At 40.9% G+C, this 72089-nt stretch overlaps 2 protein-coding genes across 2 annotated transcripts; both read right to left on the reverse strand.

Annotated features, from left to right (window-relative positions):
* Window positions 1-1119: 1119 nt before the first annotated feature.
* On the reverse strand, window positions 1120-11576 carry CD59 (CD59 molecule (CD59 blood group)). The gene is made up of 3 exons (XM_065883196.1): window positions 11510-11576; window positions 7682-7783; window positions 1120-1322 (listed from the first exon to the last, which is right to left on the reverse strand). Exons 1-3 carry the CDS (start codon window positions 11574-11576, stop codon window positions 1120-1122), a joined length of 372 nt encoding a protein of 123 aa, XP_065739268.1.
* Window positions 11577-24181: 12605 nt separating this feature from the next.
* Window positions 24182-56320, reverse strand: FBXO3 (F-box protein 3). Its single transcript, XM_065881974.1, has 11 exons — window positions 56209-56320; window positions 51739-51828; window positions 49632-49795; window positions 40851-40965; window positions 39128-39332; window positions 37517-37562; window positions 34575-34659; window positions 33607-33729; window positions 32199-32314; window positions 30363-30553; window positions 24182-25221 (listed from the first exon to the last, which is right to left on the reverse strand). The coding sequence occupies exons 1-11, from the start codon at window positions 56310-56312 to the stop codon at window positions 25045-25047; spliced, it is 1416 nt and encodes a 471-aa protein (XP_065738046.1). The 5' UTR covers window positions 56313-56320; the 3' UTR covers window positions 24182-25044.
* Window positions 56321-72089: the final 15769 nt, after the last annotated feature.

Here is a 72089-nt window from a genome sequence, read left to right on the forward strand (position 1 = left end):
AGAGGCAAAACTTAGTCCTCCTGAAAAGGTGTATCACTTTTTAGGAAACTGGTAGCGCTTCTGAAAGCCTCAGCACTCGTGATTACGCTAACAGCCCGTACAGATGTATTTTACACTATCTGTGCTGACTCAGCTAGGAGCCAACAGGCTGGATGTCGGCAGGTAAAACACATCCCTGCAGACCTGTTGCTATTCATGATGACATCTGGAAATCTCAAATTGCAACCCCAAAGGCTCCTCCTTTTCCATTCATGCATTATACACACACATATGAAGACTTTTCCTACCAGTAACATTTAAAATAAGCACCCTTAATAACTGCAAGTCACAAGTAACATAGAATGTTCAAATGTTTAGTTTTTAACTGTGTGTGACAAAGCTAAGACAGCCTACCATTCCAATAAAAAAGACGGGGAGTGGGAGGGATAGTTTTAACACACCATTAATTTATGCTACTGAGTTTTTCTACTGAAAGACAGCAAAGACAACTCAAAATTTAGGGACAGAAGAAAACACAGATTTCAGCCTCTGGTACCTCTCTAAAGATAAACCTTGTGCTTCCGTGCCCTGCCATCTGGAAAGCTTACCTCCTTCCCAGCCAGACACCTTCTAGCTGAGAATACAACAGTCATTAAGAATCTCATTGTCCACAGCCCACACCTGGAACATGCACCATGCCTACCTGGCAATACAGGGGCCATGAAAGGCGAAAATAATGCATGCCTTGTGAGAGACTGTTGAAAAGGAGCCCCCTGCCCCAGTCACCCAAAAAAGTACTGATCACATTAACTACATCCAAGGAACCAGAGGGAAATAGCTGAGGACTGCAGAGAATCTACTCAAGCTGTCACTGCAAAGAGCAGAGTAAGAAGCATACAACTTTACTCAAATCACATGCACTTCACTCAAACTTTTTCCCTCAAACAGGTCTTCTCTGCCAACAGAACTGGTCTTCAGAGTCCCTCTGAGTTCCTCTCTCTAATCTAACTTGCTCAAGCTAGTTTTAGTCTTTCCCAACAGGATCCAGCTGGAAAATATAAAGCCTTTGGAACGCAGCAGCACAGGAAATGAGGAGTATACAGAGACAGGAGATTTAGGAGAAGCCCTTCTGGTGTAGATTTAGAGACAAAAGCTCCAGACTGCCACCAGCAGCAGGATGACCAGCAGAGCTGTTTTCCCTGATATACTCGTCCCGTCACTTTTGTTACACAGGTTCTCCTGGCAGCAGTGGTACTTAAGCTCCTTCTCCGCTAAGGCTTTCGCAATGGCTTCGAAATTGCAACGGTCAAACATCCAACACTGGTAGTACGTTTTCGTTGGCACTGTGGGGGAAATACACACACACAAAGAGATAAGCAGTCAAGCAGGTAAAACTCTGCACCTGTCTTTGAACTCTCAGTTCTACTTCTTAGAACTTATCCTGGGGAAATAGAGACATTTGAGTAAAAATATGTATCCCAGTTAGCTTATAAAGGGGAAAAATTAAGTAAATAATGATCCAGCTCTGAATGGAACTTTTCCATAAAAGCAGAGTCTCATCAGAGCCAATACAGTTGTGTGTATATGGAAGGCAACAGGCAATCATACTAATGTTTGAGAGAGTTACAAAGATTTTTAAACACATGGCCTCTTTGATCCAGCAATCCCACTTCTAGAATTTACCCTATGAAGTTACTTGAAAAAAGGTTAAGATATATGCTCAAGAATGGTCACTGCACCACTATCTGTAGCAACAAGAAACTAAAAGACAAACAGTCGGTTAATAAAACAGCACTTGAATAAATTATGGTAGAGTTCCACACAACGAAGTTCCATGCAGATAAGGAATGCCACAGACCATGTGTATTGACATGGGAGGAGTTTGAGGGTTTTTTTAAATGCAGAAAAATAGTTAAATTGGACTTCAACAAAATCAAACTTTTGTGCTTCAAAGAACACTATTTTAAAAAATTAAAAAGACAAAACCCACAAAAAGTGAGAAAATGTTTGCAAATCATATATCCGATAAGAGTATAGTATACAGAATCTATGAAACACTCTTACAACTCAATAATAAAAAGACACCCCAATTAAAAAATGGGCAAAGGATATAGATACTTCTCCAAAGATATACAAAGGGCCAATAAGTGCATGAAAAGATGCCCAACGTCATTAGCCATTAAGAAAATACAAATCAAAACCACAGTGAGGATCAATTCACACCTATTAGGATGGCTATAGTCAAGAAATTGGAAAATAACAAGTGGTGTCAAGGAAGCGAAGAAATTGGAATCCTCAAATATTGCTCGTGGGAAGGTAAAGTGGTGCAGGTATCTTGGAAAAGTCTGGCATTTCCTCAAAAGGTTAAAAATAGTTACCATATGACCTAGTAATTCTACTCCTAGGTAAATATATTACCCAAGAGAATTGAAAACTATGTTCACACAAATGCTTATACACGAATGTTCATAGCAGCATTATTCAAAACACCTAAAAAGTGGAAACAACCCATATGTCCATTAAATGGTAAATGATAAGCAAAATGTGGTATATCCATTCAACGGAATATTATTTGGCCATAAAAAGGAATGAGGTACTGATATATCCAATAACATGGGTGAACATTAAAAACATTATGCGCAGGGACTTCCCTGGGGGTGCAGTGGTTAAGAATCTGCCTGCCAATGCAGGGGACACGGGTTTGATCCCTGGTCCAGGAAGATCCCACGTGCCGTGGAGCAACTAAGCCCGTGCACCACAACTACTGAGCCTGTGCTCTAGAGCCCGCGAGCCACAACTACTGAAGCCTGTGTGCCTAGGGCCTGTGCTCTGCAATAAGAGAAGCCACCGCAATGAGAAGCCCATGCACTGCAACATAGAGTAGCCCCCTCTCACTGCAACTAGAGAAAGCCCACGAACAGCAACGAAGACCCAATGCGGCCAAAAATAAATAAATGAATAAAAAAATTAAAAAAAATAGATTATATACTTTAAAAAAACAAACAAACAAAAAAAAACATTATGCTAGTGAAAGGAGCCAGTCACAAAGGACCACTACACTGTTATGGTTTGATTTGTATCTAAATGTCCAGAATAGGCAAATCCATGGAGACAGAAAGTAGATTAGTGCTCCCTGCCGGGGTATGGGCAAGGGAAGAATAGGGAGTGACCGCTAATGGGTATGGGGTTTCCTTTTGGGGTGATAATAATGTTCTGAAAATGAGTGGTGATAGTTGTACAGAGTTGTGGATATACTAAAGGTCACTGAACTGTGCACTTTAGCATGTACTTTGGAACTGAGATATGTGAATTATATCTCAATAGAAAAAAGCCTAGATGCAGAACAATATGTAGAATGTGACCCATCTGTATAAAGTATATGTGTGGGGGTGAGTATACTACTTTTCTCTGGAAAGATTCCCAAGTAATTTCACAGTGTTACCCTCACAGAAGGCTATCTTTCATTTATACATTTCTCTGTAGATTGAGATTTAAAATTAAAAAATCACTGGATGAATTTATTTTAAACATAGCTTAAACTTCCTTTAAAAATCATTAGATTAGGGCTTCCCTGGTGGCGCAGTGGTTGAGAGTCCGCCTGCCGATGCAGGGGACACGGGTTCGTGCCCCGGTCTGGGAGGATCCCACGTGCCGCGGAGCGGCTGGGCCCGTGAGCCATGGCCGCTGAGCCTGCGCGTCCGGAGCCTGTCCTCCGCAACGGGAGAGGCCACAACAGTGAGAGGCCCGCGTAACGCATAAAAAAAAAAAAAAAAAAAAAAAAAAAAAAAATCATTAGATTATTCCGTAAAGCCGGAAAATTTTCCAAAAGAACGTGCCATTATGGTCCCAATTTTTACACACAAAGGAAAATGCAGGCCAAAATATACAATGCCAATTAGCTTATGGTGATTTTTTAATATTGAGAAAAATTACGTTAAATATTTTAAAAAAGTGAGAGTTGAGAGAGAAGTTAGTTGTGCTAGATGCTGGGGACACACAGATATAGAAGGTTGGTCCCCGCCCTGGAATCATTTTCTTTTCTTCTGTGTCGGAAAGAAAAAAATACAGATGCTTATTTCCTTATTTAAGGCCAGTAACTAGTTTATTCTATTTCATTCACAGCTCAGAACAAAACTTCTAAGTTTATAACTGCAGGTATAACTGTTCTGTCCTCCCCCTCAGAGGAGATGAGTGTTTGGCCTGGATTTTAATGAAGTCTGGTCAAGTGGCAGAGGCCAGATAAGAGTGTTCCAGTGACTCTACCTGCTTGGATCATAAATATTTAAGTGGATGCTTCTAATACTGTACTAAAGAATGCTGTTGAATAGGACAAGTTACTGTCTTATGTAGTAGTAATCAGGCTTTGGAACTGCGAAAGCATGAAAGTCACCAAAATGTTAATTAGGGAAACCTAACAGCTTGGGGAGAGCAGATAGTAATTTATTAATAATTGCTACCAATTAATCACTTACCATGTGTCCTGCAGTGAGCCACGCACTTTACTTGAATGATCTTATTTGCATAACAACCTTCAATGGTGAGCTTCTCACCAAAGCCACTATCAGAATCACCCGAGTAAAAGTGGATCATATCACAGAGTCACCGGAATGTTAAAGGTTCTCTCTCTGCTAGGCACAGCCTCCCCACTCTTCGAAGATTTGCCTTGAGTCTGCCTTTACCAAGCAGTAGTCCCCAGTTGCCTTAGGCATCCTTCAGTGTGTCCCTTATTTGAAAGGCCATTACAGAAATGATTGCTTGGCACTGTCATCAAAGGCTCTGCCAGACTCTCAGTACATGGTTTATATTTCCAGGACCTAGCCAGGACGCCAGTGAATTAGTGGCTGAAGTCGCGCCCATCTGTCTCTCTTCTAGACTGAATCTGCACAGCACTATCACGCACATTTCTCCACTAACTAACTGCCCCACTGACCCCGGGAGGTAAGTATTCCTATTTCACAGCTGGGGAGAAAATGTGGCTAGATTAATTAAATAATTTCTCCAATGTATGCCTGGCCTTTGATTCCTGTTTATGACAGCATGCCTCGCCTCTCCCAGGCTGATGTCAATCAGAGTCGGAGGGGCATTTAGATGTTCTGTTACTATCTGCCTTACTGTAAGGTCTGAATATCTATATTTCAAGAACTGCTGTTACCACATGTCTAGCTGAAGTTTTGGGACCTATGTTCATGAGAAGAAGAAAACTATTTAAGATTCACATTATCCTTAAAAAAATAGATTTTATACTTGAGAGTTTTAGATTCACAGCGAAACTGAGCAGAAAGAATATAGTTCCCATAGAGCCCCCGACAGCCCCACCTCCACCCCAAACAACCTCTCTCACTATCAACATTTCCCGCCAGTACATTTGTTGCAACTGATGAACCTACATGGACTCATCATCATCACCCAAAGTCCATAATTTACATTTGGGTGCACTCTGGGTGTTGTACATTCTATAGGGTTTGACAAATGTATGACATGTGTCCATCATTATAGTATCACACAGAGTCCTAGCTTCGTTGCCCGAAAAATCCTATGCTCCACCTATTCATCCCTCCCTCCTCCCCCACTTCACCCCTGGCAGCCACTGACCTTTTTATTATCTCCTTGGTTTTGCCCTTTCCAAAACATCACATAGTTGGAATCATAACAATGTAGCTTTCCCAGAGTGGCTTCTTTCATTCAGTAATACATATTTAAGTTTCCTTCATGTCTCTTCATGGTTTGATACTTCATTTCCTTTTAGTCCATTCTCTGGATGTACCACCGTTTATTTATCCATTCATCTACTGAAGGATATCTTGGTTGCTTCCAAGTTTGGGTAATTATGAATAAAGCTGCTATAAACACCCATGTGTAGGTTTTTGAGTGGACATAATTTTTTGACTCATTTAGGTAAATATCAAGGAATGCAACTGTTGAATCTTATGGTGAGAGTACGTACTGTGTACCAATTTATATTCCTTCCAGCAATGAATGAGAGTTCCTGGGGCTCCACATCCTTGCCAGCATTTGGTGCTGTCAGTGTTTTAGACTTTGGCCATTCTAATAGATGTGCCTCATTGTTTACATTAATCATTTTTACAAAGCATAACAGTTCATTATAAGATGAGTAAATTCTGGGGAAATCTAATGTACAGCATTATGACTGTGGTTAACAAGACCGTATTGTCTATTTGCAATTTGCTAACAGAGTAGATCTTAAGTGTTCTCGTCACACACAGAAAGGTAACAATGATGGATTGCAGTAATCATTTCACAATGTATATGTATATCAAATCGCCATGTTGTACACCTTAAACATATACAGTTTTTATTTGTCAATTATACTTCAATAATGTTGGAAACAACTAAAATGAAAGTTTAACCATTCAGGTAGGAAACAATGGGATTTGTTTCCTAGTCTAGTCTACTTCCCTCTTTCCTTGTCTCCACCTCTACCATCTGACACACCCATTTCATCAATAAAAAAGAGAGGCCGGAAGAACTTACTGGTGGCAAGACAGAGATCAGAGCTCAAAGCTTCTAACGGATAATCTAATACTTATTCTACACATAATATTGCCTTTATTCTCTCATTTGGAAATTATACTTTTTGTAGTGGGGGTCCAAGAGACACAGACAATCAGGGTTAAGAAGTAGGTCTCTGTGCTCATAGATAATTGGTGCTCAAATATTTGTGGAGTGAATGACTATTCTCTCTGGGGGCCTCACTATGCTTTCTACATTAACAATGAGTTAATACAGTCCTCCAGGTGAGGCAGAGGAACTGCCCCCTACAGAATCAAGGACCTTACATGTAGGCCTTGGAATCTGAGCTGTATTCCAGGAGTTTATATCAAAATTATGAGGTACTCCTGTTCTTTAGACAGGATAATTCTAATTCGTCCTTACTTATTGAGGGATTCTTCCTTTCTGGGGAAGTGAAACTCCTCCTCCTTTCAATCAGGTTTCCTAAATCCTATTTTAATAGGATTTATGGAGGAAGCGATTCCATAGTCTAACCAATTTGGAAAATGCAGATTTGACAAAATTTGTCAATGTTGACAGTTCCCTACCCCAAGCCCATGAGTGCCTTGTTCTCTGAGGCCACCAAAGCCTCGGTAGCTACTGTTGCCTTTCTTGGGAACACCCTTCCTCTCTTAGTCCTCTTACTTCCTACTTGTCCTCTGAGCTCAGCCTGAGTCCCCTCAGGATTCTGTATGTATTAAATTCCCCACGGAATGAGACACGGGTATCAATAAAGACATCTGTAATAGCTACACAGGCCTCTTTCACAATTTTCATCGTCTCCTTTCTTCATCTCTGTACCCCGACCTCCTAGCTCAGGCTCTGGCACAGGGCAGGCTCTCAAAAGTTTGCGAGGCAGCCAGTGTTGCTGTTAAGAGCACAAGTGTTGGAATTAGATGGATTCCCACGTTCGGATCCTGAGCGCGTTCCTTGACCTTAGTCTGTTGCTTAACCTGAGTCTCAGTTTCCTCATTTACCAAACGGGAATAAAATATTACCCCGAGGGGTAGACGGGAAATATTAAATAACGAAACAAATGGAAAGTGCTTAGTGCCGCACACAACTGGCGCTATTAAATGGTCGCTATTACTTGTTGAATACGAGTCTAACAAGAATGAGAGCGGCACAGATCTTTTCCCAGGCTCTCTTCATCCCGTTACACTCAGGAAGAGGGGGAGGGGGAGGCTCTTACCGGCTTTAACGATGAGACAAGTATCTTGATTACGTGAACAATTGACGGTGGTAGTGCAGCCATTAGCTGGGTTAATACAGCTGTAGCACTCCAGGCTGTGACCTAGGATCAGGAAGAATGCCCGTCAGAACCTGGTAGACCGGCAATGACTCACCCTCCCGGCGGCAGAAGCAAGCCCACCAGCTCCATTAGTGTGGGTCAGAGGTCAGCAACTCAGAGTGGGCTTCCTTCCCGCGTATATCTGCAGCAGATATATTTTTCCAAGCTCAAACTACAGTTCCAGCAGCAGTTTTGTGGACCCTGAGGCAAGTGCAAAGGGAATTTCCAGATTTCACAATCCATTTAACTGTGCAGTTGAGAAGCTTTTTCCTACTTTCAACCGGAAGTGATTAATCGGCAATGACATATTAAAAGGAATCCATCAAGAGGACAAACTAACGGAATTCTATAAACACCTTCCAAGCAATGAATATGCTCTATCACATAACATTCTCACGGACTGATCATCAGAATTTGGCAGTACCTATCTGTGTGAGAAGACATGCTCCAAGACGAAATGCATGGAATCTCATTACAGATCAGTATTAACAGATGAACGTTTGCAACCAATTTGATGATGGGGAACACTAACTTTTGAATCCCAAGTAAGCAAAATGTTATTCTCCCAGAAAGAATTCCATTCTTCTCATTAGTAGATCTGTATTGTAAATAATTGTACTCAATTATTAAGTTTTTGAATTCTGTCAATTAAAAACTTGGAGAAATTTGTTTTCTCTCTTATTTATATAAAAGCCTACATAATATCCTTGATTTTTGTCTCTTGGCCTGCAAAGCCTGAAATATTTACTATCTGGACCTCTGCAGAACAAGTCTGATGGCCTCTGGGATAAGGCGTCCTCACTGCAGCTGTTCTCTGCTGAGGGACTGACCCATCGCCAGAAGCAAACACAGTCAAGGGGCAGGCAGCAGCCATACACTTTAAACCCCTGTGGGTGGGAAGACATGCACAGTGACACTGAACACGAGGGTCGACTTATATCAGAAGCAAATGCCTCTGGTTCCCCAATTTGAAAAATGACTACCGCTCCCACTCATGTTCTTAGGATTCATCTTTGGTGGCTAGACTTCAAGTTTCACTGGATTATTTTCCCTTCTCTGTTTTTATAACAATGGTGATGGAAAAAGATGAGTCATATTCCACATCTGTGATGGGAAGAGTTGGAAGCAAGTTTTCCTGATTCATGTGGACATACTCTTTGCTACAATAAGAGATCACCTTCTTCTGGCCACATGGCTTCTGCCACGTAATCAGTATTTGGAAGTACCTATCGGTGTGAAAGGACATTTTCAAAGATGAAATATGTAAAATCTCATAGAAGAATGGCATGGTTAAACCAAGACGAAATGTGGGTTTTAGAACCCAAGAGCTGACTTTTAGTTCTAAGGCCAAAGTTCATCACCAGGAAGAGGAATTCTCCAAAGGCCAGAAGAAAGTGGCTCCTCTCTTCCTGAGCACAGATAGGAGTGAAGCTCTCTATAACATCTTTTTTAAAAAATTAATTAATTTATTTATTTTTTGCTGCATTGGGTCTTCATTGCTGCAGGCAGGCTTTCTCTAGTTGTAGCGAGCGGAGGCTACTCTGTTGTGGTGCGCGGGCTTCTCATTGCAGTGGCTTCTCTTGTTGTGGAGCACGGGCTCTAGGCACGCAGGCTTCAGTAGTTATGGCACACGGGCTCAGTAGCTGTGGCTCATGGGCTCTACAGCGCAGGCGCAGTAGTTGTGGTGCACGGGCTTGGTTGCCCTGCGGCATGTGGGAATCTTCCCGGACCAGGGTTCGAACCTGTGTCCCCTGCATTGGCAGGTGGATTCTTAACCACTGCGCCACCAGGGAAGTCCCTATAACATCTTAAATGGCCAGGTCAAACCTTCAGACAGAGGAAAGAGAACTCACCTTTGGAACTTCTGTGAGGCAGAAATATTCACAGCTAACACAGTGTTCAAATACCTAAACTTTCAATCTTCAGAGAATTGCTATAAGAGGCAGGCTCAAGGATCTCCATCCCCATTTTTCAAGAGAAAACTAAGACCAAGACGTTAACTAACTTGTCCAAAGTCACATGGCTACTAAGAGGAGAGCTGGGACTCACACCCAGGCGATCAGTTCTGAAGCCCATGCTTGGTTTATTTACCGTGATGTTCTTCTAATTGTCCTGAGTGGGAAAGAGAAGAAACCAGGACCAATTATGGGGGAGACCGGGTCAGGGGCAAGCAATAAGTCAGTGGCTGTCTGATATTCCAGCTACTTAGCCAGGGTGGAGGGGATCTTCTTCACACTCCGACTCCCTCAGGAAAAACCTAAGTGCCCCCGAGACCTGTCACAGAACAGCTAACAGCACCAAACCCAAGCCTGATCCATAAACAAATGTAGACTGCTGGAAAGCAGGTATGACCAGCCTATTCTTACTACAGAAAATTCACTGGGTAGAAGAATTAAGACAATAACATATGTTGTAACATAGCGAACCACATTACAAACCTCCGTGACTATAATCAACAGACGTGGGGAGGGAGGGGGGTCGTGACTTCTGTCTTTTCTCAGAAAGGGGAAACTTGTTCAAACATGTCCTTGGGCTACTTTGTTCTTCGCTTCCGTTTCCTCAACTGTAAGATGGGCGTAATAGTACTGAGCCCTCACAGGATGGTTGGAAGGATTAAGTGAGCCAGGGTCCGGTACAGGCCCTAGTACCTAGTAAGCATTCACCATATGGGAGCTATTTTAAAGCTACAAGCTCTAAGACATGCTCCAAAATGCAGATGCCTCTGTAGTGCCCACCGCATGGCGACTTCCTTTTCTGCCTCCTGTCCCCACCCCTCAAAATTAACAGTTAGTAGGGCTTCCCTGGTGGCGCAGTGGTTGAGAGTCTGCCTGCCAATGCAGGGGACACGGGTTCGTGCTCCGGTCCGGGAAGATCCCACATGCCGCGGAGCGGCTGGGCCCGTGAGCCATGGCCGCTGAGCCTGCGCGTCCGGAGCCTGTGCTCTGCGGCGGGAGAGGCCACAACGGTGAGACGCCCGCGTACCACACACAAAAAAATAATAATAACAGTTAGTAGTACCAACGTGACATAGGCAGAAAATGACCTTTGATGTTTACAGTGAAGCAAAGCAAGCAACACAGGTGTTCCTACTGTTACAGAGGTAACGAGGATCTCCAGCAGACAGGGAGGGGTGGCCCCCAGAAGGAGCTGGGGCAGACACTCTGGTGCCAGGCTTATTTGGGTTCAAATTCTGGCTGCACCACTTTGCTGTGATATTTTACAAGTTATTGAATCTCTTTGGGCCTCAGTCTTGTCACCTGTAAAATGGCAAGAAAAATAGTCCCTGCTCCACAGGGTGGACATGAGGATTAAATAAGCAAATACATGTAAAATGCTGAGAATAGTGATTGGCACGTGAATGCTACAAGATTGGCACATGAAGCCCAGGGTGGGCGGCTGGCCTCAGCACTCTGAAGATGGCATCTATCGGTAGCCCCAGCGGCTGGTGGTGAGTGCGGTGAAACTTAAGCAGCTCAGTGTAATCGCTCCCCACTGAAGCAGCTCTGTCACCCAGGATGAACTGTAACTCAGGAAGGTGCTCCACTCAGGGTAGGGCCGTAACACAGGAAGGAGCAGTCACACCACCCTGGACCTGTAGCACTGATGGTGAAAGAACCGAAGCTCGGCCGGAGGTCCTTGGCATCAGCTTGGTCTTCCTGAGGCCTAAGAAAAAGTTTAGGGCCAAGGCGGCCTACCTGATCCAGATCCATGTCCCTGTGGACCACTCACCTACATGGCAGACGACAGCCAGGCTGAACAGGAGCCCGAGCAAGATGAACCCTCCTTTGCTTCCCATTGTGACCGGCTACAGGTTCTGGAAGAAAGGAACACAAAGCATTGTCATGAACCAACAGGTGATTGCCAGGCATCTCAGAAACCAAGAGCTGGAAGGCCTGGGGGCTTCAGGAAACATGGGAAGGAGTGAGCAGACCAAGAAAGCAGGGAACGTCCGGGCTGGGTGCGATGAACCTAGGGTGCTCTCAGGTGGGGCAGTGCTTGGTCCCTCCCTGGCTGAGACCTCGGCTTACTGAAGAAATGCTGCTGGGCCTGGTGGGAGGGGCAGCTGCAGGGAGTCAAAGCACACCGGGCCCACCCCAGCTCTCACCTACAGTAGCCGTGCACCCTTGAATAAATTCAGTTCCTCTGAGCCTCAGTGTTCATGACTGAGCAGTGGGACAGCACTATCTTCCCCCTCAGGGTCGCTGACTCAAGGGAGAATATTAACAAAGTACGTAATGCAGCACCTGCGATTTCAGCTCTGCAGGCCCCACCCCCAGCTGCTGGCTGAATTGAGGCTGAGCCCAGGCCACGCCACTAAGTGCATCAGATGGAAGGGGTAACTCTGGAGGGCAGCAGCGTGCATTCAGAACAGGAAGCAAAGGCTTAGCGTGCACAGAAGCTCTGGCTCCCCACCTCCTCCTTAATCACGCTGGAAAAGTAAGGAGGGGTTCCAGGTACCTCTGGTGACAAGTCCCCATGACATTAATGCCTAGATGTGTGGCAGTGAGCATCAGGGGAGAAGAGGGGAGGGCTGAAACACCTTGAACCCTCCTTTTACCTGAGCAGGAGGCCAAGACACAGGGAGGTTTTTTTTTTTAGACTTTATTATTATTATTATTATATATATATATTTTTCCGGTATGCGAGCCTCTCACTGCTGTGGCCTCTCCCGTTGCGGAGCACAGGCTCTGGACGCACAGGCTCAGCGGCCATGGCTCATGGGCCCAGCCGGTCCGCGGCATGTGGGATCCTCCCGGACCGGGGCACGAACCTGTGTCCCCTGCATCGGCAGGTGGACTCTCAACCACTGCACCACCAGGGAAGCCCTATTATTTGTTTTTTAAAGATTTTTTTTTGATGTGGACCATTTTTTAAGTCTTTATTGAATTTGTTACAATATTGCTTCTGTTTTGGTTTCTTTTTGGTCCTGAGGCATGCGGGATCTTAGCTCCAGGACCACGGATCGAACCCACACCCCCTGCGCTGGAAGGTGAGGTCTTAACCACTGGACCACCAGGGAAGTCCCCACAGGGAGGTTTTTAACTTGCCTAAGTCCAAATCATGAGCAGTAGATCTAAGGAGTCTCCCGACCCTACCCCGACTTCCCTGAGGCCATCCTCCAACAAGGAGGCAGCAGCTGCTCCAAACCAGGGCGGCTCCACATTCTATTCTCCTGGGCCGCACAGGCCAGGATTTCTGCCTGGTAGACAGACGGGGCTCTTGGTGGGTGGGCCCTGCCCTCCTCTGGGTTGGAAATGGCATCTCTCACACCTTTGAAGGCCATGTGATGCTGAGGAGTTGGCTGAGGAAGGCCGGGGAGAATTGGGAAGCGAACAAGGCAGGGCCTGGCATTGCCCAAAGAAGACGCCATTGAGTAAAGCCACGCCCGGGAGAGAGACAGGTTGCTTGCTGACGTGTGGGAAAGTGGGGAGAAAATCTAACTGGGCCTGGCCTTTCTTTACAGGTTGAATACCCCCCACTTCCCTCTGGCACCTGCAACACCTACCACAGCCTACTAATGCCCCCCGCCACCGGGCTTACCCTCCCGGGGCATAGCTGCCCACAGCACCCCTGTGCGGTGAGGACCTAAGGCTGCCCGAGGCCAGTGGTCAGAAGCTCAGACTGGGCTGGCAAAGACCTGGACACAAGGTCTGGCTCTGCCACGGCTACCAAGCCTCATTCTCTTCACCTATAACAAGGGGCAGGTACATGAGCGCTTTCCCACACCAGAAGACTGAGGTGAGATAAGACAAGTTAACTATGTGCTTGACAGTCACAGAAAAGTAGTGGCTGTCACCGCTTCCTACCTCACCCTGGACGTCCTTCCTGACCACACCCAGACTTCCTGCCCAAAGTCAGGCACGTCCATACCTCCGGGTCAGACTATTGGCCTCTCCAGGCTCTCTTGTTCCCTGAGCCTGAGAGATGGAGGCAGCAAGGTCTCTGCATCCTAATAGCGCAGGGAGAGGCCCCTGCCCCTCCTGCCAGCACCTGACGCCCCTGCAATGCCATCTGTCGGGAGCCAGACGGGTCAAGGGAGAGAATCACAGCGTTCCCGCGCCACCGACCCCCCAGCCAGTGGCCCAGGCCCAGCACATCCCAGCTCCCTGCCTGGTTCCTCATGCTCGGGGGCATCTGGGTAGAAAGGATGATTCACACGCTCAGCTTAGGCAGGCCTGGGGCTGGGAAGAAGTGCTGCAAGAGAACAGGAGAGGAAGGCACCCATCTGAGGTCCCCGAACAGGGACGCGGAGAGCATCAGACTCTTCCTAAAAGTTAAGAACATCTGCTTCCTCAGGTAGCTCTATTGGAGGAGGAGGGAGGGACCTCCTGACGGGGGCAGGTAGGTGCTGGAAGGGCGCCGGGCTGGCAGGAGCTGCAAGCTCCAGGAGACTTCCCTCGGAATGGTCCTTGGCATGAATAACACCATTACAACAAAGAGGGTGCAGTGCAGTGAACTCGCCCTTGATGACACACATCAGAAAGAAGGGTCTACTAAGAAAGGCTCATCTCTTAACAAAAGCTGCGGAAACGGCACAGTGAACTGCTCTAGGGACAGGCTTTCTCGTCGACCGGTGAACAAAGCCTTGAATATTTCTGGCTCTGCCACTTATTGCCGTGTGTTACTCAACCTCTGGGCCTCCCTTCTTCACCAAGTAAACACAGAGATAATCACAGGTACTGCACAGCGTGGTGCCTGGCCAAAGAAGGCCCTCAAAAAGCAGTAGCCACCATGAGTATTACTGGGAAGTCACGAGGTTCCCAGGAAAAGAAATTGGGCAGGGAGGGGGTGTCGGCGGGTGGAGGGTGTGGCAGAGAGAGGAAGTGATCAGTGTACGGATGTCGAGCTGTTCGGATCGGAAGACCGGGTCTTCATTAACCACTACTAAAATATGAATTTCCAAGAGCGATATGTTGTCATGAAATGGCAGGGGTCGGGGACAGAAAATAGCTGATTGTTTTAAAGCTATTTTATAAATGCCCCCAAAATGCTGATAGTAGTAAACACTAAGCAGGATTATTTATAATCTCTTATTTCTCTTCCTGACCTTTTACTTTTTGCCATACCTCCCCAAATATTCTATAATGAGCCAAGCATTATTTTTATAATTAGAAATAGGAAACTCCGCACATTACAAAACTTTCCCTTTTAGTAGTCACAGATCACCTGTCTTCTGGCAAGTCTGTTACAGAATTAAAAAAGAGAACCGAACCTCATGGCTTGAAACTCTTCCCCCTAGACTAAAACGTCCTCCATTTTAAATTTAAAAATGATGCCCATAAGTTAAGTGTAGATCAGATGGTAGATGAACCGAGAGCTGCCATTACTTTTTCAATCCACCCAACCAAACACTTAGATGCAAGATGCATCCAGAAGACCTCATCACTCTTTTCTAAACATATTGAGACTCATTTAAATGGATTTAATTATTGGAAACAGCCCAAAGTCATTCTGCCTCCCATCCAAGTACTAACCAGGCCCGACCCTACTTAGCTTCTGAGATCAGATGAGATGGGGCACGTTTAGGGTGGTATGGCCGTAGACCCAAAGTCATTCTGGAAAAGGTCCACAGAATAAGATAGGTGAGCCTATTGGAAAACACCATTTGGGAGTCACAGGACACGTCTGGAGCCAGCCTTAGGAAGTCTGGACAGATTTTCCTGGGTGGCTCTGAAGTTGACTCTAAAGGGAATTCCTTCAGGGGTACGCCAAATAGGCTTTTCACCAGAGGAATAAGTAACAGTCAAGGATATATAAGCATTGTTTAAAATAGTAAAAATTTGGTAACATACATTTCCAACAAGAAGATGAGTAAATTATGGTACACTTCCATGGTGGGGAACTACACAGCCATGAAGAGTAACAGACATGGAAGGCTATTCACAATGTATTAAGAAAAAAAGCCAGTTTAAAAATAGCTATAATTTTATTACTTTGTCTTAAAAAAATATATATATATATATATATACATACACACACTCTCGTATAAAAAAATGCTTGGAACACCTTCCAACTTTTCCGAACATTTTGGATCATGGGATTAACAGCATGGTAGAATTATGAGCAGCTTATTTATGCTTAAATATATTTTCTTAACAATGAACATTTTTATAGAAAGAGCTCTCAACATGAGTGAAGAATGTTTTAATGTACTTAGGTGTCATTTCACTTGCAGCTTAAGTTTTTATTTTTCTACTACTCCACCTGATTAAGTATTAAAAATATATACCACCTTTCAAAATTTGCTACATTAAGGTAAAAAATATTTCACGGATATATATTCTCCTATGTCTAAAAATAGTTATTTTAGTCACACCCTATATTTGTAAAAAAAAAAAAAAATGAGGCTTGTGTGATTTTCTAGTCATCCTGAAAGACCTATATTCTAATCCCAGTCTGCTGTCAATTTATATAACCTTAATGCAGTCAACTACTTTACTTCAGTTCCTAATTTGTGAAGTGTTAATAATTATTTTATAGAATGATAAAATATAAAAATAAGACGAGGGTTTTAAAGCTCACTATGGGCTAAAATGTTACGTGGCATTTTAAGGAACAGACAAATGCACACACAATCCTGGGGTTACTCTGTCCTGGGCTTAGACCTGAGCTGGAAATAATATTTTTACTATTAGGTGCCAGATTTCTGAATTTCTTCCAGTTTATCAGGACAGCAAAGTACACAGCTGTAAAAGCCAGGAGAAACGGTTGGGAGAAACCAGGGCTGTCCTATTTGGAAAAGTATAGTCAGAGACAGTAACCATCTTCAAATAGGGTAATGGCCACCAAGGAAGAGAGGGAGAGGTTATTCTGTGTAATTTACAAAGACAGCATTAGGATCAATTAGGGAGGCATTCTGAGCTTCCTAAGAGCAACTGCTTGCTATCACTCCACCCCTTCCTCCCTCCCTGCCATGTGCCAGGCACTGTGCAAAGTGTCAGCACATATGGAAATCAATTCCCTGGTGAAATGTGAAAAACTCCCCATCACTTGGAAATGTTCACACAGACAGCAGAGATCACAGGTCAGAGATGATGCAGAAAGATGCCAGCAGAAAGCAGCAAGGGGTTAAAACAAAAGATCTCTGAAGTACTAGAGATTCTCATCCTACAATAAGAACCAACCTGATCATTATTTATTCATCTCCATCCACCTGAGATGTAAGGGGAAGCTACAAGTTGCAAGGTGATTTACAAATACAGGCACCCCTAATCAAGTTCCTGAAAATGTTTTGGGTAGCCAGTTTATGGATAGTGTAAGCCTATATTCCATTATTTTAAATAGGAAAACAAAGACGTGTTGCTGTCCATCCAAAGACCCCAGCCAGTCCCCCCAAATATCTATCTATGTATCTACCTATCTATGTATCTATCTATCCACCTAAACAATCCAAATAAATGTGAACATAAAATATTTAACACACCAATGACCCAACAAACTGAAGGAATACATCGGTGCATATATTTACTCTACGAAGTAAGTTCAGTCTCGGCACCTACCCCCCAGTCATCTCCACAACGGTCATTTATGAGCACACTGTGAGCTGAGCAGGTGCCATGGTAGGCACTGGGCTACAGTGACTGCTGAACCAGGCGAAGCCCCACTCTCAAGAACCTTACAATCTAGCTGAGGGGGACACCAACTAACACTGAAGACCAGGAAGAAAATAACATAGGGTAACAGTATTGGTTCTCTAGCTTTACTGGGCATCAGAATCACCTGGAGGGCTGTTAAACACAGATTGCTGGGCCCTGACCCTATAAGTTCTGATTCTGCAGGTCTTGGGTGGGGCCCAGTTAGAAATTAGCATTTCTAACTGGGGACCACACTGAGCTGAAGATTCAAAGAGTGAGATGGACTTTGCCCACCCATGGGGATTCTGAAGACAGAGCAAGGGGGTCACAGCTGAGGCATACAGGTGGCCTCTAGAAGTGAAGAATGGTCCTTAACTGACACTCAGCCAGGAAATGGCACCTCAGTCCTCCAACCCCAAAGACTGTACTGTGCCAATAGCCCGAATGGTCAAGGGGACAGATTCTCGCACAGAGCCACCAAAAAGGAACACAGCCCTGCTGACACCTTGATGTGAGCCCAGTGAGGCCCGGGTCAGATTTCTGACAGATGGAACTGTAAGATTAATACATTTGTGTTGTGTTAAGCCACTAGGTTTGTGGTGATTTGTTTCAACAGTAATAGAAAATGAATACACCAACCTCAGAACTGGTACGTGGTAGAGCAGCATCTAAACCCAGGTCTGAGCTCTTAACCACAGTTAAACTCTCTGGTGGGGAAACTTCTTGTGAATTCAGCTTCTGAAATAAATTGGTTAACACAGGCCACCAGAGAAGAGATTTTACATGGGCAACGTTGCCACAAGATTCACAGATGCCCAGGAGTATAGTTTCTGTTCCTGGGAGCCTGGAGCCTTAGAGGCTGATAAACTTTAAGGCTAGAAGTATTCTCAAAAATTAAACCCAACGTTCCTATTTTATAGGAAATTAATGGAGGCCCCAGGGGATGAAATTACCTGTTCCCAAGGCAACAGGTTAGTTGCAAAGACACACTGGGTGGATCTTGATTCTATTTACCAGGGGCCAGTAACTCACAAGTAGCTTAACATTACCTGGAGGCCAGTAGTGTTAGTGGCTTGGGGCTTTGCCTCCTTATCACCTTGTACACACACAGCCTGGCAAGCTGAGAAGATCACTGATCTTACACAAAGATCACTCCGCTCAGAGAAGTCATTACATCAGCAAGTAGAGACAAACAGAAAGCCACCATCATAATGAACAGCCCCTCCCAGCTACTCTGAGGTGCCAGAGACAACCATCTCAGAACTCTCTAAACTACACAAATCGGAAGCTTCCTCAACAAGGAAGGGCCTTCCTTGCAATTTGTTCCAGGAACTCAAGTCTCCAGTTCTCCAAAGAGGGCCCTTGTCAGACAGCTTCGTCACGGCCCTGCCCTTTGAGATTGTACATGGAGAGCCAACTGTGTAGTGAAGATATTTCACAAAATATAGGGTGTAGTAATAACATGTCCTCCGCTTCGGAAATTCTCAAGCATCTCTGGGCTTGGTTTTGTTTATGGCGTCTTTGCTCGTGAGGTTCTTCTGGAGCTGGCCCAGAATTTTTAATGCATTTCTTTTCAAGAGCTTGTACCTGCAGCTGTCAAAGCTGAATTCCATTAGACACCCGCTCTCCGCACTCTAACATCCATTTTTATTTGGACTTTTACCTTACAAGCTACTCAGCATAATGAGGTGTTTTCCTTATAGTTTTCTGTTTGAAAATACAGAAGCCATAGTTTCACACATTTGGTCCGCAGTCAGGCACCTCCCTCAATTAACATTCTGAGCTGCATGTGCCTTCCTTAGAGAACTGGGAGTAAGCTGCCCCCAACGGGGAACATGGGTACCGAAACATTAACAGCCACATTTGTTCTCCACTTACCAGGTGCGCACAGAGTCCTTTCCACGAATTATCTCATAATTGGTGAGATATTCGTGTCCTCATAACACCCTAAGAAGTAAGGCCTGTTATTTTAGCAATAAGAAAATGAGGTTAAATAGCATGCTCAGAATTACGCAGCCAGTAAGAGCAGAGCCAAGGCTCAAACTGGTGCCAAGCCCAGGCCCTTGACCACACGTGAACTTCATCACTTCTCTGCAAGCAAACCATGTCAAATTGTACTTATTTTAGGAGCATTCCAGAGCCATCATCACCGACAGATGAAGCTAGACAACGGAGAGCAAGGTGGTAGGAAAGAGCTGTTTCCCTGATCTGTGATTCTCAGAATTGCACACAAAGTAATCTTCGGATTAGCTCGCCTGTATTTGAGGTCTCTCCCTCCTTTTCAAGAAACGTCTGTCATCACAAGCAACCCTGATATGGTGTGGGCTATGTCTCTAGGTTTGTAAAACGTATGGGCTGGTTTGTTTAGAATGAAATAGAATTATTGCAGTTGAGAGTGGTGGGCAGGTCTCAGCTGGAGCCCCCTGATATCCTTAAAAAACTGGCCAAGAACAGGATTTTTAAAAGAATCAGCTGGCCACGGCAGGAGGCACTTTCAAAGCGGACATGAGGCATTATAGGAAGGAAGGAAAGCACTGGTCAAAAGGAAAACCGGAGGAAGCCTGGGCCAGAGCCTTCACTAGGTGGCAACCAGGCCAAATCGCTATTTCACAAAGACTCCGAGGGCACGGACGAGATCCGAGTTTCAGAAGTCACACAACTACTGCCAGGGTGAGTCACAAACCCCAGCTCTTCCAGTGAGTTCTGCGATAAGGGGTGGAGCCACCTACGTCGGAGGAGAAATGGAACGTTACCTGGTACATTTCCAGGATCCATGGAGAAAACCACTACTTAACGTTTCCTTAAGTCTGCCGTCAGACTCTATGAAGGGTGCGGCCCAAGCTGGCCCAAGCAAACTAAAATTGGACTCAAAATGTCTAAGTCACGACCCCACCCTGCTGTTTAAAACTCAAAATTTAAACCTCCAGAGGGAGAGAAGAATGTCCATAACTTCCAGGGATGGCATTAACCTCCTTTCAAGGTGCGATGCGATTTCTTTTCCCTAAACTGCAAGAGCTTCCCTTCAGATTCAAATTTCGAAACAAATACTCCCAGGAGAATGGAGGGCAAGGCCCGCGGAATTGGGGGTGTTTTGGAAAGCGCGCCCGCTCCCCCCTTCTCGTTGGTCGTATACAAAGGAATCCCCAGGAGGCTACGGGCCGCGAGCGGGGGGAAGGGCGCCGGATCTCGCCGTCCCTGGGCGCGGAGGCCGGCGCAGGGTGGGCACGGCCCTCTCGGACCCTCCAAACACCCCAGTCCCGCGATGGCAGGGGCCCGGGCCCAGCTGCCCGTGGGCGCATGCTCCGGCCCAAATCCCCGAGCGCCGGACTCGGAGCGCGGCTCCGCTCCCCTCCTCGCCCCCAGACCTCACCTTCCAGCCCCCGTCGTCCGCTTCTGCGCGGGTACGCCTGTTAGAGTCGTCCAGTCCCGTTTTATCGCCTCGGCTGGGGCGGGCTCCGCCTCCTCCCGCCGGCCCCACCCCGCCCAGACTCCGGCCTCGCCCTGCGCGCCGCAGTTTGCCAGCGAAGGTCACCCGACCAGGCGCAATTGCGGGCTCCAGGACCCGGTGCAGAAAAAGCCCTGTGGCCAGGACTAGATTAAGACCTTTATGATAAAACACTGAAACGGAAAGTTTATGATGTTCTTCCTCCGATTTGTTATCGAAAACAAAAACAATATGAAACTCCAACACATTAATTTTCCTCCTTTGTTGAAAAAAATATGAAAATGTTTTTCGAAATGTTTGTGTGCCCTTGCCAAGCTCCCAATTGGCCTGGCTGTCGGGTTAGCCAGCCTGGCTGCAGCCTGAGGCTCCTTTCTGCTCCCGGGCTCTGGTAGCCTCCAAGTACCCTTCAGCCATAGTCACCTCTGTGACTTGTTTGGAACCGAGATGAAATTCTGCTGTGGGTTTTTTTTTTTTGGGGGGGGGGGGCGGTGGAGGCGTGCCCTGCAGCTTGTGGGATCTTAGTTCCCCGACCAGGAATGAAACCCACGCCCCCTGCAGTGGAAGCCGGGAGTCTTAACAGCTGGACCGCCATGGAAGTCTCTAGAACGTTATTTTTAGGTGAAGATGTAATCTGAAGCTTCTGGTTATCACTTTGTCACTACCCACTGCAGAACCGGCTTAAAGAGGGCCATACAAGGGGGAGTGGGAAAAGCAGGCCAAAAGTACAGGTCTTTCTCCAAGAGATTGACCTCTATTGGGGACTGTGAGACTCCTTGAGGATCAGGGTAAGAAGGTATTGCATCTCAGGACTGCTCATGTTGAATCGGGAGCGGAGGAACCCATGACAAAGTTCAAGCAGGGGAAATCATATGACAACTGATCATGACACGTGCCTTCTACCATGATCCTCTGATGGCTTTGGGATGTCAGGGAATGAATTTCATTTGGTGGTGCCTTAATCTTGGTTTATCTCTATACAAACTGTATTCTCAAATCAGAAAGATTGGCTTTGATATTTAAAGTGTGTCTGCTTAAATCAGCTAATACATGTGTTTCCTATGATAGCTTTACAAAGCTCTTCCACATGCATTTTCTATGCATCCTATAAGCTCTTCCCTCCTTTAAACTCTCTTGGGTTCTGAGATGCCACTCTCTCCTGGTTTTGCGTCCAGTTCCTTGACCTTTCGGTCTTGAGATTCTTTTGTGTGTGTGTGTTTTTTTTTGCGGTCCGCGGGCCTCTCACTGTTGTGGCCTCTGCCGTTGCGGAGCACAGGCTCCGGACGCGCAGGCTCAGCGGCCATGGCTCACGGGCGCAGCCGCTCCGCGGCACGTAGGATCCTCCCGGACCGTGGCACGAACCCGCATCCCCTGCATCGGCAGGCGGACTCCCAACCACTGCGCCACCAGGGAAGCCCTCGGTCGTGAGATTCTTTTCCATTACCCCCTCATAGTGTTGTGTTGCCAGGGTTGGACTGAGAACTGTGGCTGTATGTTTTCCCTGGGAGACTATAGTGCACCCACTGTTTTACCTTGGGAATACAGTTGGCCCTCCATATCTGTAGGTTCGGCCAACTGACTGCAGAATATGCAGTTACCAAGGGCTGGCTGTATGACACCATTTTATATAAGGGACTTGAGCATGTTTTGGTATCTGTGGAGGTCCTGGAATAAATCCCCTGCAGATACCGAGGGATGACTGTATGTATGTTTGCAGATGATTTGCAAATCTGTATTCTCCAGTCCCGACCACTCCCTGGATCTTCATATTCATATCCAACTGATTACTGGACAACTCCATTTGTATGTCCCACAGACACCTTGAACTCAAAATGTGTCCAAATGTTCCACTGCTTTTCCTGCAATTTTTTTTCATAAATGAAGCCCCGTACCTGGAATCAACTTCTATTTCTTCCACTCCTACACAGGCAATTACCAACTCCTGCCTATTTTATCATTTAGCTACTTCAATTTCATCCTCTCTTCACTCTACTCCTACTGATACTGCCCTAATTCATGCCTGTAGCATGTCTTACTTGGGCCATTACAATTCCTTCATACCAGGTTTACAGGCTGCCCATGTTAATACCTGCATCTCTTGCCCCTTCTCTACTTTTGCTCCTGCTGGAGACCTGGCTGGTTTACCTCTCTCCAGCCTTATGATTGACTTTTTACTTTCCATTTAATTTTTCCCTTTTCTCATCATCCTTCCTGGAATACAATATGACTGCAGTTGCTATCTTGCAGTCATGAGGTGACCTTAAAGATTAAAGTCTGCTACAAATGGTAGAACAGGAAGATGGAAGGAACCTAGAATGTTGACACCATTGGGCCACCTTATCAGTCCTGAGCTAGTTACTTTCTACTTTTCACAAGAGAAAAAGAAAACCCTAAGCTATTTAAGCTCCGGTTTATTTACATATCTGCCTCATCCTGATACATCAAGCTTCAGACAAATGAGTAAAAGATAAGTGGTTTTCTGAATGGACCTAGGAGCCAGAAACGGGCTTCACTCCACCAAAAGCAGTCTGATCAACTGTTAGATCCCTTTTCTGTGTGAATACACATTCTTGCCAATGAAATAAAACACCTGAGGTTGTTATCAGCTAATCAATCACACCTTAGTAAGAAATAGAGACCATTCATTCAACATACTAAGAGAATGAATTCTGATGGAAGGATAAGCAAGCCTGAAGCATTCTGAGGAGCAAGGATTGGATGGGGTGGCAGGGAGATTTGGGACATCATGAGTACTCTGGGAACTGAGAGAAGAGAGGCCATTCTGAAAAAAGAAAGATGCAAAGAATGGCAAGGTATCCTGACTCCAGCTTTAACTTCCAACGTTAACTAGTTTTAATTAAACCACTACTTTACTGGGGAAGTTTATTTTTCAAAAAACCAGTGGGTTGATTAAAAAAAAAAAAAGGGATAGGCATAATAGATTTGGGAGCCTATTTAAAAAGAAATAAGCAGGAAAAACTACTTACTCCACTTCAGAACATTTTGACATGTGCCAGTATGAAAGACTAAGTTTGCCTTCATGGTCCCTGATGGGAGCTGCTTAATCCTGTATATACCTCCCTCTTCCTACAGTTTTCCCTACAAAAGAACTGTTCCTGGGGGAATTGCGAGGTGGAGTACATGACAGAGTATCATCAAAGCCAGGAAATGAATTTGAATGGGCCTCTGGCAATAGGCCAATGAGTTTTGATCTCATCTTCCATCTTAAGAGCAAAGGCTTATTAATATTAGTTTATGGGAAATAGGCAATTATACAAAATACAGGATCGGAACCAAAATATGTTTTCAAAATGTGAGTTTTTGACACTTGGAGGATTTCATTCCAAACTCTCAATTACATAATTACAAAAAAATCCATGTTTTAGGGAAACATACTTAATCTTAACTTAAAATTCATGTCACTTATCACAAAGTTAGACAGTCAAGTATATAGAGGGGAAACAAAACAGAAGCAGTATTTTCAAATTTAGACTACATGAGATATTGTGAAGAATCTTTTGTTAATAAGCAAAACAATACATACTTTTACACACTACACTTCAAAAATGATGCATCTGTGAACAACATGATAAAGGTCATAGTGCTGAAGACTTTAAGTTCAAGGTTGGCAGAGTTGAAGACTAAATTCAAGGTCAAAGTCATACTGATAGACTTTAAATTCAAGGTTGTTGTGATGAAAACTCTAAATTTAAGGACAGATTGTCTAAGAAAGGACAACTAGCATTCAAGCTATTTAGTCAATTAGTTCCCGGTGAGTACAAAATATATAGGACTCACTAAATGGATTAGCCTAATTACAAATTCTGTTCATTTCTAAATAACTTATGTCTTTTCACAGAATCATTCAGTCACACAGTTTCTCTCTATCCTTGTGTAGGTATTTCTGCTTCATTTTAAATCCTTATTCTACTCCCTCCCATTTCCATATTTTTATAAGTATAAAATATCTTTAAACAAAAAAAAGTCTGTTCCTTAGCTAGAGAACTATTCTCCCACTGACTTCTAGAAGAGGAAAAAAAGATTCCCATTTCCTCCTCTACCTCAAAAACACTAAGCAAACTCAAACAATCCAGCTCCTAAAGTAGTGTCATATAGAACCCAGGTCCTGGCACAATATTTCATGCTAGTTTTCCTGCTATAAGCTGAGAACAATTTAGTTATTTACATTACTGAGAAATCTATTTAACAGGCTGATTCACCCCGGGGCTTCCATCAGCAGAGGCTTGCTAAAAAAGGCGAGAGCAGCGGCGTCTCCGAATAGGAACATCAAAGACTCTCCTCCGTCTCTCCTCCTCGTCATCTTCATCAGATTCATCCATATCTGCCGAATCATCATCATCGTCTTCCTCCTCCTCCTCCTCCTCTTCCTCTTCCATCTCTTCATATTCATCGGGACCCATTTCCTTGAAAGAGAAAACAATCTTTTGATAAGAACTTCTATCAGTTTTTTAACTCTTATTTAATATAAGTTCTCATTTACCTAGAATCTAAACAACTGGGCATGCCAAATATGAATTTTTATAGACTTCTCAGAGAATGTTTATAGATTTTTAAAATAGAATTTTATAGCCTTTTATACATTTTCATAATGCACATGCTGATGCAAATTCTAGAGTATATATTCTATCACAAGTTTTAAAATGCTCAGTGTGGTTTTAATGGTAAATATATTTCATCAGTATAGTACTTATTTTTTACATGGTGGTTGGTAATTCACACAATGTAGCAAACAGACCACTCCTAACAACCCAAGATAAAATTTTACTGAACTTATTAGTGTACTGAATAACAATTCTTTATTAACCTACATGCTTACAGAAAAGAGGATCTGAAAATATTGCTAAGGTATGACCTCTACTGGTAAGTTTTATGTACTGTCAACAGGAGGTCTAAGAGATTTCTATTGAGCTCCTAGTATAAAGACAATCAGCATCGGTAGCCTCTGCTTTTAAATTAATTTGTTGAAGGCTCTCAGAATAAGGCAGTAGTGATGTTGAACATCCAATATCTGAACATCTCTTGAGAACTTCAGCTCCTTTTAAGCAGTGTCTCTAACTGAGTCTTGACCCATTCTGCTGTTGGTTTTCTCTCTCACACATTTGAAGACTCAGTGAGAGGACCTCCTGTATTGGACAGAATTCTGAACGGCAAGGAGGACCTAGCTGGTAATGTGGCAAGTGTTGGGAAACTTGGGATGTGATGGCAGCAAAAGTCCTTCCACCAAGGCTTTTATGGCATTGCATATACAGCATCCCACTACCCCGTGATCGAGTCTCTAACCACTCTCCCCTGTTCACTGCCCTCCAGCTACACTGGCCTCCGTGCAGTTCTTCAGACGTACCAAGCACATGAGTGCTTCAGCACCTCTGTACTTGCTGTTCTTCTGCTTGGAACACCCTTCAACCACACATCCACCCAGCTCCCTCTACTTCCTTCAAGTCTGAACTCAAATGTCACCAAGGCCTTCCCTGACACATCTTTATATCAGAACAACCCAACAGTATACTTCTTAGCTCCCTTACTCTGATTTTTCTCCCAGAGCACGTATTACTACTTGACATAAGTGAGGAGTGTGTATTTGCTACACTTTGTCTCTTCCAACTAGAATGTAAATTCCAAGCCAGAGATTTTTTTTTTAATCTCCTCAACTTTCTTCTTTTTTTATTTTTATTGAGGCATAATTGACATACAACATTATATTGGTTTCAGATGTACAACATAATGATTCAATATTTGTATACATTACAAAATGATCCCCACAATAAATCTAGTTAACATCCATCACCTTACATAGTTACAGGGCTTTTTTCTTGTGATGAGAACTTCTAAGATCTACTCTCTTAGCAACTTCCAAATATGCAGTACAGTGTTATTAACCATAGTCGCCATGCTGTACATCACATCCCTGAAGGCAGAGATTTTGATTATATCGTTCACTGCATTTTCCCCAGCACCTAGTAGGTACTCAATAAATATCTGTTGAGCAAGCAAATTAATTAACGTGGGGGAAAGGAAATGTCCTTTAGAATTTGTCAAAGGAACTGTCACTTGGGATTTATTACAACACTAACGACAACAATCAGAGAAAATATACATAACTATATTTCATTACTTTATCTTTTGATTTTTTTAATCTGGGAAATAAAGACTTTAAAATTCAGTAGAAGGTACAAAAGGGGGAGAGGATTAAGGCTTAGGAAATTCTGAAACATTAAATCCAGGTGGTATGATTATTAATTATCTTAAGGAAGAAAACAGAAAAACTGTTAAAGAAATCAATGTAGCTAAAGAGGGAGATTGCTGATGATCTCAGACAAAAGTGTACATATACAAACAGTAGATGGAAAGAGGAACACACAGACAAGAATGGAAATAAATAAGCAGCAGGAGCCTCTAAAGTGTCCAAAAACAAACTACCTAGACCAAGAAAAGGCTTAAGACCAACCAAAAAATGTTTTATAGCAACATTCAAAGTATAAAGCAAAAGGAAGTATTAAGTATGATAATATATGGCTAGTGGACAAATAAGGGGAACAACTCAACTTCCATATCAAAAACACTAATTTTTAAACAGGAAAGGTACAATACAAATAAACACAATACAAATACAATCCCCACTGCCTCTTTCATGTTGATTAGAAATAAGTCCAGAATTCTCATTTCATTTTATTGAGTTCTCATCCTCGAGAAAGAGAAAACATTTTCCACAAGGCAGATCAAGATTTTATATGCTTCTTTGTGGTTGGGAGGAAACTAAAACTCTTAAGTAAGAACATAGTTAAGAGAGGGTCGAACATGTAATGAGTTTATTATTGTAATTTGAAATTATAAATTTAAAAATTTAAAACTTTAAAAAAGGAGTAATATTATAAAACTTCTCAGTTTTAATTTTTAACATGATAAATGTCATATAACCCATAAAAGCAAGAGTTCTTTGGAGTCCTCAATAACTTTTAAGAGCTGAAGGGGATCATGAGATGGAAAAGTCTGAGAACTACTGTCCTTAGATAAAAACTACTCTATCCCCACCCTAACAAACATTGAAAACAAGCCTCAACAGGATCGACTGACCCAATAGTAACTGTGCAAACTACCTGTGCAAACAAATGTCAACACTCTTTACGCTTTAGGTCAGGAATATATAGCAACTTTAGGGCAAGGAATATTGCCATAGATAGAGATTTTATAACAATAAAAGAAGCACTTCATTAAAAACATGTAACAATACTAAACATATTTGCATATAATTAAAATACATGAAGCAAATTAAAAAGAGAATAAAAATTCAGAATTAAAAAAATAGACAAAACTGTAATTATAGTTGGAGATTACAACAATCATCTCTCAGAGAACACACACACATACAAAGGATCAGTAAATATATAGAAGACTTGAAAAACAGTCAACCAATTTGACTTGCCATTTATAGAATTAATATTCTCCCAAATATCAGAACATACATTCTTTTCAAATATACAAGGATCATTTACCAAGATAGACCATAATGCTGGGCCATAAAACATTTAAAAATATTGAAATTATACACAGCGAGTTCTCTAACCATAACAAAACTAGAAATCAATAACCAAAAGGTAACTGGAAAAGCTCCAAATGTTTGGAAATTCATACATTTCTAGAAAAGACATAGATCAAAATTAAATTACAAGGGAAATCTGAGAATATTTTGAATTAAATGTTAATAAAAATAATGCATCAAAATTTGTGAAATGTAGCTAAAACAGTGCTTAGAGAGAAGGTCTAAAATCAATAATTTAAACTTCTACCTTAAGAAGTAAAAAAAAAAAAAAAAGCAAATTAAGCCCACAGTAAGTGGGAGAGAAATAATGATAACTCCAGAAATCAATGAAATAGAAAATGAACAAATAGAAACAGTGAAACCAAAAATTGTTCCTTTAAATAATCAAGAAAAGTGACAACCCCCTGGCTAAGATGATGAACAAAAGAGAAGATGTACATTACCAATATTAAGAACAAAACACTACATATAACTATAGCTCTTACAGCCATTAAAAGGATATCAAGGGAATACTGCAAATAACTTTTATGCTAATAAATTCAACATTTAGACCAAATGGACAAATTCCTTGAAAGAAACAAAATTACCGAAAGTGAAACACGAAACGGAAAATATGAATATTAAAGAAATAAAATTCATATCTCAAAATGTTCCAACAAAGAGAACTCCAGCCCAAGATGACTTCACTGATAAATTGTATCAAACATTTAAGGACAAGATGATACCAATCTCATACAGAAATGGGGCTAGTCAAAAATGGAAGACTGTTCTAGGAAGTAGCAAATTTACAGTATTGGAAATATACCACTGGGAGGGAAGCTAAACTTCACTTACAAACCCAGGCTGTAGACTCTTTTCACCAGAAATACCACAAGTATAATGGCCTAAAGTCTCATCATCATCCTTCTCTTTCCAAACTGGAGTTGTGAATGTATCCACTCTAAGTCAGATTAATATCATGTCTATCTTCCCAGACTTCCATTAGACCCACCCATCAGGGTCATCCCAGGAGCTAGAGGCCTCTTTTTGAACATTTGACACCTATGACTTGATTATATTCTGGGTATGCAATTCATTATTTATTCCTATTGTATAACTCAAGTGTCATAATTTTCTTTAATCATTTTATAGCCTGTAAGATTGGGGTTACTGCTATACCTGTCACCCTAGAAATGAGATTTCAAAAAAACAGCTAGTTGACTTAGGAAATGATCCCAAAGAGAGACTACTAAAAGTGCAAGTCTACCCATTAAATCTTCTTTGTAATGATTTTATAGGATATTTATATTATTTTTAAAAATTGGGAGTTTTAGCAAAACCACTGTAAGAAATTGCTTCCCCAGTCTTAATGAAATAAAATAAGGGCGATTCTAACTGGTCTAGTGTGGTGATTCTCATTAGGCAACAAAACTGTTTTTGGAAGCTGGAAAAGACACTGAAACTTTGAAACCAATAACTACTTTATATGATACTGTAATGGTGGATACATGTCATTATACACACATTCAAACCCACAGAATATGCAACACCAAGAGTGAACCCTAATGTAAACTATGGACTTTGGGTGCTAATGATGTGTCAATGTAGGTTCACCAGCTGTAGCAAAGTTACCACTCTGGCGGGAGATATTGATGATGGGGGGGGTCTATGCATGAGTTGAAGCAGAGGGTATATGGGAAATCTCTGTACCTTCTGCTCAATTTTGCTGTGAATCTGAAACTCCTCTAAAAAGTAAAGTCTATTTAAAACAAACAAATAAAAACAACAACAAAAACATAACAGCAGAGTTACTCTGATTGAAGAATCTGGAGCCTAGTTTACTTACTGTCCACCCCCCCAACATATTCACACATCTCCCCCTCCCCCCAAAGATATTTCCCTCAAAATCTCTAGGGTTCTCTGAAATACCATTTACAAACTATCTGTCTGGGTAATCAACAAAGACCCTCTGTGGAGTTCATTCTACAAAGTCATGTAAAAGCAGCACCAGAGGAAAATTTAACCTACCAATCGAGCTATAGACACCCTGAATGTCGGACATGCCATATGGAATCGGGGAATGGCAACATTAAAGATCTTGTCTTTAAAGTAAAGGAAATGGAAGGTATAATATCCTTCCATATAGCCTGATGTTGTAGAGAATGTGGTACAACTTGTGTATTCATATACCCGGCCTGGGCTGATGATTGGAAATTCACCTGCAGAGAAAACAGTAACAATAAATTAAAGTATAATACTTAGTTCTTCATTACAGCAAACACGATATGTCCTCTTTAAACTATATTAAAGAAAATGCATAATTAGAAAAGATCTAAAAGGAACTATAACAAAATGTTAATATTTTAGGATGGGATTATGAGTATTTTGACATTTTTTTGTACTCTCCTAATTCCCTATAGTGTGTTGGGGGTGGGGGGGGTGATATCCAGTAGAATGAAAATTAAAAAAAGAGAGGGGGGCTTCCCTCGTGGCGCAGTGGTTAAGAATCCAACTGCCAATGCAGGGGACACGGGTTCAAGCCCTGGTCCGGGAAGATCCCACATGCCGCGGAGCAACTAAGCCCGTGTGCCACAACTACTGAGCCTGTGCTCTAGAGCCCGGGAGCCACAACTACTGAGCCTGCGCTCTAGAGCCCACAAGCCACAACTACGGAGCCAGCATGCTGTAACTACTGAAGCCCGTGTGCCTAGAGCCCATGCTCTGCAACAAGAGAAGCCACTGCAATGAGAAGCCTGCGTACCGCAACAAAGAGTAGCTCCCGCTCACTGCAACTAGAGAAAGCCCGTGTGCAGCAAGGAAGACCCAACACAGCCAAAAATAAATAAAATAAAATTAATTTATAAAAAACTAATTTAAAAAAAAGGAGTGGCATTGAGGACACAATCTTTAAGACACTGGTAATAAAAAGTGTCATATATTCTAGTTCAAACAGAGATAAGGATAATCTAAATGTTTAAATGTAGCAAGAGTCTAAAACATAAAACTCTGAAGATGCATCTTAAGCATTTAGCCCAGACAAAATGGCAGTCACAAGGGAAAGGTTTTATACCAATAGACGAAATGACAGAAAAAGAATTACAGTTTTAATAAAATTCTTTAATATCCAGGAAAAATTCCTTAAAAAGACACGTAGAATATGAATCTATTTGTAGCAATTAGTTAAAACAACTTCAATTTAAACTGAATTCTACATATGCTTAGGACCAATAACAAAAGCGCATAGCTTAAATAGTATTATTTTCCTGAAGTACACATATAAAACGTGAAGAATCTGAGGTCTCATAAACTTATGATAAACATAATTTTTTAAAAAGCCAAATGTCAATGGTAATCAGAGGCTAGAGATGATTGAAATCAAAAAACAATAAAATCTATGCTACTAAGTTTAACATTTCTCCTGAAGTTTCAAAAAGATGACCAATATGAAATTTATTTTCTCTTTCTGCCGTACACCCTGTAACCCTAGAGAATATGATAATGAATAATTATCCAGCTAAGAAAATAAAGCAGTTAAGAAGGAAAAGCAAGAAACCCGCGTGATCTACAGAAGGGAAATTCAATCCCTGAATAATTGAGTTTGCTATAATTTTAGAAAAGTTCATGTTTCAGGTACTAAACTGATAAAATAATGACCTTTACACATTATATTTATGAAGCAAAATATTGTAGTTAGGAGAAAAATTCAGAATCTATGATATCTTTCACACTGAAACACAGGTATTAAAAAGATGCAGTCTTATCCACTAACTACATCATGCATTTGCCAAGCTATGTATCACATATATACCCTCCAAAATGTTTTAGAAGCAACTGATGTATAAACCCAAATCTTGGGATACATACCAACTACTCCAGGTCCTTGAACTTCTTCCACGTCACCTTTAGCATTTGTTATTCTCCAGTAGCGACTGTCTAACTGACATGCCTTCTCAGGAAGTGCATCTTTTGACATTTCAATCCTGGAGAAGAGAATGGAGTGGTAGAGACACGTTGGTTTTTTCTGTTTAAGAGCTACAGTATTTTGAGCTAAGCCAGTGAAAGGGATTTCCAAAGGAAATTAAGAAACCCAACCCAAAGTCTGTGTAAATCATCTCTTCCTGTAAGTTTGCAAAGATTCTGGCCTAATTAGCTGGACTCCCCCACAGAAATGGTTTCATTCAATTTACACAGTTGACTTTCATTTAGGATTTAACAATAGAATGGGCAACATAAAAATTTACAAACATAGTGGTGACAACAATCTTTTGCTGTTCAAATAAAGACCAATGTGGGAAACACTTTCTAGAATATGGTGCCATGAAAAACTTCTGTTCTAAAAAATGGAGTCTTTTCTTTCACTACAAGGCTATACAGCCCTTTTCTCCATTAGCTTCTAGAAAGCTCAGAGCAAAATGTCACTATTTCGTGCATCTACTATTTAGTTACTGGGGTTATACCTTGACTCTGTTTTCCAATACTATTATTTCCCTCCTTTTTCTGAGACTCTGATTTTCATTTAGAATACTGTATAAGCACGTGTAGGTATTACTATTTTAAGCTTACCTCAATCCTAGGCAGGATTAAATTAAACAATTAAAACAACATTCATCTGAATATGTGTAACTGGACATATCAAAGGCTTCATACAATACCAAAATCCTAGAATGCTTTCTGGTTAAGTATACATTATTATTTCTAGTAATGTATATATGCATGTATATGTATTTTTTGAAAATATATATCATAAAGTATTTAAAAATATGTCTAAAAACAAAGCATTCTTAATCCCTTAGGGCAATGAGTTATCTTTACCTCACAGTACAGAGTACTTCTAATTAAAGTGTATTTAATATTTGTTTTTTATTTAACCAAATCCAGGGCTTGCTCAGCACTATGTCTAATATACAGGCTGTACTCAATAAATATTTATTACACTTTTAATTAAATATAGACAGGCAAGATAAAACTGAAATGCATCGTTTTATCTTGGGCAATTTCATAGCTTTCAGAACGCATTATAACTCTAATACTGACCTTTCACGATGATTACAGCTTAGTGGTCCACCTCTCAAAGTACCTGGCACAAAAGTTGATACAAACTCAAGGTGCTTTACAAACACTATATTATAGAAAATTTGTTTGTTATCCACCTACTTCCACACTTTAGCCAGAAGCTGCCTTTCAGAATGTGTTTTTATATCATGTCAAATGGGGTGATAACAACACATCCATAAGGTATATCCCAAAAGGCAACCCCATTTAAAATTCTCACCTGATTCGGTATGTGAAGAAATAGTGGGGTGGATGTACAGAGCTCAGTTCTGGCAGAAACGATGTGGAAACTGAAACTGTAATATCCCCAGTCGTTGCTACACACTCTGCATCATGAACATATCTAGGTAATTTTAAAAAATTAAACATTTTTTAATCAACAAACATCAATTCTGTAAGATAAAAGATTTAAAGATTCAATGCAAAATAGTTTATATTTTACTTTACGGTAAAAACAAATTTAAATCATATTTGGCACCTCAAAGGTATAGTTATTAAGCTTAAAAGAACAAGCAAACTAGAAAACCTTGAAGACTCTGAATCAATAATGATAGCAGTCAAGGTTCAACCAGTGGTTGACCAGTGGTTCAAATAATGGATCAGTAACTAACTTGGAAACTAAAAAGAGCTTATTTCAGTCTTTAGAGCTAAGGAAACTTTTGGAACATCTGAAAACCCAGCTATGCCCTATACACAGTGACTCTGACAAGAAAAATGTGTTAGTATTGTTATTCTAGAGGCCTCTAATGTATAATTAACGTATCATTTCTGCCAACTGGACTACTGTGAACCAACCTCTAGTTCCATCTATAATACCTGAGTGTTCCATTTAGAGATAATGACTAATATTTCCAGGAGCTAATAGTTACTGACTTGCTATTCACAGTAAATCTGTTATTGGCAACAGCCTCCCACTCCACCGCCAAAAAACCCCCACAACTATGTAACTACTATAAAGCCACAGCTTCTAAATCAAAATCAGTTTTTTCTCTTGATTCTTCAAGATGAAAAAAATACTGGCTGTTCAACTGTTTGGATGTGTTGGCTTTAAAGTGAGAATAAAATAGTGAGACTTAAGATGAGAGGTTCTGTTATTAACCTTCATGGGAAACTTCATCTCATGATCTGTAACTGATGTTTTTTTCTGATTTATAATCATTCCAATCCATAAAGCCCCAAGTGAAATACCTGAAAATTTGGTCTCTGATGATAGGGAAGCCACCTGATACAACATTGTTGACATAAGAAGTAAACCAGTCAGTAAAAGTAGCACCTGTAAAAAAGGAAGGGGAAAAAAAAGAGAAAAGGACAAATAGGGTTTTTTTAAATTTATACAGGAAACAAGGGGGAAAACGACAATTTCTCTATGCTTAATAGTGATATCTAGTGATGCCAAAACTAGAAATATTTATATATACCATTCTACTAATCCTTTATTAGGTAAATTTCTATCCTCAGTTCTATCAATCTTATTCCAAACTACCTTGCTAGGGAATCCTCTGACTACCTTCAAACTACTTTTTGCACTTAAAACTAAATAGTTGACTTTTAAACTTTAATTTGTTCTGGTACAAGAATGAAAAGCCTTCTGTCTATAATTTCTGGAACATATAGAACAAAGGAGATATAGCTATGTCTAGGAAGAAACTACAGAAAACGTATCAGCACCTATCCTCATATGATCAGGGTACATCCCTGGTCCAGGCACATCCTGACTCATGCACAAAATTCTGGCAGAAGCCAGGATCAGTCTGGACATCTAATAGGGGTATAGCACTGTGGAGTTCTGGGCATCAGGCCAATCCCAAAGTAGCCCAGTTGCATTACTACAGATTCAAATGTACAGCGGTCCTCCATATTCTCAGTGACCAGCTCAATGCAGAGAAGAATGACTGGGATAGTCCAGTCCAGACCATATATCCGTGACCTAGTGACTGGATCAATAACAAGTATTTACATGAATTATGTTGCCTCTTGTGGGTAATACAACATAACTTTCTCAGACCCCCATCATTTACTGTTAATACAGCTCAGTGCCTAACACATACTAGTCCCTTAATCAATGTTGTTTAATGAATTTCTTCATAATCTTGTTTCTATTAACCCAGTTCCTGTTCTCCGCCACACTGAAAGTCAGATGCTAAATTTATAGTATGTATTTACTTATAATTCTATTTAGGGAATGACTGAAGATACAATTTAAGCTTGAGTCTGAGAGTATACAGCTTTAAAATTTTAAAGGTATCAACTGACAGAAGGTAAGCTACAATAGTTTACTCTTTTTTCAATGCCTATTAATGGCCCACTCTAACCCTTTATTAAATGCTACTTTATTCAAATGATCACTGATCATCTTCTATCCACTTTGAGCTAGATATTAAGGGGCCACATGAATGTTTTTAAATTCATAGAAGGTACAATTTTCTGTTTTGAGAACTAGCAGTTTCCCTGCAGAGTTTAAAAAATCATTTTGTAAATTTCATGAACTAAAATGTTATATAAGAAAAAAGAAATTTCTTATGATTTACATGAAAAAAGAAATTGGCATGGTGTATTTTAATGTGCCTTAATTTATTACAACACATACCGAAGTGTGTTCTTTAAAATAAGGATAAAATTTTCCATGCAGCCTTCACCACTAAACTTATCTGCACATAGATTCCAGTTTTCTTAAATATGTATTAATAATTCACTGAATATCAGGAGATTCCGTCTTATGTTTTACCAAAAATTCCAAGAAAGTCAAACTTAGTTGAATTAAGATGTAATTTATATGTTCTACAGTAATTTACCTTTTAAAGTAAGCCCATATCTTGCAGTTCCTTTGAGAGTATTGGGGTTTTATCAAGGTAGTGTAAAGGCAGATCAGATGCTTTCTCATCTTTCCTCCCAGCACTAACTTCTCACCTCATTTCTTCCAGTGCATCTCAAATCTTTTGCTTTACTCTCTCATTCTAGGAGAAACCCCAACTCCCAGAAGAGTATTCTCAGACCTTTGTACTCTGCTGTAGTGGTGGGGTCTTCCACACCATGTCAGACCAGCACCAAACTAAGACTAAGAAACTCACAGAGCCTAGCCGGCAGCTTACCTTAGAGCTCAGGCAGACTTTAGTTTATAGACTGAGCAGCACCACTGGGCTAGAGCCAGGACGATCATGTTCTCAGAGTATGTGCCACCCAGAGAAGCCAAAGAGGGCAACGAGCAAGGGCGGAACCCCCAGAGGGTGCTTAACTTAGATACCACAGACCACAGGAATCAGGGTTAGCTGAAGGCTAGGAACCAAGCTTAAAAGTGTTTTATAACTGACTGCACAGGGGTGAGAACTTCTTGATATTGTGAAGTATGCCACAAACCTAGAATAGGCCGTAGTTTGAACGCACAGAGACTTATACTCTGTTCAAGGTTCCAATTAGGAGATACAATTTAATACAGATGCCTTGGCCTGCAAGATCCTTTTACTATTAATATATAATGATGTTTAATATGTTCCAGAAATGCCTTTAAAAAGCAGCATGGATAGTCAGGAAGCTTCTCTATGTCTTCTATGTGAGCAAAATCTAAGCAAAACAAGAATGGATGAATAGCACAGGGGGGAGCTGCTCTTGAATACAAATTGAATTGTTCTCAAAATCCTATGAGAAATACGCTTTTCAGGCCAAGAAAAACCAGGTGTGCCAAGCAGTTTATAAGGCCCAGTTTATTCTGGTCTCTGAAGACTGCTGGTCTGAGGTCTCTGGTGTGACATCAGTATTTTACTATAGCACTGGCACCAGAAGAGAAAAAGTGTAGTTATTTTATGTATCTATATCTCTAATATGTATTAATATGATCAATGGAAAATGCATGTGTGTGTAAGGGAACTATATACACATTCTTAGCAATTCTATACATTTCACTGTTCTATAGCAGAATCCTAAGAGCACAAGGTTGTATATGGCACAGCTTTTTTCCAAACGGAAACCCAAGTCAAATAATGTACAAGGGCTATTCTAATGAGAACCTAGTTATAGTACTTTATGAACCAGCAAGCTTTAAGAAATACAAATATAAAATTGCCAGTTGATCAAGTAACAGAAAAGTTTTTACCAACTTAATTTTTTCGACCAGAAAGAAGAGACTTTTCTCTTACCTATGATAAACATGTCAATAGCAGCTGGATTCCGAGCCATTTGGTCCTAGGTGAGAAAAAGAATATTGTAATCAAGGAAAATATATTTTACTTAATTCCCCATTGTTCACTACCTGTATCCTTCTCTGGGGACAAGACAAAACAGATAAAAATAACTTAAGTGCGCTAACCAATACTCAGACATTCCTCACACTTCTCAGTTTCTGCTCTTATGATTTCTATATTTAGGCTCTTCCTATTAGTTACAATGAACTAATAAATGATCCTTCAAGAAAACAATTAGGACATTAAAACTGTGAGAAGACACATGGCCTATGAACCCAGAAGACAGGGCTTTGAATTCAGTCAAGGGACCTGAACAGTTCTAGATTAGTCTCCTCTTCCAGTAAATGGAGAGACCAAGTCATCATCCTACAACCTTACAGAGCTATCAAGTCAAAAATGAGATAAAAGATGTGAAAATGCTTAGAAAAAAAATTAAAAGCTATGCAAGCTCTTTAAATAATTTAAATGTTATATGGAGTCACATGTTTCAGATAACTATGAATTTTTTTAAAAAATAAATTTATTTATTTATTTTTGGCTGCATTGGGTCTTCGTTGCTGCACGCGAGCTTTCTCTAGTTGTGGCGAGCAGGGGCTACTCTTCGTTGCGGCGCACAGGCTTCTCATTGCGTTGGCTTCTCTTGTTGCGGAGCACAGGCTCTAGGCGCGCAGGCTTCAACAGTTGTGGCACGCAGGCTCAGTAGTTGTGGCTCACGGGCTCTAGAGCGCAGGCTCAGTAGTTGTGGCGCATGGGCTTAGCTGCTCCACGGCATGTGGGATCTTCCCGGACCAGGGCTCGAACCCGTGTCTCCTGCATTGGCAGGCGGATTCTTAACCACTGTGCCACCAGGGAAGCCCCTGAAAAATATTTTCTATTTAAGTTCCATCTAGGCAAAAATGAAAGCAGAAGGTCTGCAACTGAGGAATGACTGAGAACTGAAGAAATAAGAATGAAACCAACTGCCATATTTTCTGTGCTTACATTAAAATCATAACAAAATCCTCTTAAAAAAGATCTACATTTTTCAACAACTCAAATACCTACTGAAGAAAGAGTTTAGAAAGTTTCTATTGCACTCAGAACTTGAATCCAAAGCGAATGATGATGGATGATGTCCAAAAGCTAAAGTTAGAAATTTATATTACAATTAATCACTTCAACGAAAAGCTCATTCATTTTTCTTTTTTTCATAACAGCTTTATTGGACTATAATTGCTTTACAATGGTGTGTTTCTGCTGTATAACAAAGGGAATCAGCTATACATATACATATATCCCCATATCCCCTCCCTCTTGCGTGTCTCATTAGTTTTTCTTAAACTTAAAATGTCCTAATACAAATCACAGCTTCCCTCTGCATGCATGCTAATTTTAAAAGAAAATGCTAATTTTCTTTTAGCACTCCATGCCATTATATCAGAATATTAGCCCTCTAGTTAGATCCGTCTATAATCAAATTGCATAATGCTCTATACCCATTCTATAACCCTGAAAATTCCTAATGCACATTTTATACAGCCATCAGAACACATCTTAAAGGCACATTTAAACATGCTTCCTACTTACTGGACACTGGTAGAAGACTTCATTTTTGTTTCGGCCCTCCGCAGCTTCCACTGCTATGTACTGACTCAAACCAGTGTGTATGCAAAAAGTTAAAGGCAGACAGTATTTCAGTCCCTGTCTCTGCTGGAAGCCTCCAGCAGCCGTGTCGACGTCTAGCAAATCCTCAGAACGATAGTGATTAGACAGTGCCATGCTTCCCAACAACCTGAGAACATAGACTCAAAAATTTAGTCAACTGCAATCTTTTTGATGAATAATAAGTTCACATTGACAACTTTATAAGAACGATTAACATGTCAATTCTAAACCAGGAATACCCCAAACACTACAATTTCTGCATATATTAAATTCAAACTCTTGAGTGGAAAGATTCTGATTTAAATTAAAAGCCTAAATGTCTAAACTGTCTAAATGCCAACCTTTTAAAAAGAAAAATAGTTTTATTGCTTTCAAAACTCTATCTTGCCATAATTTGCCAGTGTTTTGCTATATATATATGTATGACTAATTTCATGTTTAATGTTCTCTCTGATACCTTCATCTTGATACAACCTTTAGCTTACATTATCCTACCAGGCAGTATAAATGGAAATCAGCTTAATCCTTGTCCAAATTTTCATAAACTTGGGATGTATGGGGTCTAAACTCATACGTATGAGAACAACACAGGTGTCGGTCCTTGATGAGAGTCTCATCCTAAGTCTCACTGTTTGGGCTGTGGGTAGATAAAAATCCCTGTGTTGCATGATCTGTTTGTCATGTCAATTCTGAGCAACGCTTAGTATAGTTCTCTCCTGTTGGTTCTTGAAATATGACAATTTTGTCAAGCTTCAGATTGACAGGAAAACAGAATAGGAAAAAACCCAGTGATTTAGGCTTATCTAGTCCCAACTGCCCAACATTTGACTTCTGAATACTACCTTGTAACCTCAGTATGATCACCTCCTAGATTCCCTGTACTCACTCAACTCTGATCTGAAATGGTAACAGAGCCTCATATGGTTCTTCACACACAAAGAGATACCAAGTTCTAATAAGAACAATGCAAAGTTCTCCCTAAATTCCTATCAGTATGTCACAAGTGCAATGTCTCTGAAATACCTTAATTTCATGAGGGAACAAAGGGAGTAGAACCGTTAGAAGCATGTAGCTTTAAAAACTGTGAGTAAGTTTGAGAGCTACTGCATGGTCTGCTTTTACAAAAGGTTCCACAGTGAATACTTCATATCTTTTAGAAGTAAGTTTAAAATAGGCCATTCAATTATAGACTATGCTCGAATAGGACAAAACTAATATTTTCTTTAGTTAAGTGTATGTAGCTCTGAACAAATTACTTTTAACATGTATGATTCATAGAACTTACATCAAGCTTTCTAAAATACTTTACTTGGCCTGTAACAGGATAAACACTTCAAGGATTTGAAACAGGTTTAGTTAAATTTTACTTAAATTATACTCACACACACATCTCCTCTCCTGTCCTGTAGGCCCACCCCAACCATTTAACTGTAAAGATGTGTTGATAGAAACCATGTTTTTGAGACATTATCTATTTTGGTAAAATCAAATTCAAGCTATAGATTTTGTCTTATGGATTGTTATAAGGAACAGGAGGAAGTTCTTATACTTTTTAATCTGTTAAGAGTAACTACAAATACAATTTGTTTACATTCTAGAAAATAACTTGTATCATTAAAAATAACTCAAACAGTGAACATCTCACCCAGGAACCACTAACTTCTGCCCGTTGTGGATACGATATGAACATCGATAATCATCAGGAAGCTTGCAGCCAATCTGAGCTTCCACAGCATCTAGGTCTTCCTCTCGAGCACCCTCTGCAGATGCACAAAAAAGCAAATTATCAAGAAACCATAAGCCTTAAATCTAAGAAGAAATGCAATCTATCTGCTAGCCAATGATACAATCTTAGAGCAAGTGAATTCTGTCCAAAATGTACTTGCTGAAATATAGGGAAATGAATTGAAAATTCAGAGAAATATTATATCACTTTAGATTAGCTCTGACGGTTGAAGCACTGAGGAAGCAAATTTCTCAGTTTTTTCTCTCCATGGGGAAAACACTGGCACTAAGCAACATATGGAATGGCAGGCACCAGTGAAATCCACAATAGTTTTTTCGCAGTACAATACAAACTTTAGAGCATAGCTCATTTTTCTTAATCTAATACACTCAAATTTCTCTATTTAAAAAACTCTCCAGAAGTTCTCTAAATAGATGTTGTTCAAGAGTGGTAACCTAGTCTCTTAATGGGAAATATAGGACATAGGTGTAGGTTCATGCTGTGAGGAGGCCATTACCTTGAATTTGATTTTCACGTTTATAAGCTTGCCATATATTCTAGTTTTAAAAAGCAGTAATTACAAATACTAAGAGAAGACATTCACTCCCAGCAATGGCCCACCAGGTTGTTGGACCAAACGTTTTGCTGAGAACTAGAAAAACTGAACAACAGAAAATTGGTTTCAAGGCTTTTGGAGAACCTCAAAGACAGTGAGAACTGGCAGGGGTGGGGTGGGGGAAGGTTGGTCCAGAAGAACAGGGAAACTGAGAGTTTAGCCAGGGCTTTGGAGCCACTTTGTCTCTGAGGCAACTGCCACTTCTGAAAGCAAACATGAGGCTGAGAGGCCGAGAAGCTGAGCAAAGCTTTCAGCAGTACCACAGGGTTGAGAGAATTTTCCAAAACTGATGAAAACATCAAACCATAGATTTAAGAAGCACTATAAACCCCATGGAGACTCATTACAAAGAAAAACATTATCTAGACACATTACTGGAAAACTGCTGAAAATCAAAGACGAAGAGAAATCTTAAAAGCAGTCAGATAAGGGGAAAAGCCACAGTCATCTTCAGAAGAGCAACAATAAGACTTAACAGAACAATACAAGCTGGAAGAATGGTATCTTCAAGTGCTGACTAGAATTCTATATCCAGTGAATATATACTTCCAAAGTAAAGATGAAATAAATATATTTTTCAACAACAAAAAAAAAATCTGAAAATATTCAGCAATAGCATTCCCTCGTTAAAAACAAAACAAAACAAAACAAAAAGGAATTCTCCAGGCAGAAGAAAAATTATCCGAGATGGAAGCATGAAGATTCAGGAAGAAATAAAGTGCAACCAGAAAAGGTAAATATTCAGGTAAATCTAAAATAATGTTGAACATGTAAAATAATAATAATGTTTTCAAGGATATAAAATATGTTGAAAACTAAAATCACAAAACTATAATACAAAAGACAGGAGGGAGGTAATTGAAATTAAAGTATTCTAAGGTTCTTTCATTGTTCAGGAAGTGGTAAAAATACTAATTTACAATAGACTTTAAGTCAGAGATACATGTTTTAATCTCTAGGCTAATCACTAAAAAAAAGTTAGATAAATAAGAAAGGAAAGGAAGTATGGAATAAAAGATAATTAAGAAGAATGCAAAAAAGGAATACCTGCTCAGGTGGCACCAATATAAAACAGAAACATGGTATATTTACACTCAAATGTATTAGTAATTACATTAAATATAAACAGACTAAATAATCTAATTAAAAGACAGACTAGATGAAAAACAAAACACAATCATATACAAGAGGCACATCTTAAAGATGTAGATACAGAAAAGAAAGCTAAAGCTAAAATAGCTACTAAAATCATACAAAATAGACTTTAAGGCAAATAGCATTATTCGAGGTAATGGAGGACTTTTTGTAATGGCAAAAAGGTTAAATTCACTACACAGGTATTATAAGTTTAATTTTGTGCATCTAATGACACAGCTTCAAAATACTTTTTTTTTTTTTTTTGCGGTACACAGGCCTCTCACCGCCGTGGCCTCTCCCGTTGCAGAGCACAGGCTCCAGACGCGCAGGCCCAGCGGCCATGGCTCACAGGCCCAGCCGCTCCATGTCATGTGGGATCCTCCCGGACCAGGGCACGAACCTGCGTCCCCTGCATCGGCAGGTGGACTCTCAACCACTGGGCCACCAGGGAAGCCCCAAAATACATTTTTTTAAATGACAGAATTAAAATGGAAAAAATATATATCTGTAATCATAATGGGTGTATTAGTTTTCTACTGCCACAATATTAGCCGCTTAAAATAACACTCATTTATTATTTCACAGTGTCTGTAGGTCAGAATTCTGGACATGACTGAATTGGATCTTCTGCTCAGGTCCCACAAGGCTGGAATCATGGTGTTAACTGGGGCTGCTCGTGCACCTTATGCACCTTTTGGTTGGGGTTCTCTTCCAAATTCACTGGTTGTTGGAAGAACTCAGTTCTTTGTAGTTGCAGGATTGAGGCTCTCTACTCTTAGAAGCCACCTGCCATTCCTTATCACCTGGCCCTCTCCACAACGTGCCAGTTTGCGTATTCATGACCTGTAGGAGACACACCCAGGCTTTGAATCTCTCTGACTTCTGGAAGGGCCCAGTTCCTGTTAAGGGCTCACCTGATTGGGTCAGGCCTGCTCAGGATAATTTCCTTTTTGATTAATGATTAATTCAAATGCAACTAATTTGGGACCTTCATTACATCTGTAAAACCCTTTTGTCATCTAATATGACCTAATCACAAGACAGAAATCAATTATATCCATTGTACAACTCACACTCAAGGGGAAGCTATCATTATACCAGGCATGTACCACAGTGGGTGAGAATCTTGGGACCTATCTCAGAACTCTGCCTACCACAGTGAGAAATTTTAACATACCTCTCTCAGTAACTAACAGAACAAGGAGACCAAAAACCTCATTAAGAGTACAGAAGATTTGAACAAGATCAACAGTTTTTGCCTAATCATATATATAGTACTAAATGGCAAGAATGGCAGAATATACATTCTTTTCAAGTATACATGGAACATTTGCCAAGATAAATTATATGCCGGACCACAGAACAAATCACAATAAATTTCAAATGACTGAACTCATATAGAGTATATCCTCTGATCATAGTGGAATTAAAATATAAATTACATTAATAAGATTACTAAAAAAGCCCCCAATGTTTAGAAATCAAGCAATACATTTCTGTATAATCCATGGGTCAAAGAAGAAATCACAAAATATTCTGAACTGCATGTTAATGAAAATACAGCATATTAAAACTTGTGGGATGAAGTTAAAGCTATGTTTAAAGGGAAATTTATACCCCTAAATGCATTTGAAGAAAACAAGGAAGGCTGAAAAATCTATGATCTAAGTAATCATCTCAAGTCAGGAGAAAAGTGACAGTAAACTTAAAGAGAAGTAACCAGAGAAATTAATGAAATAAGAAATAAGATATTAACATAGAGAGGATTGACAAAGGCAAAAGTCAGTTCTCTGAAAAGACTAATAAAACTGATTAGCCCTTACCTAGCAAAACTGATCCAGAACAACAGAGAGAAAGCACAAATAATATAAGAAATGGAAAGGTGAAATCACTAGAGATCCAACAAGCATTACAAAGAGGATAATTATGAAAAACTTTATGGCAATAAATTAGAAAATGTAGATGAAGTAGACAATTTCCTAGAAAAACACAACTTATCAAAACTGACATAAGACTAAGTAGAAAATCTGAGTAGTCCTAAATCTGATAAAGAAATTGAATCCTTAATTTAAAACCTTCCCACAATGAAAACTCCAGGATTGAATGCCTTCACTGGTATATTCTACTAATCATTTAAACAAGAAATAAGACCAAGCTTACATAAACTCTTCCAGGGAACAGAAAAAGAGGCAACACTTCCCGACTTGTTTACAAGGCCAGCATCATCTTGATACCAAAACCTGACAAGAACATTGCAAGAAAGGAAAATTACAGGCCAAACTCTCTCATGAGCGTAGATGTAAAAACCCCAAATACTAGCAAATCAAATCCAACAATACATAAAAAAGATAATACATTCCAAGCAAAGTAGGTTTATTCCAAGAATGCAAAATTGGTTTAACATTCAGAAAATCAATCAATATAATTCAGAGCATTAACAAAATGAAGTAGAAAAATCATATGATAATGACAAGGCTGGAAAGGCATTTGATAAAACTCAATTATCTGTTTAAAGCACAAAAACAAAAAACCCTTTTCCCAAACTAGGATCAGAAGGGACTTTCTTCAACATGCTAAAGAGTGTCTACTAAAAATCTACAGCAAACATCAGCTTTAAAGGAGAAATGTTGAAAGCTTTCCCTCTGCAGTCAGAAAGATAAGGATACTCACTATTATCATTTCTATCCAACACTGCACTGAAGGCTCTAGCCAGTTCAATAAAGCAAGAAAAATAAAGTAATGACATATAGGGATTGGAAAGCTAGAAATAAAACTATCATTCTACATCCTTAAAGAAAAGCAAATTAAAATCACCACTACACACCCACTAGAAGGGCTAAAATAAAAAGAATGACAACATTATTAAAGTGCTAGTAGGAATGTTAAGTGGTAAAACCACTTTGGAAAAATAACAGTATCTTCTGAAGTTTAATACAAGCACACTATACAACCCAGAAAACGCAATCCTAGATATTTACCTGATAGAAATATGCTCATATGTACATCAAAAATGATTTACAGCATTATTTGTAATAGTCAAAGACTAGAAACAACCCAAATATCCAACAACAATAGAATGAATGTATAAATTGTGGTCTAATCATATAACGGAGTATTTATGCTGTAACAAAAATGAACAAAATACTGTTACACACAACACTGCTGAATCTCACAAATGAAACAGAAATAATTCACGCAAAAAACATACCTAATCATGCCAATTATATAAAGTTCAAAAAGAGAGAAAACTACTCAGTGGCATTAGCAATCAGGATAGTGGTTACCCCTGAGAAAGACGGAGGGTTCTAGGTACACATAATTATTCTACTTCTTGACCTGACGGGTGTTACAATGGGCATGTTCACCTTGTGACAATTCACTGAGTTGTACACTTATGATCTGTGCACATTTCTATAGGTTGGTTAACATCACTAGTGATAGGCTGTGGATATCACATACCCCCAGCTATGTGATGACACACCTCACCTCGCTGGTAACCTGAAAACACATTACTCCAGTCTAATCGTGAGTAATACTTTAGACAAAGTCAGTTTGAGGGACATTCTGCAAAATACCTGACCAGTACTCCTTCAAACTGTCAGCGGTGTGAAAGACAGAGAAAGACTGGGAAGTGTCCACAGACCAGAGGACACTAAGGAGACATGACAACTAACAACTAAATGCAATGTAGTATTCTGGATTGGATGCAGGAATTGAAAAAGGATTCCACTGATGGAAAATCTGGTGAATTCTGAATAAAGTCTAGAATTTAGTTAGTAGTAAGGTGCCAGTGAAGACTTTAGTTTGACAAATGTCCCATGGGTTGGTACGTTAGGGGAAACTGAAACTGTGTGAGGGGTGTACAGAAATTCTCTGTACTATCTTTGCAACTGTCTTGTAATCTAAAATTAGTACAAAATGAAAAGTTTATTTTTTAAAAAGTTCAATACAAAAGAAAACAAGCTGAATAGCTGCCTGAACCAGAAGGTGAATGAGAAAAAAACCACTAATATTTATATAGTTAGTGCTACACGTTGGACATTTAACATGTAACATTAAGAAGCCAAGAATTTCTTGAAAAGAGAGAGCAAGGCAGGAAAAAAAAGTAAAATAACAACAAGCAAACATGGCAAAAGACAAATATAAGGAAATACATTTAGAGGGGCATCCTACTATAATAGAGTATGGGAGGCAGACAGACCAGGGTCAAATCTCAGCTCTACCAATTACAGCTGGCTTTCTGTATCCGGATGTGGAACTCAAGGATACAAAGGGTCAACTATGGGACTTGAGCATCTGCATATTTCAATATCCTCAGCAGGTCCTGAAACCAATGCCCGGTGGATACCAAGGGATGACTAGACTGACTGTGATCTCTGGCAAGTTATTTCATCTCTTTAATCCAGTTTCCTCATCTGCAAGACAGAAGATAACACCACCTACCCAGGAGAGTTACAGCGAGGACTAAATAAGTTTCGTGCGCTTAACAAAGTGCTTTCCTGGCATACAATAAGTGTTTATGTACTTCCCTTGCCCCCAGCTTATTTGTATGAGGGAGCAGTGAAAAGATTACTAGGAGCCAAGAAATCTAGATTAGAGTTCTATCTCTGTTACTCACTAGCTGCGGGACCCTGAATAAGTCACCTAAACTCTCTGAGCCTGTTCCTTCACCTGTAAAATGAAAGGGCTGGTATAAATCAGGGATCCACAAACTACAGCCTGCAGGCCAAACCTTGGCCTGCGGCCTATTTCCATAAATAAAGTTTTCTTGGAACACTGCCACACCCATTTGTTGTTATATTGTCTATGGCTGCTTTCCCACAATAGCAGAGTTAAATAGTTGTGACAGAGGCCATCTGTCCCTCAAAGCCTAAAATATTTACTATCTGGTCATTTAAAGAAAAAGTTTGCTAATCCCTGGTCTAAATGATCTCTAAAAGTCCCTTCTGACTTTAAAATTTTAAGCCAATACTTAAGGTTAATATGAAATTCAAAGATATGAGATATATACCATGAGATAGATTGGTAGAATGTACATCAATATACTATAATTTCAAGATACTTAATAAAAATTTTCCCAAACCCAGTGCCTATTTGCTTTCCAAATTTCCTTCCTATCTGTGATCTCTATACCCTTGAAACTGAGTCAGGTACTATGGCCCCTGAGATGAGCAGCTAGTTTCCTGATTCAGCCCTAAAACTCATAGGTCGACATTAATAGAATCTCCAGCTTTCTAGATATCAGAGCCTTTGTCCTATTCCAATTTATGGCAAAGACCCCAGAGAACTGGCACCTGGGAGTAAAACGGGCTGACAAGGAATTCTCTGACAACCTCACCTTCAACCATTAAGTACAAAACAGTGAGCAGGGAGCCTGTGAATACCAATTGAGTGTCCCCTCAAAAAATTAAAAAAGAAAAAAAATAAAAAGGAAAAAGGAAGAAGCTGCTATGTATCCTTAGTTTCTTCCTTTCCTGGTAGCTCTGTGTCTCAAAGGAGAACCATGTCTATATTCCCATATTCCAAATATTCTAATATTAGACTAGCTCTCTAAGACTCCTAACACATTCTAAACAAAATAGGATAGGTCTTCTCTCCCTTCAACAGCTGGTAAGACCACATCTCTGGAGTCAGCCCTATATTCAAATCCTGGCTCTGCTCTCCTTTGTGATAGCAAACAACTTACTTAGCCTTTTATGCCTCAGGTAGCTCACCTATAAAATGAGACTAGTAATGACCTACCTCATAGGATTTTGGCAACTTAAATGGAATAATATACAGTACTTGGCTTAGTACCTAGCTTTGTGTTTAATAAATAACAGCTATTGCAAACCCTTACATATTTTACTTATCATTACCAAATACCTATTTTCTGAATTATTTTCCTCTTGAAATTATTTAACCCCACACACCAAGTGGATAATATTTTTCTTTTCTTCCAGGAAAAAAACCTATTAAAAATATTAATCAAGGGTACTTTCTTTCAAAGCTGTACTCTCTCTGCCAAATCATTCTTTCTTTTACCTCCTAGCAATTCAGTTTTAAGTACCTGGTCATTCAATCATGATCTGTATGAAATTCATATTTGCATGGAAACGTACAGCAGAAATATGAAATGTAAAAGGAATGCCATGTCAAAAGAGTCCTTACTTCAAAAGGTACACATTTGAGAAGAACTGATCTCAATTTCAGCTTAGCAAAACCAAAACACATATAAAATTCCTTTTAGTGGAGAAACTTGAAAAAAACTTGGAGGCTAGAGCAGGTAAGTAGCAATATATCTGCAATCCATTTGTGTATTTCTTGGGCATAAATTTAAAAATCAAAGTAATGGGAAATAGCTTGTTAATATTTCTTGCCAAAATTGGACAATAATAGTATAGTAGAGACAGCATAGATTCTGGGGTCAAATAGACCTCAGTTCAAATCTTAGTTTTCATTATTCTGTAAATGTCAAAATAGGGATGAAAGTTTTCCCTACTCTGTTAGGCTGCTCCTACATGCTTAAAGACCCAGTCTGTAATATTTGGTCTTTCAAATATTAGATTGTCAAATAAACATTTACTTGTACTAAAAAGAGGGAAGAGGGTTGATACAGCAGGCAATTTTTCAAATTAAAAAAAAAAGTCTTTTAAAAGAAATTACAAGTTATCCTCAAGCAACAATAACATTACTAGTTTCCTTATGTAAAACAAATGTAAGGATAAAAAGAAGCTTTCACTGCTAATAATCATGTGGATGCTGAGGTAGGCAAAAATAGGGCAAGCACTAGAACCAGGGTCCTTTTAGCAAATTAGGCTTTCTATGTGCTTGACCAAATGCGAATGGTGAATTACAGATAATGTTGGATTAGCACAGATTAGCACAGATGATAGAAACCCAAAGTTATTTAACCTATCTCTACTATGAAACTAAAATGGGGAAGGGAGACCCTGCATTCCCAATACCTTTCAGAGATAAAACCATACGAGGACATCTGGGTTCCAAATATTTCTTGAGATCATCCCAGGCCTTTTTAATAGCAGCATAATGGTCAATATATCTTCCTACATCAGAGTAAGTATCAATGAAGAGGGATTTCCAACACTGGTTCTTCTGTGTTTTCTCTTCCCTAAATAGATTTAAAAAATAAAATTAAAAATCTTTTGAAATGAAATTAGCATATATTTTAGACACTTATACCAACATACTTTATTGGGAATTTATGGTTATTTTTGTCTTCATTTTCATTTATTGTAGCTACAAGTGAAGACTAGATAACAAAAAGTGACACATACATCAAAAAATTTAACAAGTTACTGCTGGCATGGTGGGATTATGAGTCACTTATTTTCTTACTTTCTACTTATTTTTTTTCTAAGTTTCTAATCCTTGATAAGATATAATGTGAATAGTATATGGGATATGAATTTCAACTTACTCCTAAAAACATGCCAGTTACACAATTTTTAAACATATATTTAATTTTTCTATTTTAGAGAATATTTAGAATCTAATGATACAATAATATTAATCTAACTTATCTACATTGGATTAGCTAGAGAATCATATAGCATATCAAAGGAATCACACAATTCAACATTCTTATTTGGTACAATTCCACAAACATTTACTGTCTACTTAGCTACTGAGGACATTAAAAGTAAGGCACATTTTTTGCCTTCAAAAATGTATAATCTAATCAGGGAGAAAGAAGGAAGTATAAATTTAAGAGTCAGAAGTGGTACAGGATAAGGCAGCCAGAAAGGGCCTTAAGGTAACATACGAATGAGGCTGACCTTATCCTGTAGGGAATGGAGAGCCACTGAAGAGTTTTAACAGGAGAGTTAAAAGAGCAGAATTGTGGTTGTGGTTTGGGAAGGGTGTACACTAGAGCCACAGAGATGGACTGGAAGGGTTTTGCAGCAGTCTTGGTAAGAGATGATGAACTGAGCTAAAACTGTGGTGGCTAGATGAAATGAGAGGAAACATTCAAGAAATATACAGGGGCTAAAATCAGAAAAGCTTGGTAATTGAATGAATGTAGAGACAGAAGGAGAAAAGAGATCTAGAATGATTCCTGTTTCTGGCTTGGAGGGCGGGATGGATGGTACTGCTATGATGATATGAATGCAGGAGGATCAGGTTTAGGGATGGGGAAAAGAACAATTCAGGGTGTTGTATACATGTGCCTGCGTTTTTCGGGGTGGGGGCAGTGGTGGAAGGGAAGTATCTTTTTATTAATCTAAGTAATATACATATATATTATTAAAACCAAAAAGTACTGAAGAACTTAAGATGAAAAACTAGGCAGTCTCCTGTTCTAAGTCCAACCAACCTCTCAAAGGAATCTTTAGTTATTTCTGGAAGTTATCTCTATAATTCTAAATGTTTATGCCTCTAGTTCTTGGTTTCCCAATTTATATCTATCTACTGATACCCCAAAGTAAAAGACCAGGATACAGCAATACTTAAAATTCCCTCTTCCTCATTCTTCTTCCTCCCAATGTTTGGAGGCTCTGTTACTAATTTTTCATTCTATTGAGTAGCTTGCAGTTTTAAGTAGTATATTTAAACCTCTATTTCTTGCTTCACCAACTTCAGTCACTACCTGACTCCCCTCAACCTAAGAAAAAGATACTAGCAATCCTACCCTCTTTCATCTTTCCCAACTCCCTCCCACCTTCTGTCATCTACCCTTTTATTCTATCAAATTTATTAAAATTTACTGAATTCAGTGAACCCTGTGGGTTATCCAGTGGAAGGATCCAGCAGACGGTTGTGCAAAGAAATCTGGAGCTCAGTGGGAATGTTAGGGGTGGACACTCAGGTTTGGGAGTTAGAAGCATACAAGTAGTCTCTACAAAGTGCAACAGTGCATGCAGGAGACTTCACGGACAGAGAAGGGTAGTGAGCCAAGGGCAGCAGCTTGGAGAACACCTGCATTTACTGGCAGGCACAAGAAAGGCCACCAAAGGGGTTAAAGAGACAAGGGTTAGAGAGAAGAATCAGGATAGACTAGTATTACTGGAAGCCAAGGGCCAAATTTCAAGAATACATTTCCCAAACACTCACTCAGATATCAGCCAGTATTTTTTGCAATGTCTTCTCCACAGCGGATCGTGACTGGATAGCTGGCTAAGTCTTCGACTGACATAGCAACAACTGGCAGTAACCAGATTCACAGTTAGTATAAAAGAAAACAAGAAAACAATTTAAAAGTAAAGATGAAAATATTCAATGTTAAGTTTTATTCCTTTTGCTTTTCTGCCACTATCTACCTTTATAACTGCAAAACAATCTTTTCTAAAACCTGTTTAACACATTAGCTAGTATAATTACCTTGTGAGTAGTGAAATCTTAACTATTTGAGTTCACAAACCACAAAATGTCTACAATTGTAATTTTCATACGAAAGTCTATAAAACATATAAACCATTGGAGTTAATTTCAAATCAAAGAGCTTTCCTATATTTATTATTGGGGCAGTAATCATTTCTGCATATAGAAACGTTATTCAGGTGTAAACAAAGTGCCTTTTCTTTTTAAGATCTGTGAGACATTTGATATTAAATACACAGGGCTTTTGTTTGTTCTAATTTTTTCTTAACAGAAAGAAATATTACAGCCAAAAATACTTTTTAACTATAGCAACTATTGGAAAGCCCACCTATAAAAGGTGTCAGATTCTCAACAATTCTGTTTCAATATCCATAGCTATTCAAGTTACTATCAGCTGCTCAAAAATTTGGAATGTTAGAAACAAATAATTTTCTTTTTATACAGAGATTTCTAATACAATAGTGCTTGAATCCTGTAAATCCTACCCTACATAGTTAATTTTCAAAAAGAATGAACTTAAGATTTAAAAAAATGCATTTCTATCCTTTCAGAAGAGAAATCACAAGTTATAGAAAGTAGGTATAAAAGATTTCACTTGGGCAATAGCTAATCAATTAAGGGAATCTTAAATCACATGGGATTTGTCAAGGCCATAAGTGGGGCATGTTAAAAAACAACTGATGGTAAACAGATTAGCCTTTGTTCATTTTTCAGATTTTATACAAACATAATTCTCATCCTTTTCTGCCAAGCTCAGGAGATGCCCAAACTAACATTTGCAAACATAGGAATTCTTCCAGTTTTGTGAATTCGGAGTCCACCACTATCCCAAGAGTTAACATAAAAGAATCTCTGGAATATGCACCAAAGGTGATTTCTGATGCAAGTAAAGGATGAAAACTACTATCCTAGAGCTTCTGACTCAGTTGGCATGGGGTGAGATCTGTACCTCAGGCATGTGTATGTTTAAAAAGTGCCACATGTAATTCTGATACACAGTGAGATTCAAACTATGCAGTTTATATTACATAATGATCCCAATGGACTAATTCAATCCAACCCAATCCAGTTCAGCAAATATGTACCATAACCTTCAGAGCTTAGCAATCGGCAGGACACCTGACAAATTTGGGCTATAAACTACGGGAAAGAAGTTGCAGTACACTGGAAACTTTTCTGTGGATAAAATTCTATGGCATTTGTGTCAACATTCCTGGGCTAAGGGATGCCCAGATAGCTGGTTAAACATTATTTTTTTTAAAAACATTTATTTGCTGCGTTGGGTCTTTGTTGCTGTGTGCGGGCTTTCTCTAGTTGTAGTGAGCGGGGGCTACCCTTCGTTGTGGTGCGCGGGCTTCTCATTGCGGTGGCTTCTCTTGTTGCGGAGCATGGGCTCTAGGCGCGTGGGCTTCAGTACTTGTGGCTCGTGGGCTCTAGAGTGCAGGCTCAGTAGTTGTGGCGCACAGGCTTAGTTGTTCCGTGGCATGTGCGATCTTCTGGGACCAGGGATCAAACCTGTGTCCCCTGCATTGGCAGGCAGATTCTTAACCACTGCACCACCAGTAAAGCCCCTAAACATTATTTCTTGATGTGTCTGTGAGATGTTGCCAGAAAAGATTAGCATTTGAATTGGTGGACTAAGTTAGCCAGATGGCCCTCCCCAATGTGGGTTGGCACCTTCCAATCATCGAGGGCCTGAACAGAACAAAAAGGCAGAGGAAGTTTGAGTCTGCTCTCTGCCTGACCGCTAAGTTGAGACACTGATCTTCTCCTGTCCTTGGCACTCCTGGTTCTCAGGCCTTCAGACCCAGACTGGGATCTACTTCATCAGCTCTCCAGCTCTCAGCCCTTTAAACTATACCACCAGCTTTCTTGGGTCTCCAGCTTGCATTTGGCAGACTGTAGGACTTCTCAGCCTCTATAATTCATGAGCAAATACCTTATAAAAAAACCACACACACACACACACACACGCACACACACACACATATACTCTCTCTCTCTCTCTCTCTCTCTCTATTGGTTCTGCTTCTCTCGAGAACCCTAATACAGTATTCAACTCAGTTCACTTCCACAAACATTTATGGAGGGATCACTTCTGTTTAAAATGTTGATTACTACCAAAAGCATTTAAAATAAAATCCGATCTCCTCACCTTGTTTTACAAGGTCCTGCATGATCTCACTAGTCTCTTCCCAAGCCTCTCTGCCTGTGAATCATTCCCTAATTCCTGCAACACCAGTCTTCTAGCTCCTCCAACAGGCTATGCTATTGTCCAATCAGCTTCTGAAAACACCGTTCCTTCTGCCAGGACTGCTCTATGTTATCCGTCATATACAGCAGCTCCTTCCAATTTGAATCAATTCCTTAACAGACCAACTGGTTCACTTCCTTCATAGCACACAGCAGCTCTTGTAATTACGCACTTATTTGTTTTCCATCTTGCCCTCTAGACTGTAAGCTTACGAGAGGGGCCTTGTCTGTCTTGTTCACTATTGTTTCCCCGACATTTAATAGGCTGGCACACAGCAGGCACCCAAAAAAAGCAAATCTGTTGAATAAATGGTGACTCTGCAAAGATAAACAAGACAGTCGTTACATTTAAGAAATGCATAATCTATCTGGTATGGTAAATACCTCTCCTTCTGCAGAGGAAGGAGAAAGGTAGAGACTGGACTCGGGAGAGGGGGTCCTTAAAGGAATTCCATCTTGCCAGGTTCAGAAGAAGGGGGCATGGCATTCCAGGCAGGGTCAGGAGTTTAAGCCACAGAACAAAAAAACACAAGTGTGCTGGCAGAGGTCTATTTGGTCAGAGTAGACTATGCTCAATAATAAGGGCCTTAAATGCTCCCAGAAGTTTAGGTTATAATCTGTAAATGACAAGGGGCATTATAGGTTTTTAAGGAGGATGACAGCCAGATCTGTCTTAGAAAAATCACTCTGGGAGCAATGTGGCCCACAGATCAAAAAGCGTCTGTGTATGTGTTAGATTTCTAAAAGGCTATAGCAACAGAATATTTCAGATGAAAATAGTTTGGAACTGTAACAGCCTTTTCGAAAGAAAAAGATAAACTTTATTACAAGCCTGAGTAGAGAAAAATTTGTTTTCTAGAAAAATAAAAGTGTTACAGGTACTAATATAGATAGCAGCCAGAAACTGGAATTATCCCTCTGTCACCACTTAGCTAAAACCAACCAACAGCTACCAGTAACTTCAAGAAGGCTGTATTTCTAAAAGGATCCCTGACAACACAGGGTACAATCAGCAAATGACTAAAATCCAATGGTTAATCCAAAAAACAAAACAAAAGAAAACGAATCTCGCCTACCTATCCTTAAGAGGGCGAGTCTGCCTCCTTTGCAAATATATGTGGTGGCACAAGAAAGACCCATGCCACCAGCTGTCAAGGGTGTAAACAGTGCCATTTCTTCCACCATCCCAGACGGTCCCAAGCGCTGAAGTAACTGGGCATTTAACCACCCCTACCAGCAACCGGTGTTTATTTTTGGAACAGATGCCGGTAACTTGGGAAACCCAAAGCATACAGGAGGGAAAATGGTCACCTGTACCGCACCACCGGAAGTCAGTACCAAAACACAAAATCCAACATGCAACCGTGAGAAGGAACGCTGAAAGCGAAACAATTATCTAGCACAGAAGTCCGAAAGTGAGCCCTGCCAGATATTACGTTGCTGCGTAAGTCGCACCCAGGGATCAGGGGGTCGCCTGGCTCCTCTCCGGCGTCCCACCTGCCCACTTTGGCGCCTGACTCTACAGGCTCCTGGCCCAGGCAGAGAAGAGCGCTCGGCCCGGACGGGGACTTTTCCAAAGCGGCCAGGGCTGCCCTTAGCGGGCAAAGGCCACGGGGGCCGGGAGGTGCGGGGCGCTGGGGTCCGCGCGGCGGCAGCGGGGAGCACTTGGCCCCGCTTCCAACTGGGCCTCGCCACAGCCTGGGAGAAAGAGCTGTTGTCGCTCCTCAGGCCTGGGCCTGGGACGGGAGGAAGACCTCAAGGCGGGGCCCTTTCCGCCCCGGTCTCGCCCCTGCCCCCGGATGGCTCTGCAGGATCAGGGCGGCCCTGGCGTCACCTCCTGGCTGTCACGGGAGTCCAGGTCCTGTCGGCGAGCCGGGCCTCCGTCCCTCTTGCCTTACGCCTCCTCCCCCACCCGTGACCCCACCCCTGCCGTGCGCATCGTCCCATTACTTGATTAGGTCCCGGTAGTCCAAGAAGGATAAGATAAGGAGCAGGGGATCGGTGGGCAGCGATTCTAGGGTCAGGGGCGCCGACTCGGTCTCCACGGCCGCCATCTTGCCTGGCCCAGTGCAGGCCTGGCCCCGCCCCGGCCCCGCCCTCTCCGCCACCGCCCTCGCAGTTCCCTAGCCGATTGCACAGGTTTGTTGTGTAATCGACAGGATAGCCCCGCCCACGGGGAGGCCGATGGGCGGCTCCCTGGAAGGCTCCGCCCACCGCCCTGCGGGTCAAGTGCCAGCGCGGTGGAGTCCGTCTGTGTCTCGGGTACCTCTTCAGCCAAGCTGCGCGAGCTCTGCCAGGTGCCCACATGCTCACCCTTAGATCTCCCGGTCTCTCTCCTCCCATTCCGGTCCCTAAACTTGCCCAGCCCGGACCGCTATGAGCCTTTATTACTAAACCTGCTTGGGTCACTCCAGCCCCTTATGCGAAATTTTACATCCGGTATCCTCGAAGCGTGCCCCCAGATCTCACAGTAAGTTCTCTCTCTGCCCTTGGCCCCCAAATCCATCGCTTCTCTTCGTTTTCCGACCTAGAAATTCCTCGTTTCTCCCTTCAGCTTCCCTCGCCCGGCGTGTCCCTTGCACAGAGCAGGAACCTTGTCCGCTCTGTAGTGGGCAGAGTTGGGAATCAACTAGAGGCTCTTCTTCCAAACTAGGGAAATGGTCGTCGAGGGCATAATTTTAACGCCCTCCCAAGTAAACGGTGCATGGGGTCTGAATCTAAGGGTCAGCCTCTCTCAATTAGGTTGTCACGGTTATTTTTCAGCACATTAGGGCAATGCAAAGCGTATATTAAATGGATTTTTTTTTTTTGCCAAGATTTAATCTCGGAGGGTTAAGTACTTCCGGTGTGAAGGGATGGGTTGAGACCCGGCTGGGCTTGATTGAGGCACATGATGGCCACTCTTCAGCTTAGACAAGATGGTATTAAAATGGGGGTGGGAGACGTGTCATGGATTGTGAGCTAAGGAATACATCACTTATCGGATTTCTTTTCCGTTTCTTTCCAAAGGCAATATGGTGTAAGCAGCTGTAGGGAGTCTGGTCAGACACGAACTTCACACATCTGTTATTTACTAGAAGTGAGATGGTGGACTAGTTAACTATACCTAAGTTCTATGAGCTTGTTTACTCTAAAAACCAACCATTCCCTAAAGTGGTTTATGGATGCTGATAAAGATTTTTGCAAAGTGCCTGGCTAGATATTCAATAAATGTTAATTTCTCAAGCCTAAGTACACATCCATCACTAAGTTTTCCAAACTCTTCCACATCCTGGAGAAAGTTTTCTCCTAACTATTTGGAAAAGTGGAAATGATTCTACCCCTCCCATCCCACCCATCCCCAACAATAAAACACTCCATTTCCTCTATTCACCATGCCATTAATGCTTTATAATTATGATTTTGTCTAATTTTATAACCCCTCTCCTCCCCCCCCCCCGCTGTATTAATTACATTTTTTATTTTCTGTGTCTTATGATGTTTTGACATCCTAAAAATCCTGCTGGCTGGGGAGAGACTGCCCCCCCTCCCCCCAGGGCTAGCTCGTTCCTAAAGATAGCAAACAACTTACATGGACGCACCTCTCATATGCAAGCCAACCACCCCCTTTATCTAACTGTCACACACCGAGCCCTGCCTAAATTGTCTCAGGGCTAGGTACCAGGCAATGAGAGAACACCTCTATAGCCCAAAGCCCACCATTTATTGTTCAAATTAGCCAATCCCAAGCTGTTTACTTGCCCTGCCCAGTGCAAACTCCAATAAAGGCTCTGGCCTAAATTTGCCTCTTGCTCCTGCTTCTGCCTCCTGACCCAAACCTGATGCTTCCACTGGGCACCTTCACAGTGTCGTGTGCCCCTTTCTCTAGGGAAATGCAATAAAAATCTTCTTTCAATGGCACTGATCTTGCCATGTCATCATTCAATCACCTTCATAAACTAAAATCCCACAGGTAAAATGAGAGCCACCCAGCAAAAACCAAAAACTAAAACAAAACAAAACAAAACCCTCTGCTTACATCTCTGTATTTCCAAACTATTTATGCACATATTTACAGCATTAATTGAACTGGATTCAGGTCAGTTGTTCCCTGTTTGTCTCTCTCACTAGGCTGTAAACTCTCAGTCTTTTTCATCCTTGTAACCCCAAGGCCTTTCTACAACAAGTAGAAAGTTTAAGTTCAGGTTGAATGGATGAAGACAGAGCTGTCATTTCTGTTTACAAGGGAACCTTGCCTGTTGATATAGGTAAATGCTTATAAAGGCATTTGATTCTAATTCATTTTGTCTATTTCTCCCTCAGATGGGCTACTTTACTTGTTTTAAATCGAAAAACTGGTAGGAGTTTCAAGTGGACTGCATTTGCTTCTGCTATCCTATTGCATTTTCCTTCCCTTTGGACTTTGTCCAGTTATGACCTAATGAGAAGACCAAAAGTGTGAAGTTAATCTGTCATGGCCAGGATTAAGGTGAGGCAAGATTTGCGCTCACTTGGGGCACAAAATTTAAGGGAGTACCAAAAAAACCAGTAATCAAGATGATGTTAATATTTTAATACAATACTTAAAAAAATTATTGCAAAAACCCATGATGAACAAAATCTTAAACAAAAACGGGATCCCACAGTGCTATGCAAGCCATACTGGAGCCTAAGGCAAAAGGAAAAATATATGTTTTTATGTCTTTTCAAATGGTTATTTTTTTCCTATAAGGCCAGGAGGGGGTGCTCAGGCAGGGGACTTGCTTCTCCCATGTGGCAGGGCTCAGAGCTCTTGCCATCCTTGGGGAGTGACATCAGGTTGCTGGCCCCTGCTGTGACAGCCCACACCTCCCTGGGGAAGTGGTCCCAGCCCAGGCTCCATTTCTGTCCCCAACATGGTAGAAGCAGGTAGAGGAAGCTGGGGGAGCAATGTAGCTGAGCAGGACCCAGGACAGCCCTTTCCTGGGCTGTGGCTTCCTGTTACCACCCCCCATACCCCTAATCATGGCTGGAAAGGGGTAGGAAGAGAAAGCCGGGACTTGGCTATTTGGGTCCCCTGCGCTAAGGTTGAGGGTGAGGGCTCCATAGCCTTTGTGCCTTGGTGGGAGAAACAGTTTCTCCGAGTCTGCTAATTGTTTTGGAAGCTAGTGTCTAAAGGGCATGGAAGGATTTCACCAAAACAGAATTTGCTTGCCATTAATATTCCTATGGTAGATCAGAAAGCACAAGGTTCTGAAAGAAGAGTTCATGTGTGGCATTAAAAAAAAAGATTTCTCTATTCTCTCAGGAATAGAGATAATGCCTGAGAAGTAAATATACTTACATGTTCTCTTGCCTTCACTGGCAAGCAGTTTTTAGTGCACAATGCCTACCTCCTTACACATGATTACACCTTAGCTTCAAGGTTCCCATTGGCTGTTTTGGTAAATCCCTCAGACATCATTCATACCTTATCACATGCAAGGGTCTGGGCTCAGGACTGGAAGGGATCAAGACACGGTGCTGTTCCTGCTTTGATGCAATGACTCATTAGAAGGTGAGAGATACACCTGTTTGCTCCGCATGGCCCTGCAGTCTGTTTTCTCCCTCGTTTTCATGGTTTAGCAAGTAGCTGCATCAGCAGATCTGAGTTTGCTGGCGAGCAGGACAGACAGCAGACACTGAGCTTTAGAGGCGCTTGCTAAATGGTGTAAATGGTGCCCAGGGCCCCCCCCCCCATGTGTAAAACACCATAGTTTAGGGTCCCTCCCTATTGACCACTCTCTGGGATGTGTCCAGTCTTCTGCCCAGCCTAGGTGTGCCTCCCAGTGGGACAATGAAAGCTGTGAATTGGGATGGGGAGGGAGGTGGGGTGGGGTGGGAGTTCACGTGCATTCTCCTCCTTCTCTGCTTGTAGATCCGCCCCGAACATTGTGTGTTGACACTGCGTGGCCTTGGTGGCATGCGTCCTGGGCCCATGAATAGCAGCTGCTCGAAGGTCAGACTCCACTTTGTCTCATGCTCAGTGTTTTGGGAAAGGGCCTTGACCAATTGGGCCTCTCAGGGGCAGGATACATTCTCAGGGGTTCCTGGCAGGTTGTAGGGCAGGCCTGGGACTGGACCGTGCAAGCCTTGGTGTCAGCTCTCCTAGTTGTGGTGAGGCAGATGAGGCGGTGGGAGGACCAGGATGGGACTGCCAGACACCAGCTCCCCGAGACAAGTGCGTCATCCAGAAGGAAAACCGGGCTGCAAGGCTGCTGGTGATTGGTCAAAAGGAGGCCGGCCTCTGCAGAGCCCAGGAGAAGTCAAGACTATGCTTATGCTTCATGGCTGAAAGCAGGGAGAGGAATAAAATTACAGGGTGGTAGGGAGGTTAGGGGCTGTCAATGCTGCTCAGAAAGGCATCCAGCCTGATGGGTTGATGCAAAAATCTGGAAGGGATTTAGCTGTTTCTGTGGAACAAACACACAGACAAACCCATGGCTAATGAGAAGCCTAGAATGAAGGTAAGATTTAAACGCACAGTTCCAGCAGTCACACAAATGAGTTTCTGGGACTCCTGCTCTTCCCGTAGACAAGACTTTAAATATTCCTGAATTTGCTGAGCATATGTCTGTTGTTTTGTTTTGTCTGGAACATGCTTCTTGATTTCTTGCAACCTGTATAATTAATATGAATTTTCTGGACACATGGTGAATGGACCTGCTTATTGGACGCAAAGTGTCCCCTTTTGGTGGCTTCTACTATGGTGAATACTGAAGGTGTGGCCAAGAATGGCCTGTAATCCCAAAGCTTACCAAGATTGCATCATGGAAACAACAGCTCCTCGCAGGGACAGAGAAAAATGCAGTGTTCTCATACAAGATGTTATACAGGTCAGGGAGCCAAATAACGCCATCCAATTCAATAGCCTGCAGGGCTGGGGAAGCCGCTAGTGTTTGGAGTCTTACTGTGTCCTTTTGAGGCTTATGCAGGTCAGTTTGCCCATGTTGTTGCTATCGTACCTGACAGACATCATAAGAGTGGCTGAACTAGTGATGCTTGGTGTGTGGGCTTGGACGGGCCAGTGTTTTTTTTGGTAGGGTGGCAGGATACTTTCCAGGAAGAAGGGGAAATTCAGTCTCTGACCTATGCTCATCTCTGTGTCCTGGGAGGCTGATCTCTATGACCTCCTTCACCTGGGTTCTCTTGTCATCTGGCTTCTGGTGGGGTTCAGCCAATGGAAAGCATTGGTCGGCAACTGAGGAGCAGGGGAGAAAAGAGAAATTAGGGTATTTCTCTGTGTAGACCAAACTTCTTGGTGCCCTCTTTGAAGTCTTTGGCTTGTCCCACTATGGTAACACTATTCCTTCCCATTGCTCTTTCAGGCTTGGAGACATCTCCCCCCTGTTTACTAATCCCTGGGCACCTCACCATCCCTTATTTGTTCCCTCATCCTGTTCATACCTCTTACGTGATCTCCTCATTAAATTCTGTTCAGTAATGTCCCTTTGAAAGTTTTGTCTGTTTTGTTGTAAGGCCCTGACTGATATCATTTGCCTTCACCCACCCAGGCAAGCAGTACTGTAAGAAACTCCCTAGTACATCATCAGTGGGTTGAACTCAGGCTGAAACAGTGAGAACTGCTGCTTGGGGCCAAACATTCCACTATATTGATGACACAAGCATTGAGTGTACTTCATGCATTCCATCATGTCCCATGTTGGAAAAATTGACCAAAGATGGATGGGCTCAAAAACTTTTGGAGGTGATGGATATGTTTATTACCTTGATTATGTCGATGGTATCACAGGGGTATGTATATGTCCAAACTCTTCAAAATGTGTACAGTAAATATGTGAAACTTTTGGTATATATCAACTATACCTCAATAAATCTGTAAAAGAAAAAAAAAAGAAGAAATGATTCTGCCACTCATGGGACCTTCTTGGGTGCTTCCTGTGTGGCTACTAGCTATGGGACTGGAGGCCCAACCTCTGATTGGCCTATTTTAGAAACAAGACTCTCCGTATCTAGGAATTTCACTACAGCCTTTATATACCAGACAAACAACCACACGTGGGGAGGGGGCACATGTGGCAAGAAGCCTGGAAAGTGATCCAGTCATCAGTAAAGCAAACCTGTGCTGGAGGCCTCCTCTCCTATCTCCTTACCACCCATGGAATCACAGATACCAGTGTTCAATCTCGAAGCAGGTTGTAGACTGTGGAAATGGGACTCTACTTTCTCGTCAGCCAGGTCTACAAGAACTTCCTTCTGTTGCCAAGCCTGAAGCTAGCCCATTCTGGAAAAAGAGACTGTCAGTGAAAAGAAAATGACTCTGCCACCCGACATTCTCAACTTGCATTGAGTCCTATACCATCTGAACTGGAATACCCAGAAAGTTCTGTAGTGCTATAGAAATGGTTCCTTCAGTCAAGGCCCAAGCCTGTTTCCTGATACCTCAGCCAACTTCAGGAACAGGTGGCTGCCCACCCGTTAGACACAGAGAGACCCACCTACTGTTAAACGTAAGCAGTTGGCTCACTGGGGACCTCTTCAACAAGACTTCCATATGACAAAAAAGCATGGTTCACTGATGAAACAGCTTGCTTCTGAAATGGGCAAACCCCATGGAATGCCACAGCCATAAATTGTGGAGTTCAGCACTAGACATGCTGAACAATGTGTTAAACTTCAGATGCTATTCTTGGCTGTAGGGCACACTGCCCCAAGATGGACAGAAACAAACCTTTACGCAGTGTGTCCATTAGGGTCCTCCAAGAAACAAATGCTGGGATAGGATTAGATTCATGAGAGATGCACTGCGGTTGTGAGTAGGCTTGTGAGGGATAAAAAGTAGGGAGTGAGAACAGGCAAAAAGAGCCTCAGACCATGATGCAATTCTGATGCTTGGGAAAAGAGAAGGTGGAGGAAAGAGGATTGGGAAGGAAGAATCTCAGACTGGACTGCAGCTCTGAGAATGTCTCAGCCAGGCCGATGGAGAGTCCTTGAGCTAAAGTTGCCCACTGGAGTAGTCCAGAGACCCACGGGATTGGCCTGCGCTAACACCCCACCATGGTCAGGCCTGGATTGGGAGCACCCCAGAGGAAGTGTGACCTTGATGCAGAAACGTTGTGGGTATCAAACGGGAGTTGTCAGTTAATGATGCCACCTGCAGCAGGAGATCTGAGCTATTTCCATGGCTGTCACACACAGAACATCCCTAATGGTCTAGCAATTGGTCAGGCCGTTGGGCCACCCAAAGACTGAATTAATAGAGGCATACCAATATGGGGCATCCCCTGTGGACATAGTTATGAAGTGGCAAAATCTAGAGGCAAACAACCTACTTAAAAAGACTGATGAGGTATATATGGGTTTTGTGTCTATCCATGGCAGCCCATTGAATCTATGCTCTAATCCACTACACCAATGGAACCACCAAAAGGATGACGATACCCAACTGGAAATTCTTTTGACAAAAATAGAAGCTACTGCTACTGAAAAAGCTTGCGTTCTTGTCCCGCTCTGTCCAGTGATGACCTGGTGGTCTCTACAAGCCTGGCCTGTTCAGCTGTCTTGGGCCATTTGTAAGTTGCACACTGTCATAGTACCCTCTGCCTTGGCTGAGCAACTAGGCACCTGGGAGTCAAGGAGGAGGCACAGAGGAAAATGTAAGTGGGAAGAGGACACTCTTCTCTCCATCCACCCCCTTATCATGGAATAACACACAGTTGAGGAATGTATCAGGTTACTCTGGGGAAAAAGAATTCATGCTCCATATTTCAAAAGAGGAAATTTAACACAAAGAATTGTTAGACAATGTGGAAAGGCTGAAAGAGCAGGGAAAGAATACTGAGGGGATCCAGAAATTAGGACTGCCAGAAGCAGCTACCACCCCAGGGCTCTGGAAACAAAACGGAAAAGAGGTTATAGAACAGAGGAGCTGGAAGTATGTGCCTGAGGATCGAATGATCAGATGTCTAAGGGAGGGATCCCGTGCAGCTGGTGTCAAGATCTCTGAGAGGGGTCACCTCACAGCTGGTGCTAATGAAATCACTAGGTGGTGTTTTGGGGGGCTTTGAGCTCTGGTGTTTTATGCTTTAGCTGAGAAAGAATTTAGTGAGAGGCAAAGTGATAGATAAGAAGTGATTTATTAGGCTAGGAGGCTTGTGAGGCTTACAGGCGGGTGGGTGAGAGGGTGCTGTGCCCCAACCACTTAGTGGGCTACAGTTTCATAACTAAAAGAAAAGTGGGGAGGGGGAAAAGACCACCTTTTTTTTCTTCTTCTTTTTTTTTTTTAGTAGACATTAAACTTCCATTATTAGCTCCTCCTCATCAGGTAGGAGAGTTTTCTTCTCCCTACATGGTTAAGCCGGGACTGTCAGGGCACTCTGGTAAAATTAGTTCCGGTTGTAGTACAATGAGGGTCTTTCACTTTGAAATGCCCCCTTTCCATAAATTATTTTTTTTATGTGTGCAGAGATCGCGTCCTAGGGATTATTAACTCACTGAGCTTACTGGGCAGGATGTGGATTTCATGCCACCATTGTTTTATTGTTTAGGGGCATGTCTCATGCTTTTGTTGCATGGTTTTGTTGCTAAGCAAGCCTGCTTGGTTTTGCAGTTAAGCAAACCTGCTTTCTTTTTTTTTTTTTAAAAAAAGAAGATGTTGGGGGTAGGAGTTTATTAATTAATTAATTAATTTTTGCTGTGTTGGGTCTTCGTTTCTGTGCGAGGGCTTTCTCTAGTTGTGGCAAGCGGGGGCCACTCTTCATCGCAGTGCACGGGCCTCTCACTATCACGGCCTCTCTTGTTGCGGAGCACAGGCTCCAGACGCGCAGGCTCAGTAGTTGTGGCACACAGGCTTAGTCGCTCTGCGGCATGTGGGATCCTCCCAGACCAGGGCTCGAACCCGTGTCCCCTGCATTAGCAGGCAGATTCTCAACCACTGCGCCACCAGAGAAGCCCCAAACCTGCTTTCTTGAGTGATCATTAACTTACAGGGGTTTTTTTTTTTTTTTTTTTTTACTTACAATCCCCTAGTGGGATTAACTATTTAATTACCTACTTTGGCCCTTTACTCTGTCCCTATCACGAACATATCAGAGCAGGTAACTCACAGCAGATACTCAGAGTCTTGAAGTCACCAGATTTAGCACACATACACACATACCACCACCACCACCATCACCACCTTCAACAACAACAAAAAAACAAAGGAAAGACAACGCCACCAGGAAACCTAGTTAAATTTGAATGATTTCTAATTGCTTATGTGCATATACATTGAAATAAAAGAAAAACATCACATGGGACATATTTATACTAAAATATTATTCATTCTCTATCTGAAATAAATTATAACTACATAAGTTACCTACCTGTTTTTTTAATTATATTTCCCTGGTGATTTGGGTCTCCCTAACGTTTCTTTGTGTCGCAGAATTTGCATGTATAAGTCCTTGAATTTACAATCTGTTTCATTTACATTGTAAAATAGTTTCTACAGTGGTCACATCCAGCTTAGTTTGTTCTTTTGTCTACTGAACGTCCATTAATGAGAAAACACGGCTCAACAATTGCATTGTGAGCTGGTGTGCTGACGTGTACTGGCTGTCACCGACTGGCTCAGTTTCAGAAGTTTGGGGGCTATCTGTGATTTGCTAACTTTCTGTAGTGCGGGTTATTGGAGTGAGGCTGTCATTGACTGGTTGATTTTCAGAACACAGGTTATCTCTAATTAGTGGTGGTTTCTTGTTCATAACTTGGGACTTTGACCAAAGAACAATCTTTTTCTTTCTTGATGATAAGAAGAATCAGTACTTTAATTCTCAAACCTCCTTTTTGGCCTATCCTAAGTCAAACCTGCAGGACAGACCATGTTGAATTGTCCATAACTATATTTGTGGAGGTATGATTTTCAGCTATGTTGCATTCAAGTGACTTAAGCTTCAATTACTATAGCAAAAAAATACTCTAACTGCTGATACTTGGTAATTTATTGGAAAAGAAAAGCTGTCTAGAGGGCATTGAAGGCATTGGGGCAAAGTCAGTACAGAATACAGAGCACAATCATTAAACACAAGACATGTCATATAGAGGAGTCCTGGCAACCCTACTCGAAAGGGTACCACTTGATTGGTATTGGACCTTTGAAAAGGACAACTTCACAGCTAGTGATTTGGATCCTGAAAGGGCATCCTGGGGCTGGGGATCAGAGTGCCTAAAGACCTCTGGAGAGAGATATGCAGGGCTGGAAAACAGCAAGAGACTCCCCCGTCCCTCCTTCCTTCCAGTCTCCTGCCAGTGCTTCCCAATAGGCAGTGCCTAACCGGAATCCAGCTTGCAGAAGCATCAGGGAAGTGTCATTTTCAGTCTTACAGGCCCACCATCACTGAATAGAAAACATAAGGGCAGCCACAAGCTAAAAGAAAAGAGGTAAATAATTAACACAAGGAAGAATTAGTCAAGAAAAAAAAAAGCATCCAAATCAGAAAAGAAGTAAAATTATCTCTGTTTGCTGATGACATGGTATTATATATAGAAAACACTATAGACTCCACCAAAAAACTGTTAGAACTAATAAGTTAGTTCAGTAAAGTTTCAGGATACAAAATCAATATACAAAAACCAGTTGCATTTCTATACACTAACAACAAACTATCAGAAAGAGAAATTCAGAAAACAATCTCATTCACAATAGCATCAAAAAAGATGAGAGGGCTTCCCTGGTGGCGCAGCGGTTGAGAGTCTGCCTGCCAATGCAGGGGACGCGGGTTCGTGCCCTGGTCCGGGAAGATCCCACATGCCGCGGAGCGGCTAGGCCCGTGAGCCATGGCCACTGAACCTGTGCGTCCACAGCCTCTGCTCCGCAACAGGAGAGGCCACAACAGTGAGAGGCCGGTGTACAGCAAAAAAAAAAGATGAGATACTTAAGAGTAAATTTAACCAAGGAAGTGAAAGATCTGTACACTGAAAACTTTAAAACACTGATGAAAGAAATTGAAGAAGACACAAATAGATGGAAAGATAGTTCATGTACATGGATTGAAAGAATTAATATTGTTAAAATAGCCACACTACCCAAAGTGATCTACAGACTCAATGCAGTCCCTATTAAAATTTCAATGGCATTTTCCACAAAAATAGAACAATCCTAAAATTTGTATGGAACCATAAGAGGCCCTGAATAGCCAAAGCAACCTTGAGAAAGAAGAACAAAACTGGAGGCATCACATTTCCTGATTTCAAATTGTATTACAAAGCTATATTAATCAAAACATTATAGTATTGGCATAAAAACAGACACATAGATAAATGGAACAGAATAGAGAGGGCAGAAATAAACTAGTGCATTAGTTAATTGACTAATGGTCAGTTAATTTTAACCAATGCACTAAGAATATACAATAAGGGATAATAGTCTCTTCAAAAAATGGTTTTGGGAAAAGTAGATATCCACATGCAAAAGAATGAAACTAGACCACTATCTTACACCATACACAAAAGTCAACCAAAAATGGATTAAAGACTTAAAGGTGAAACTGTAAAACTCCTGGAAGAAAACATAGGGGTAAGCTTTTTGACACTGGGCATGGCAATGATTTTTTGGATTTATTATCAAATCAAAGGCAACAAAAGCAAAAATAAGCCTGTGGTACTACATCAAACTTAAAAGCTTCTGAACAGTAAAGGAAACCAACCAAAAAAAATGAAAAGGCAATGTATGGAATAGGAGAAAACATTTGCAAGCCATATATCCAATAGGGGTTAATATCCAAAATATACAAGGAACTCATACACCTCAATAGCAAAAAACCAAATGATCCAATTAAAAAATGGACAAAGGACCTGAGCAGACATTTTTCCAAAGAAGGCATACAGATGGCCAATGGGTACATGAAAAAGTGCTCAACGTCACTAATCATCAGGGTAATGCATATCAAAACCATAATATAATATTACCTCACACTTGTTAGGGTGGCTATTATCAAAAAGACAAGCAATTACAAATGCTGTCAAGGATGTGGAGAAAGGAGAACCCTTGTTCACAGTTGGTGGGAATGTAAAGTGGTGCAGCCACTATGGAAAACAGTACGGAGGTTCCTCAAGAAATTAATAATAGAACTATCCAGCTATCCCACTTTTGAGTAAAAATTCAAAGGAAATAAAATCATTATCTCAAAGAAATATCTGTACTCCTATAGTCATTGCAGCATTATTCATAATAGTCAAGGTATGGAAACAACCTAAGTGTCTATAGATAGATGAATGGATAAAAAAGTGCAGGGTATATAATGCAGTGGACTATTATTCAGCCTTAAAAGAAGGAAATCTTACTATTTGCGACAACATTGATTAACCCTGAGGGCATTATGCTAAGTGAAATATGCCAGACAGAGAAAGACAAATACTGCACGGTATCACTTATATGAGAAATCTAAAAAAAAAAAGGTTGAATTCATAGAAACAGAGAATAGAATGGCTGTTGCCAGGGGTTGAGGGGTGGGGGAGGTGAGGAGAGGTTGGTAAAAGGGTACAAACTTTCAGTTATAAAATGAATAAGGTCTGAGAATCTAACGTATGACATGTTCACTATTGTTGATGACACTGTATTGTATAATTTGCTAAGAGAGTAGAATTTAAGTGTTCTCACCAAAAAAAAAATTTTTAAAGGTGAATTTGTAAGATGTGTTAATTAACTTGATTGTGGGACTCCTTTTGCCATGTATATCAAATCAGCATGCTGTACACTTAACTACAATTTTGTCAATTATACCTCGATAAAGCTGAAAAAAATAAAATGGGAAAGATAAAAAATAAACACAAATATAATAAAAAAGAAATGCATAAATATTTTTAAAGGATTCTCCTTATATTTTTGTACAACTTGTATTTTTGGAACAGATTGTAAACTTTTTTCCTTCTTAGGAAATATTCATCTACATTATCATTATTAATGACTAGATGTATGTTCCTTAATATGAATGCATCATATTTTACTTAATCTATTATGAGACATATAGACAATTTCCAATTTTGTTATAATAAAAGCATTGTGATAAGTATCCTTGTACATTCATGTTTGTGAATTGTTACGGTTACGTTCATAGCATAAATCTTAGGTTTGGAATCACTGGGTCAAATTTACAAACTTTTAAATAGTTTGTCACCTATTTCTAAAGGACTCTCAAAATAGGCTACAGACAAAGCACTGAGTTCAAGGTATAGAAGTAGTACAAAAAAAAAAAAAAAAAAAAAAAAGAAGTAGTACAGACCCACATTCTCTGACCCAAATATAGTAAAATCAGAAACAAATAATAAATGTATATTCTCAAAGCCCCACCAGTTTAGCCTCAAAAAGCAAATAAATGAAAATATCCTCTAAAAACCTCTTTGGTCAAAGAAGAAATTAAAGCAGATATTACAGAATTATTTGACAGTAATGACAACCAGAATGGCATATAATAAAATTTTTTATTTTTCTCCCAAAACTTTCCCTAGAAGCAAATTAAAAACCTTAAATATTTTCTGTTTAAGACAAGGAAGAATATATATATATATATATATATATATATATATATATATATATATATATATAAATTAAGGAAAAGTATAATGGAAAGAATTAGGAATAGAAAATAGTGGAATTGACATGTAAGTTCCATATCTTGCTCTATGTTTGTGTAAGTGTTGGTGCATTTCTGTGTGTGTGCGTATCCACATGTGCTCAAAGGAGCAGGGAGCACCATGGAATCTTCCCACGTTTTGCTGACAGTTCAAGAGACAAGAGAAACCTGACCTCACTTGCAGTGAGATTAACTGGGATAATGTCAGTGTCAGCAGAGCGTCATGAAGGCACAAATGTGGAAGTGACTAATTTAGCAGTGGGCGGGTCAGTGAAGGAAAGCGGCCTAAAAAATGTGACAGCTGAGTTGAACATCATGGGATGGTTCGGATTTTGCCAAGTAAAATGCCTGTAGAGAGAAAATGAAGCCTAGATGTGTGACTGTTTTCAAGGAGCTAGAATTTTTTTCCATGCCTAAGCAGTCCGAGACATTCATGGGATTATTAAAGATGCAGCCTTATCATTTTTAATTATATGCTTTCTTTTAAAACTGTGATTCTTTTGATTGAGGTCATCTATTTTTAGAGCCTGGTTTATATTATTAGTAATTACGGCAGAAAATGAACTTCATAGAAATTAAATGTCTTTTTGTTTCTTATCTGTACTTAGCTGATGAAGTTAGCATGCAAAGATATATTGAAAACCTACTTTATCCTATGAAAAGGACATGTTTCAAGGATCTAAATGTGGTCAAGGAATGCAGTCTGTTAAACCATATGGAAAACTTTTCATTAATTTTAAATTTTTTAGGGATTTATCTGTTGGGTATACCATGACTAAGTTACAGTATTTTATATACTAAGTATGTAATGGGAAAAATGAGGTATGTAGAACTTCTTTTTCCAGAAAGATATACTTTTTACTGTCCTTGTTGTTATGAGTGTTTTCAAAGCTCAAACTTATAAATTCAGTTGAGTCCTTTTTTGGGGGAAAGAAACAATGTTATCATGGGTGTGGGTGTGTGTGTGTGTGTGTGTGTGTGTGTAAAATCAAGGAGAAAGGTGTAAAAAGATATATTTTTTAAAGTGGCTTCTCTGGGGATGGAGACGGGGATGTTGTAGAAAACGTGAGTAAGGAAAATAAGAGAGCATGAAGGGAGACGATTATTTTATTTCTTTTTGTACATTTGTGTTGTTTTGTTGTTACAGTGATAACTGGTGTGATGGTTAATTTTATCTAGCTACTCCACTGGACAATGGCATCTGGTCCAGCATTATTCTGGATGTGTCTGTGAGGGTGTTTCTGGGTGAGATTAACAACTGAATCAGTAGACTGAGGCATCTATGAAATCCCCACGGCTAATGTCACACTTAACAGGGAAAGACTGAAAGCTTTTACCTGTAGGATGAGGAATAAGACAAAGATGTCTGCTCTCATCACTTCTATTTAATATTATACTGGGGATTCCAGTCAGGGTAATTAAACAAGAAAGGAATAAAAGGCATCTAGATTGGAAAGGAAGAAGTAAAACTGTATTTGCATTTGACATGATCTTGTTTGTAGAAAATCCTAAGGAATCCACACACACACAAAAATACTATAGCTAATGAACAAGTTCAACACAGTGGCAGGATATAGGATCAATATGCAAAAATTAATTGTATTCCTATATATTAGCAATGGGCAATCCAAAATGAAAAATAAGAAAACAAATCCATTTTCAATAGCATCAAAAACAATAAAATACGTAGGAATAAATTTAACGAAAGTGCAAGACTTACACACCGAAAACTCTAAAACATTATCGAAAGATATTAGAGAAGGCCTTAATAAGTGGAAACTTATTGTTAAGATGACAATTCTTCCCAAATTGATCTATAGAGTCAGTTCAATCTCTATTAAAATCCTAGATGGTTTCTTTGGAGAAATTGATAAGCTGATCCTAAAATTCATATGAAAATGCAAGAGACTCAGAATACCAACACAATCTTGAAAAAGAAGAATTAAAGTTGGAGGACGCACATACCCTGATTTCAAAACTTACTAGAAAGCTACAGCAATCATGAAAGTGTAGTACTGGCATAAAGAGAATTATATAGATCAACAGAATAAAATTGTGAGTCTAGAAACAAACCTGTACATTTAAGTCAATTTTCAACAAGGATATTAAGACAATTCAGTGAAGAGAGAATAATATTTTCAACAAATAGGGCTGGAACAACTGGCTAGTCCCATACAAAAGAATAAGATTGGATCCTTATACAAAAATTAATTCCAAATGGGTCAATGACGTAAATTAGAGCTAAAACCATAAAACTCT

Source organism: Phocoena phocoena, chromosome 8, assembly GCF_963924675.1.
Source record: "Phocoena phocoena chromosome 8, mPhoPho1.1, whole genome shotgun sequence".
In the NCBI taxonomy this organism is placed as follows: Eukaryota; Metazoa; Chordata; class Mammalia; order Artiodactyla; family Phocoenidae; genus Phocoena; species Phocoena phocoena.

Coding starts and splice junctions, on each gene's coding strand:
- CD59 (XM_065883196.1), bottom strand. CDS start 11,576: ATGGGAAGCAAAGGAGGGTTCATCTTGCTCGGGCTCCTGTTCAGCCTG. Junction 7,784..11,509: donor GGCTGTCGTCTGCCATGTAG/GTGAGTGGTCCA, acceptor TCCTGATCCTAG/GTCACAGCCTGGAGTGCTAC. Junction 1,323..7,681: donor TTGTCTCATCGTTAAAGCCG/GTAAGAGCCTCC, acceptor TTTCCCCCACAG/TGCCAACGAAAACGTACTAC.
- FBXO3 (XM_065881974.1), bottom strand. CDS start 56,312: ATGGCGGCCGTGGAGACCGAGTCGGCGCCCCTGACCCTAGAATCGCTG. Junction 39,333..40,850: donor CAGAAGTTAGTGGTTCCTGG/GTGAGATGTTCA, acceptor CTATGTTCTCAG/GTTGTTGGGAAGCATGGCAC. Junction 34,660..37,516: donor TATTGACATGTTTATCATAG/GTAAGAGAAAAG, acceptor CCTTTTTTACAG/GTGCTACTTTTACTGACTGG.